The sequence below is a fragment of the Bidens hawaiensis genome, unplaced genomic scaffold (assembly GCF_021521415.1).
Source record: "Bidens hawaiensis isolate Kalapana, Puna unplaced genomic scaffold, B.hawaiensis_p1.1 tig00031197_1, whole genome shotgun sequence".
NCBI lineage: Eukaryota > Viridiplantae > Streptophyta > Magnoliopsida > Asterales > Asteraceae > Bidens > Bidens hawaiensis.
Window position 1 is genome coordinate 22,614 of NW_027495255.1, and position 65,282 is coordinate 87,895.

Below are 65,282 nucleotides of genomic sequence, written 5' to 3' on the forward strand. Positions count from 1 at the left end.
TCTTGTTTAACGTCTTCGGTTTCATCTCTCGAGTAACTCGGTTAACCACAAAACAAGTCGATAGACCCAGAGATGAAACCGAAGACGTTAAACAAGAGTCGTGAAGTAAGCGAGAGTTACTCGAAGGGACAATATGAACCAAAGTCCATCCTTATGGTTGTTTATGTGTTGTGACCTTGTTACCCGTTTGGTCTTGTTGTAAGGCTCTACCAAGATCAAACAAATTTAGCCATAAAAGATTTACATATTTATTTTGCTGTTAGTTGATTTCTATTTTGTAAGTGATTATAACATAATCAACCTATATACCAACATATTTTAAAAGAAGTTTTAAAATAATGAAACAATCATGTAAAACAAGTTCTAAACAAAATTTTACAACTTGTCAAATTTTATAATAAAAACTAAGTTTGTTTTAAAAATAAAAATTAACCTTTAGTGTTTTGCAAATTGAACTAAATTTAATTTTTCAAAAACTCGTAATTTAATAGTTTTAACTATTAACTTAAAAAGTTAAAATTGGTTAATATAATCGCAAATTAAACTAAATTTAATTTTTCAAAAACTTGTAATTTAATAGTTTTAACTATTAACTTAAAAAGTTAAAATTGGTTAATAATAGCGAAAAACATAGTATTAATAGATTATTTAAAATTAAGTGTCATGAGAGATGATGAGATTCATCAAAACATGCCACAATTTAATATAGTAAAATAGGCTTTTATGACACATGCATGATTTATTATCTGTTGTGTTTAACCCTATTCGGTAAAACACAAAAACTAAAATCCCATATTTAAAATCAATATTCCATACAATCCTACTATAAAGAAACACTAGAGACATAACTCTAAACATCAGATGGAGCCACAACACAACACTTGGAGCGTAGTTTATCCCTCCGAGGCGTAAGGGTTTCGTTGACACGTCTGGCCCTTCCATATGTACCAATACTGGGACAGCTATCACTTTTCTCTCTTGTTACATCATGCCACAGCTGTTTAGAGACTAAAAGTGGGTATAAATTAGACTAAACGTATCACTGCATAGACAAGAGTTCTCTTAGCTGCCTCATACCCAAGAGTAAGGGTGCAAACGAGCCGAGCCCGAACTCGACTAGGCTCGAGCTCAGCTCGTTTAACTTACACAGAGCTCAAGCTCGGCTCGTTTCGAGCCCTATTCTAAAAGCTCGAGCTCGTGAGTAGATTCTCAAGCTCGAGCTCGGCTCGTTTATTATTTATCAATTATTTTTTATATACCTATAATTATTTTTATATATTTTTTTCTATTATAATTTTATGTATAAAAAATATATATTATTTAGTGATTTTTATTTATTTTTTCATAACATTATATATATTAATTAATTATTATTAAATATATATTTTAAAAAATTATATAAATGACAGGCTCGTTTAGGCTCGCGAGTCGACTCGAGCTCGATAAGTGAAGCTCGGGCTCGGACTCGATTATTAAACGAGCTTACTTTTAGGCTCGGGCTCGATCAAGCTCGGCTCGATCGAGCTTTTTAACGAGCCTATCTCAAGTAGGTCGCTAGCAGCTCGGCACATTTGCACCCATACCCAAGAGTTCAATTGGCAGTCGTTGTCAATCTCTATAACAGTTAATAATGTTGCATGCTACAACCGCCATTAGTAACTGGTGTAGCCAAATTCTCAATTCATATTCTATTCTTGTAATTGGGCCCCTAATAAAAGGATACTAAGACATTGAAAATACAAATTATATTTATTTTAACAAATGTATTATGATAATTCCTCTTTCGCTCTCAAGCCCATACTTGAGAAAGAAAAGCTGAATGGCATACAATTTGATCGTTATGGCTAAAAAGCTTCATGTTCTCGATGAACCGGTTCTTGATGAGCCTGGTTGTTTCCAGAATGGTCCATGTAAAGCATACTAAGGATACCATTGAGGTAGCCTTCTTTATGCAAGCGCCCCAATGTTTTCTAATCTCTTTAATTAAGAAGATGGAAGACATGAGTGCCTATGGCATGATTGAGCAACTTAAAAGGCATGTTCCAAAAGCAAGCCCGAGTGTCTTCTGTGAGTACTCATGTGTATGTAAGCGTATATATAATAATGACTAGCTGATCAAACTTGATTATCCCTTATCGGAAGAAATGACAAATTATTCAAAATATTGTCAACCAAATTAACGAAGTAGCGTAGGTGGTTGAGCTCTCTCTTAACATGATAGGGCTTTGGGATCAATTCATAGCCTCTACAATTTTCTCGCATAATTTTAGTTATCACTTTCCATTATCTCTTGCAATTGAAGCTAGGACTATAAACAAACCGAATATTCAGCAAATCGTTTGAAGGAAAGTTTGTTTATGTCCATTCATTTAATAAATGAATGATCATGAACAAGAAAATATGCTCATTAGTTAAACGAACGGAGATGAACAAATGTTCCCTTCATTCATCTGTGTTCATGAATGTTCGGTAATGTGCTCATTTATGTTCGTTTACAATGATTATTTAATTCGGTAGTTTATGTTCGTTAATTAAATTTTTGTTTTATATATTTATATCTTATGTATAGTACCAAAATCCAAAATTCAAAAATTCTGTTTGATTGTTGTCCGATGGCTCTGTCACCATCTTACCATAGCAACAAATGCTGTACATGATGATCTAGTTGAACTCTGGGTTAACCATCACCTTCAGCTTTATCATTACTATTATGGTTGCTTTTGCAGAAATCAAGTCGCAAGGTTCTCCATTGGCGTTGTCCTCATGTACGGTTTTGCTTGCGCAGTCGAACTTGTTGTTTCTGATACTTCCGTTTTCGCACTCATTGCTAGACTGGGAAAAGTTGTTTGCTTATTCATTTTGGTTGCGTCTTTGGCTTGCTTATTGTTTCTTTGAATTGAATGGTTCCCACTTACCATAGGGTTGCTGTTACAAGTGCTAGGTATGTATTAGCTTAAGGTTTAACGGTGTTTAGTTGTTTACCTGTGGACCGGGTTACTTTGTTTCATCGAGGTGTTTCCATCTTTTGCAAATCTGTAATAACACAATTCAGTTCCTTACTTTTTTGTTATGGTACGCGCTAGTAGCAGTCTTAGGGAAGTTAGTTACATTTTGTGTTTGTACCTTATTCATGATGATGGATCAGAGTTTGCGTGTTATTACAATTCTATATACGTCATATAGATTTTGGATGTGAACCATAAGCTCCTTATATGGTGTTTAATTTTGTAGTGCTTCTTATTGCTTCACTAAGGGTTATGTGGAGTTGTGGATGATGTTCTGTTTTTGTTATTCTGACTAGGATAATTCCTACCCAACTGGCCGTGGTTTCAGTTGTTTTAGAACATGTTTGGTTGCATTTGATTTTGTTGATTGATTGATTTATGGTTTGACTTGTTGGTTATTTGGATGAGTAATTTGAGTCATGTGGTTATGTGGTTTTCCCAATCTATACAAGTAAGTGATAGTGTGCTTCCAAACTTTTTTAATTTATTTACTTCTTTTGGTGCTTATGTGGACATGAAATCGTTATGCTATATCTTCCCTTTGATGAATGATGATGTGTGTGTGTATGCTTTAGACTTGCTATACCCTGTTCCCAATTTGGGCTTTTTGGTGTTATGTTTGCATTTTTTACTTTCTTGGGGACAAATAACCAAAGAATGCTGTTTACTTGTTCTGTTGGTGTTTTCTGTGACAGTAAGCTATGGACCCTTTGTAAGATATTGGCAGTGAATCTTTGCTTACTTGCCACCATAGCTTTAGTTGTTTTGAAGTTATTTAGATGAGCACTATTTCATGTTACACATACATTAGTATATGAGGTTACATTAGATTTTATACATAGCCTTGAGGATTGACTTGGGCTATATGCGATATCTGAGTTCTACATTGCTGTTTGGAAAATCCTCTCAATACACCAATTTGATAATTCAGGATTTTGCTCATGGCCTCACCTAATAACTGGTTTTCATATATGCAAGTTGAATTTTTATTTCCATATGCTCTTCTGCCACTAAAGTGACTAAGCTCGTTCATTGCATTCTTTCCTCGTAATATTTTTATTTTTTTGTTTCTTATAATTGTTCTTTGTTCTACTGCAGTTCAGAAGCACAATGCGTTGAAAACTGACACTGCAAGTGCATCCTCTATGAAGGCCATAACCACAGCCCACATGGTTGAGTCCATCTTTGTGCAGAATCTTTAATTGATAAATGAGCACCATTGCAGGATGCTTATCCAGGTGCACATATGGTATTTTTCTGTTGAGACGGTGTCCATTTTTCAGAGAGTGTATGCCTCATACCTCATACCTGAATGCTAACTAGAAATGCAGAGTTCAAATCATCCAGATTGTTTCTTTAAATGATGAGTTGTTATAAGTCAAATAACACTTGTTTTCATACAAAGTAGTATGCTTAGAACTTTAATTCATTTCTCCATAATGATGCCTCCTACACATCTCCTGCGCCCTATAGAATAGCTTGTTCGGATTCTAGAGATGCAGAATTGAATATGAACCATTTACCTTTATGCTGAATACTGTATCGTCCTGTATCTCTTTACCATATGATTATGCTTGTAATTCTACAGTTCTATCATTCTTATCATGCAGAATTAGATAACACAAAGAGGGCCATAATCGCTGTGCTTATGTAGCAGAGCTGCTAGGCCCACCCGCCAATTATACATGATTGGTTGCTAGGTAAGATGCATTTAAGGTATATTTTAGTACTAGGATCTTTGGCGACTATGTTCTATTTGTATTTTCAGTAGTTCATTCTCGGTATTTAGTTATCTTATTGTGTCCTATAACTCCATCTCTCTATTTACTTAGTTTTGTCTGCTGGAATAGCTTTTGTTAAAGATATTAATGGTAATATAAAATTACTTTATGACAAATTTGATCCTAATAATGCGTGTTGTTTGATTGATTTATGGCTTGACTTTTTGGTTATATGGATGAGTGATTTTTGAATTATATGTTCCCAATCTATACAAGTCTGTAGTAGTGTACTTCCAACCATTTATTTACTTCTTTTCGTACTTGTATGGATTCCAAAATTTTATGTTTTAGACATGCTCTACCCTGTTCCCAATTTGGGCCATTTGGTGTTTTATTTGGATTTTTCACTTTCTTGAGTACAAATAACCAAAGAATGTTGTTGGGTTGTTCCGAGGATCTTTTATTTCATAGCTATTAGATTTTCTTTTTAGGCTTGTGATTGTAAACTGTGGGCCCCTTGTAAGATCTTGTCAGTGAATCTTCAATTACTTGCCAGTAGTTTTTGTTGTTTTGAGGCTATTTAGACGATAATACTATTCCATGCTTCAATGTTCCACATTTAGTAGACGAGGTTACATGACAATAATACTATGATATATTTGTGTTCTATATAGATGTTTGGAAGTTCCTGTCAATATATCAATTTGGGTTTCAGGATTTTGCTCATGGCCTTCCATGTTCACAAATCTAACTGATATTTGCTCCTCTGTTTATCTTTATGTTCTAATGCCACAGAAGTGACTAAGCTAGTTCATTACATACCTTCTATTGCAGTCTTTCAGATAACTGTTCTTTATTCTATTGTAGATCAGAAGCACATGGTGTTGACAAGGTACACATATGGTATGTGTGTGTGTGTGTGTGTGTATATATATTTAATTGATATTTTGGCTATTTTTAGAGGGTATACCTGAATGCATATTTGTACCTAGTTTTTGTGTTGATGGTTATGGGAAAAATTCATCCAAACTGTCTCTTTAAAGATAGAAGCAGAACAAGTGTCAATAGATTTTAGATTCTTGTATTATTATATAAAAAGGTATTTTCTGTACCCATTTAGTGGTTACGTCATTTTCTGATGAATGTGGAGTATATGTTCCATGATAATGGCTCCGAGTTTGTGTGTTGTTTAAAGAAAGTACCTCCCATGTCAATAGATTTTAGATGTGAAGCATGAGCTCCTTGTGTTCTTTGATTTTGTTGTGAACCTTATAGCTGCAATTATGGGTCATTTGGATGATGTTCTGTTTTTGTTTTTGTCAGTAGGACGATTACTTCCCACCATGGCTTTGTTATTCGGACCCACCTACCTTACATTTTGGCTTTTTGGATTGTGTTATGGCTTGACTTGCACTTGTTGGTCGTTTGGATGATAATTATGGCATGTTGTAACATGGAGATGAGGAATTTTGATTGATGTGGTTAAGCATATAAACTATGTTCCCAATGTATACAAGTCCTTGGTAGTGTGCTAACAATAACTTCCCATGCACTTGTGTTTGCTTATTTGGTGTTTGGTTAGCTTTTTTACTTCCTTGGTAGTGACTGGTGAATCTTCAGTTACATAGTTATCGCTGTTTTGAGGTTATTTAGACAAGTAGTGGTTCATGCTTCAGTGTTACTCATTTAGAAGATGACGGTACCATGAGATTTCGTATATTGCCTTGCATCTTGACTTTAGCCTATATATGATGTTTTTAGTTCCATCTATTTATATTCGACGTTTAATACTGTCAAGAATATTAATTTTCATATGAGGAGTTTATTTTACGTTTAGTACTCTCAAAAGCTTCATTGCATTCCTTTATTATTTGGCGTTTATATGCTCGTTCATTACATTTTTTCCTTATACTATTTATATTGTTTTTTTTTTTTTGTATAATTGTTCTTCTCTCTTCTATTGCAGTTTAGAAGCATAGGGCGCTGAGAATTTGAAAAATGACATCCCAACCACTAACAAGGCCATAACCACAGGTCACATGCTTGAGTCCATCATTGTGCAGAATGTTTGATTGATCAATGACACCATTGCAGATGCTTAACCAGGCGCACGTATGGTGTTTTTCTATTGAGATGGTGTCATTCGTTTAGAGGGTTTTAGGTGTATACCTGAATGCTCATATGTATCCAGTTTATGTGCTGATAATGCAGACGTGCACAGAATTGCTAACCCGAAATGCGGAGTTAATTGTCAACAGAGCAGTTGGGCTTAATTGGTACAAAATACAAACCATCCAGATTGTCTCTTTAAATGACAGCTTGTTATGCTCTTTGTTTCTAAGTCATATTATGACAATTTTTTTCATACAAAGTAGTGTGCTTAGAACTTTTATTTCATTTCTTTATAATGATTCATCCGATACATCTCCTGCACCCTAAATAGTGATAGTATGCTAGAATAGGTTACCTTAGCTTCAAACACTTTATCTTTCTAACAATATGTTAACTGGTCAAATCTAGGGTGTAAACGCGCCGAACTGAGCCGACCCCGAGCTCAACTAGGCTTGAGCTCAGCTTGTTTTGACTTATGAGAGCTCAAGCTTGGCTCGTTTTGAACTCTTTTTCTAAAGTTTGAGCTTCGTTCGATTATTATTTATTAATTAATTTATGTACGTTTTATTTTTATTATTTTTATATATTTTGAGAAAAGCTTAAGCAAGCCTAAGCTGGGCTCAAGCTCGGGTAGTACCTTCAACCGGCCAAAGCTCGGCTCGAGCTCACATATGCAGTGTGAAATTAATACATTAAAGTCCAAAATATGCAAAATATAAAAAATTGCACAAGGCTCAAGCTCGATAACTAAACATGCTTTAGAGGCTTGGGGCTCCGCTCAAGCTTGAAAAGCTCAGCTTGTTTTATGCTTTTTATCGATCCAAGCTCGGTAGCTTGCGGGCAGCCCGGCTTGTTTGCAACCCTAGTCAAATCCCACTCTCTATAGCCAATATAAAGAACTTGCAGTACTTGTAAGCGTGTGAAATTACCATTTTGCCCTTGGTTTTACAACTGCATCACATTCTTTTTACCACACTCTTGACTTTGTGGGCAAACATTCTTGATTTGGATTGCAAAATTGAAGTGATATATGATGGCAATCAGTACCATACAATTTGTATTTGAAATATTTTGTTAAATTGTAAAATGAATTAACAAACTTTTTTAAACTGTATGAAGAAACGAGTCAAATATGAAGCTAGGAAGTTATATCCGTTTCAGTAGAGGTGCACATACCAGTTTAAAACTGGTTCGGTTTGGTCAAAAAAGTCAAAACCAGTTTATGGTCTGTTTCAGTTCAGGTTGAAACTAGTTTCTTGACCAGGTTACGATCAGTTAGGTTTGGGTTATAATCCGGTTTGGAACCAGTTTTGGTGGAGAAAATTACAAACCGGTTCCGGACCTATGTTTTCAATTGGTTCCAAACCAGTTTCTACTTAATCGGTTTCAAACCAGTTTCTACGTAATGGGTTTCAAACTGGTTCGGTTCCGGTTCGATTTTCTGGTAGGTTCCAAACCTATGTAGATTTTAATGATCTTAGCTTTGTTTATTGGAACTATTAGCATCAAATTCATTTGAACCTTGTTCTCTGTAATTAACATGATTCACTTCATCATTTGCTTCTTATTTTCTTCTTATTTATAGGTTAAAGGTGTACCTATTTAATATGATTTGCATGGAGGTAAGGTTTGTAAAGCTTGGTGCAATACCAACTTGAAGGACCCGAATGGTTAATATGAAAAGTTTAAGGGTGGTATGGAAGATCTCAAGGGACGGTTTGGTGGAGATCAAAAGTTCATGAACCAAGTTGAATAACTTGGTGTCATAGTTATCTTTTATTTGTTATTAGATAAAATTGAAGTCTAGTATGATTATTGTTCCCTAGTTTGAGTAGGATTATAATTATGGGTGTTATATAAACCCATCAAAAGGTTTATTTTTAGTGTGGTAGAAAGTATTTTGTTCTTGTTTCTTATTAATGAAAAGAGTCGCATAAACGTTTTATGCAATATGTGTTTGGTGTACTTGATTCACTTGTCTAAAGTTTAACAAAGTTGAGTTTGAAGGATGCATAACTCACGGACCATGGGGTGGTTCACAGGGTAAAAGAATGGGCTTGTATTGCTACCATTTATCATGAATTTGTAGCTTTTAGCATTGTTTAGATTTGCTTATATATGATACCAGGGCTGGGTCTTCATGTTGAGCTTATTGGGCGTCATACCTTTGCCAGAGCGTTTGGGTTAGGCCACCGAGTAATTATCTACGAATTAATATCTAAAATAACTTTGTGCGACAGTATGTTAATAATTGAATGTTTTGTTTGGTACATAATTTTGAAGATGAGAAATTAGGGGTTTGATTTTTATTTGAGTTTGGACTTTGGATCTTTGCCTAAAAGAGATGAGGGTGTTCATGATGCTTTTGGTGCAGGACATAGTTCTACAAGTATCTCTGCTGGCCTAGGTACTTAGGTAGTCTTTAGTTAAATATTCAAAATTCCCAGTTTTAAAATAGAGTTGCAAACCAAACTCTTAGCTGCAGAAGTTGGTTTTTGGCTGCAGATCAAGCTAATAACAAAATTTAAGTTTTTGTTCATAATATAAAAAAAATAAGGACTTATATAAACATAAGTGGAGAAAATAGAAGTGAATTTGAGAAAACAAACTTAAAATCTTATGAAAAGTGTCAAGTAATTTATAATCCTAGTCCTATATTATTATACATATATTTTAAAAACCAACATAGCTTAAAAGGGTTAATATAAGAGTTTTTTAGCAGTAGCAATCTTTTTATTCTTAGAAGAGAAAGTTACAAACAAAGATTAAGGTACAAAGCTTCTAAAAATCCACACCTTTTGGTTTCATATTCTTAAGGGAAAAAACAAAGATGACGAAGTCCACCACAATATTGATATTCAGATTGCCGACCCACGCAAAAACTAAACTTCACACATTCTTCACCGCTACCTATTTGATTTTGTTCCAAAGCGTCAGCCACATTCTTATTCTAGGAGCAAGAGTAACACGTGATGCTCTTCTAGCGCCTCTTCTGCAACTCAGGGCTCAACATTACCCACGAGTAGCATTTGGGGAAGAAGGTGCTGCCATGCCCCATTCTGCACTAAGCTCTATCATCAATGCTCTCCTTGCTTTTGCAGAAATCAAGTCGCACGACCAACCTGAATTCCCTTTCAAAACTCACCCTCAGCCCATCATGTTGTGCATTACTAAATGCCTAATTTGGCTGCCTTCCATAACCGAAATTGTCTTCTGGTTCCCGTCTTCATCCCTCTTCCTACCATAGTTTCTAGTTCCATTATGATCTTGGTATTGACTATTGAACCACCATCTGGTTTCAGTTAGAGAGCACCCAAGATGACATAAATAATCAGTTAAGTGTTATTTAACTACAAACAAAGAGTATAGCAAATTAGCAAATTTGAACCAGTTAAAGAAATAAATTCCTCAGAACACATACATTCTGGTTTCCATGAGAAAATAACTAACATCTTGCAAGCATTTGTGGTATCAAAACTATACTAAGCAAGCCAACCAAATATACCACCAAATTGCATAATAAACTATTTTCCCAATGGAGCAATAATACTAATGGCAAAAACGGAAACGGTTCAATACCTGCATCCGAAACAAGTTCGGCTGCCAAGATGTAGATCAGGAGACTGGTAACCAATAACATGATTAAGTGAGCGTGAGTTTTGAAACAAACCCCAGGTTCGCCCCGGGACTAGATTTGTGCAAAAGCAAGGAGTGCACTGATGATAAAACTTGTTGCGAACTGGTAACATGACACCTTCTTCCAAAAATGCTACTCGCCGATAAAATTGATAGGCGCGGCTAGACCGGCACGCTTGTTACCAGATCTAGCCGACCGATTGGAACAAAATCAATTAAGTGTAGGTGAAGAATACGGGAAGTGTGGCCTTTGTGACGTGTAAGTCGGCAACCGGAATATTAGTTTTTCCGGTAGACGCCGGGAGGAATCATCGTTGTTGGGAGAAGGGTAATGATGGGGGCAGAGGTTCAAACCCAAAAGGATAACACAGTACGAAGTAAGAGCATCTCCAGCGGCATGACAGGAGCAAACGGACGAACGACGGTTTTTACCGGTGGAAGAAAACGGAGGGTTGGAGGTTTGTTTGAGATCACAAACGTTTGTGATGGAGTTTGAAGTGGGCCCACCATCAAGTAAAAAACAATAAATTGATGACATGGCGGGCGGGCGGTGCCGGCGGCAATCACCGCCGGCGTTGTTGGGGTCACCCAGCCGGCGGCAGACGGAGGAAGACAGAGGCAGGCGATGGGTAGGTGGGTTTTGGCAGACGGAGGAAGACGAAGCCGACGAGGAAGATGGATCGGTAGTTGAGCTTTGTTGTTTGTGTTGGTGGGTAGGTGATACATGGGGAATTGTGTTGATGAAGATTTTATATCTAAATAATAATAAGAATAATATAATATGATATAATAATATTATACTTTTAGCCAACGGCTCTTTTATTATAATAATAATAATAATAATATAATTATGTTTACATAATATAAATAAATAAATAAATTATTTAACCCTACCACGCTATAAATAACACATTTCTCTATTCAATACAACACCTTTCACACCAAAATTTCTCAAATACTCCCACCACAATATATCTAAAAAAATGAGTTCCAACGACGAAGTAACACAACCCTTGAGTGAGAACGATGAGGAAACCGACTACACAAGTGATAACAATGAAGTAAGCCAACAACCCCCACCCACTATAAACCCATACTTGAATCCTGATATTCAAAATCATGTCGTTCAAATAGCCGTCCTAACAATTCCAACAATTTATATCCAATGACGTCGAAGAATTGCTCGAGATGATGAAACAAAGACGTGCACGTCGGGAAAACACAGCCTCAAGCTCCAGAAGTAGATCGGGGAGACGTGCAAATGTAGATAGGGGTCATGAGAAAGGGTTTGAACAACTCTGGAAAGACTACTTTGCTGAGCAGCCAGTGTACGATGCTATGACCTTTAGGCGTCGGTTCCAAATGCGGCGTCCACTTTTTGTTAGAATCGTAAATGATTTCGAGGCCAATTATGAATACTTTACACAAAGAGCGGATGCCACTGGACAACGGGGTCTTTCTCCCTACCAAAAATGCACAGCTGCCATACGTCAGTTGGCATACGGCTAGTTGATGAATATATACGCATTGGCGAGAGTACGACCATGGAGTCTCTTAAAAAATTCTGCAAGGGTGTCATCGAACTTTATCATAAAGAATATCTTAGAAGACCTAACGAGAATGACATCCAACGGATATTGGAGAATCATTCAACCATCCACGGGTTTCCTGGCATGTTGGGAAGTATTGATTGTATGCATTGGGCGTGGAAAAACTGTCCTGTAGCGTGGCACGGGCAATATACGCGAGGTGACCATGGATATCCAACCATAATGCTCGAGGCAGTTGCATCACACGATCTTTGGATTTGGCATGCCTATTTTGGCATTGCCGGATCGAATAATGACATCAACGTTTTAAACCAGTCACCACTGTTCAACGATGTGGTTGAGGGTTATGCACCACCATATCATTTCACTATAAACTGTAGACAATACAATCAAGGATATTATCTTGCAGATGGAATCTATTCGGAATGGTCGACACTTGTGAAAAGCTTCAAGTATCCACACACAGACGAAGCGAAAGCTTTCAAAAAACGTCACGAGTCGGCAAGAAAGGATGTGGAAAGGGTGTTTGGGGTCCTCCAAGGTCGATGGCATATTATAAAAGGCCCTGCAAGGATTTGGAGCATAAAAACAATTTCTGATATTATGTATGCATGCATTATATTGAACAACATGATTGTGCAGGATGAGGGGGAATTTGTAACTGACTGGACCGATGAGGTAGAAGTGGATGTGCAGCTGCCAATACCTGGACCGTCTGAAGCTTTTGCACAACGTATGGAGAGGTACAAACATTTGCGTAATAAGGATGCCCACCATATCCTTCGACAAGATTTAGTACAACATATCTGGGCTAATATGCAGTTACCATAGTTAGGGGTAGCTTTTCTTTTAGTTTTATCCATGTAATGTTTTAGTTTTATTCATGTAATCTTTTTATTTTATCCAAGTAATGTTTTAATTTTATAATCACACAACATAAAACATAACTTAATAATTAGACCGTTCGGGAAAGATCGAATATGACCGTTGGGAAAAAATTATGACCGTTGGTTACAAAAATGACCGTTGGGAAAAAAATATGACCGTTGGTTACAAATATGACCGTTGGGACAAAAATTACGACCGTTGGTTAGAAATATGACCGTTGGTTACAAAAATGACCGTGGGGAAAAAAATATGACTGTTGGTTACAAAAATGACCGTTGGGAAAAAAATATGACCGTTGGTTACAAATATAACCGTTGGGAAAAAAATATGACCGTTGGTTAGCACTTTAAATACCCCTACTCTATCTCATTCAATTACACCAACACTTTCAACTCCTCATCTCTTTCAACCTTCATATAATTCTTACTACCCCCGTACTACTAATCAAGTATGGAAAACCAATTCCCATTTTCAAATTTGCTAAGTGGCTCTAACCCAAACCCGAGCGAGTCATCCAATGTCTCAGCACTCGGATTTTCCCAGCACCAACACTCAACATTTGCCCAATCAAACAACCCAAACCTAGTACCACTTCAAGGTGGTTATCCTCCACAATACATGAATCTTCCTCCTCAACAAATGGCTTATCATCCTCAACAATTTTCTTATCCGCCTCAACAAATGTCTTACCCACCTCAATACATGTCTTATCCATTGTCTCTAGACAAACAATCACCTGGGGTGTCCACCCAAGAACCATGTGCACCATCGTCATATTCAAAGAAAAAAGGGAAAAAAGTGGAAGGGTCATCTTTTACGCCAACACTTGCCATTCAAAAGTGGACTCATCGGGAAGAAATCATTTTACTTCAAGGCTACATTCACATTTCTGATGACGCAATTGTAGGGGAAAACCAAAAGGGACGTGATTTTTGGGCTCGCGTTCACGATTATTTCTGTTATGAAACTGGTAAGTCAAGCCGTACAGCGCAACAAGTAAAATCACACTATCACCAGTTTGCTCATGGGCTGACAAGGTTTTGTGAAATTTACAACCGTGAGTATGAATAGTGGGGGAGCGGTATGTCAGATGAGCAGATCATGAATCTTGCAAAAGAAGATTACCACCAAGAAATGAAGAGCTCGTTTAAGTACGAGCATTTGTTTCCAATCGCTAAGGACAACCCAAAATGGTATCATGGGGTACAAGTGATAACAAAAAGAACAAAAACATCAGCTTCTGGGGATTATACAACATCGGCTTCCAACACTGATGACACTCCTATTTCCCTTGATGATTTTACACTGAACATGGAAAGTCCTAATTCATTTCCAGAGTATGAAGAGTTGCCTCGTCCAACCAACCATAAGAAAGCTAAGGCAAGGATGAAAGCGAAGGCGAAAGAGGTGAAGGAGAAACCCGAAGAACAAGAGATTAAACTAATGCAAACTTTGGTGGGTGGGAAAATTGAAGCAATGAACTCCTTCAATGAAAAACTTGACTATATAATATACACTAACGACATGAACGTGCTAAAGATGCCTACTGCAGGTATGAATAAGAAGGCACTTAAGGTGCACCTTCGTCAGTGTGAAACGATCAGGAAAAAGTGGGATATGCCAGATGATGATGATGATGAGTAGGTTTTTAATTTATGTATGTCTAATATATGAGTGCGTATTTCTTATGTTATGTTTATTTTAATGTGATGTATGTTTAATTTATGTTTCATGTAACTTGTCGATTTCAGTTAATGTATGATTTTCTTTAAATATTTTGGTTTTTTTGTAATATTTTAGTCTTTTCTTTTCAAAAAAAAATTAATGCACGAAAAATATATAAATTTTTTAAACATTAATTTTGTTATTTTTTTTCTGGTAATATTAAATATTTTTAAAGTAATTTTAAATAATAATATTATAAAATTAATGTATTGTAAAAGTAATTTATTAAATATTAAATAATAGTAAAAGTAGGTAATGAGGTGGAGGTTTTTATTGGTTTATGGGTGGAGTAAAAAGTGAGGGTTTTTTAAAGAAATGATTAGAGTATGATGTGGCGATGAGGTGGAAGTTTAAATTGGTTTGAAGTGGTTTATGAATGTGGATGCTCGGCCTTAAGTACCCACAAACCTGGAAACACTACCCATAAAGTACCCTAAACTTTTTTTTTTTGTTTTTTTGTTAAAATTTAAAAATAAATAAATCAATTAAATGTAATTAAAATTAAAATTTAAAATATTACATACTTGAAAACCGGTAAAATAAAATATGACGATCAAAACCAAAAAAGAAAAATTAAAACACGAACATCTAAACTAGATGATCCTTCAGCCAATTATATTTTTCTGCAATTTCTCGTTTGCGGGTTATATCGATTTTCTTCACCCCGTCCTCTAGATGACCGTGTGGCCGAGTATATATGTCTTAAAGTCTTTGTCATACATCCATTTGGCTAAACTCTCGCATTGTTCCGCAATCAACGCTCTAGAATCCCCCACTTGCTGTTTTTTAGCATCCACCAAATCTTGAAGCGTTGCTTCCTTTATTAACATGTATGCATCTAGTTTGTCACCTAATGGTGAAGAGTTAGTGGTATATGCAATAGAAATGGTGAAGGTTGAGTGAATAAAAATGATGAAATGTTTGAGTGAATAAAAATGATGAAGAGTTAGTGATATTTATATGTAATAAATTGATTATTAATAGGTATTTAATTTCTTCAAAAATCTTCAACGGTCATATAAACACACGGCAAACCTTTGCCACAAATTGTAATATGGCAAACTACCCACATAGTTAGGGGTGGGTTTGCCATGTGGTAAACTACCCATAAATCTTACCCACGCTAGTGCCCGTTCCCCTCTAACAACTACCCGAAAAAAAAATAAACTGGTTGAATCTTTATGATTTCAAAATTAAACCATTTGAGTCTCCCCCGTTAACTAACCATAGATAGAATTACCAAAGATAGATAGAGTTACTGGTTTACCCTTTCTCAAGGTTGTTTACACTTCGGTTCGGGTCAGGTCGGATCACACGCTTCAAGATTTATCGGTTTGAAGTTAGTAGCCACGCAATGGCGGAGTCAACCACCACTGCATTATCTAACTCATTGGTCAAAAAGCCAGAGTTTACTGAACAACAACAACCGTACCCAGTGAATTCTGAAAAGGTGAAAAGAGGGTCAGAGAGGACACGGATAACGAGGAATGTAACAAAGCAAACAACTCTAAGCACCCGGTTTATAGAGGGGTTCGAATGCGGGCATGGGGCAAATGGGTATCCGAGATCCGAGAACCCAAAAAAAAGTCTCGGATCTGGCTCGGCACATTTTCCAACCCGGAAATGGCCGCACGTGCACACGACATCGCGGCACTTGCCATTAAAGGAAAGTCCGCGATCCTTAATTTCCCCGAGCTCGCCGATGTTTTACCCCAACCCGAAACATGCACGCCACGTCACATTCAAGCCGCCGCCACTAAAGCAGCCGCAATGGACCACCTCAGCCTGAACACCACCATCACCACCACAACATTAACAACACCACCATCAACACCCTCCACGTCATCATGTTCCTCGTACTCCGCAGTGTCCACGTTGACATCCACGTCATCATTTGAAAAATGTCACGAAATATTAAAATTGCCTAGTTTGGGTCCGAGTTATGACTCGGCCGAGTCAAGTGAGGCTTTTGTGTTTGTTGACTCAGTTTGGGACTGCTACTCATCTCCGCCGTGGCCGGAGTATTTCGGCGACGAGCCACCGTGTACTTCCGGCGGGTTTTTATTTGATACCTTGTTATGGCAACATTAATAATAATAATAATAATAATAATAATAATAATAATAATAATAATATTGTTGGTGTGTTTTAATATCATTTTCCCTTATAATTTATGGGATTTTGTTTTGTTTTATTTTATTTTATTTCCATATAATACTTTTACATTAAGTAGTTTCAAGTTCCCATTTTTACATTTTAAACAATTGTAAAATAAATAGAATAAAAAATAAAAAAATTAAGTGACATATTTTTGAAATATTTGATTCAAAGGTGAGATTTTATGCTTCAATGGATTTTTATTTCTTTTAGATGAACATGGTCCATGATTCCATATTCCTAAATTTAGAAACATCAATATCCAATTCCAACCTTTGTTTTATTCTTTTATTCTATTTATTTTTCACAAAGAAATAATTTCTTTTAGGAACCATCCACACAAAGACTGATTTTGTTCTCTTTTAAGGAATAGGAAATAATCAAACCTTTTATTGGGACATAGCTGTGACAAACTCTCTTTTTAACTTTTTAAGAGGGGTTATATTTTGTTCACATTCATTGTATACTACATAAAAAAAAGTAGTATCAGATACTATTAATAATCAAAAAAAGACATTTTTAATGGTTAAGTTTTAGAAATATATATGTTTAATAATTCAGATGTTAATGCTTAATCAGTCAGACCTCTTAATTATTTTAAACAAGATTATCAAACAGTCCTTACTATTATAGTTTATATATCTTTTTAATTGTTCTGACACAATACTTGTGTATTAAATTTCTATTGATAAAAAGACAGTAAATAACCAATTCATAAATTCATTATTTATTGTCTTTGTCAACAATCAACATATGTGATATTATATTTCAACTACAATTTGTATATGAGAGTGAAAAATATCAAGAACGATAAACAAGGATCATACTTTGTATATTCTCTTGTATAAAAGGTTATATTAATAAAATAAATAAATTTTGCCAAAACTTGAGTTAAACTTTCACCTTCATTTGCATAGTTGCATGACGTGATTTGACAAGGAAATATTAATTAAAGTCCTTATATTTAATCACATTGTAACTTGTAAGTGTCATGTCACTCTAAGCTATTAAATTAGCCAAGTTTAACCGTATTAAACGTGTCATGTCGCGTAACTATACAAGCTGCTGATGAAACTCATCTATATTAGCGTTGAGAAAAAATGACGTATCGTGTTTGGATTCAATGGTCTTGTTAATCATATCATGACCAATGTTAATTATTGCTTTATCTTTTAAATAAATAATATTATCACATACTCATTTGTTGTTACGAAACAGTTGTACTCAAGTTATAGCCACAGGTTGAGCCAGCTCAATAAATTACAAAAAGATGATATTAATTCTCTATACAAACTAAACGGCTAAACGGCAAACTCTATAACAACTTATATTTATTGCAATTAAATAATTTAATTCGTTAAACATATAGGTTGCGATTTTAATTTGAGTGAATGGTGGGCTAACATATTAGTTGTAGAGATAGTAATGCTAAAGTACATTTTAAACTATTGTAATATTTATGTATTTTACAAACTTAAAGACTTTAATAAGGTGAATTTATTAAACTTGTTAAAAAAAGTTATAGAATTAATAACCAACTCCACCTACCATCATTCATTTATCTAACCAAAAAATCACTAAATAATAAATGACCAAAATACACACTTCCATAAATCAGAGGTTAAAATAAAGTTGTTAGGAGAAATAAACACTAATTTAGACCATGATAAGAGTCACAAGACAACTTACTAGAACGTACATAAACATTTTAAAACGACTAAATATATATGTTCAAGAATGTACATAACCGTTTATATATCAATATCACATTCAGTTAAAACATATGTACACATGCGTATACGTTTCTTATAATTTTAAACAAATTAGTTCATATATATGTGTGTCTATATATATATATATATATATATATTAGGGTGATAGAGTGAGGGAGAGCTACTACTAAAGAAAGTGGAGAAGTTTGATTTGGATGTATCACCTTTTGTTAAAAAGAACTAGGTGGAAGTCATGCAAGTTTGTCTATTAGAGACGACAAATCATTCATTTCAAAAGATAAATCATAGCAACCCTTTACCAAAAGTATATGCTTATTATATAATTATTGTCATTTACACTTTTGAAAGAATATTCATTTCAGTTACATTATGTGATCACTATGCCCTATTGCCCTTCTATTATAACCTTGACTAAATTTTCCACCAGAAGACATACAATATATTAAAACAAATATACTTTAAATATTTGAAGTATAATAATCCTCATCAGTCTAAGCAGTAGAAGGACGAATGCGAAGCGGGACTTGAAACGATTGAGCATATTAAAAGTTGCTAGGGATGTATAGAAATCTTACTCTTATAGATCCGATATGTAGCTTGTCACAAACAAAGTGTATGACAATTTCTACGTGTTAGTGTGTTGATGATGAACTATGTGCTCGAAAGATGAACACGTACATTATCATAGAAAATGAATGTAGCTTTGTATGTGGGAGAACATATAGCTCAAGAAGGAGATAGGCAATTTGTTTCGGCTGTTATATCTACGACACCAATATGTTGGTGCATTGAGGACCATGAAACTATAGTATCATCTAAGATGATACAATACATACCTAGAGGTGAAACGTTTTGCGTCACGTGACGCCTAGTCAGTTTTTAGGAATTTTGCAAAAAGTAGGTGTAGTGGGAAAACGCCTTCAAAACGCATCTCTCTCCTCCCCCTCTCACACAAAACCCTCAAAGTTCGTGACATCCTAACGTTATGTACAAAACACTTCACCAAAAATATTAACCCAAAATTTCGAGGGGGGCGGTGTGCCCCGACGTTTTGGCTTAAAACGCCTCATGCCGCCTTGACTGCGAACGGTCTAATGCGCATATATCATAACCACTAATAGATACAAGAAAAATGTTAACCATGAATTTGTACAAATGACTTTCATATCAATACTGATGTTGTGCAAATACAACATAAAGCATTTTTGCAATTTAAGAGTCGGTCAAAAGACAAAATATTATATATATATATATATATATATATACTAATACTATCAAAATCATTGTTGGTAAAACATGATTGTTAAAACTTAAAAAGTCAACCGTTTGGTTTCAAAAGAAACTTACCTTGCCACCAAAAAATATTTCATCCATTTACGTTAAAATAATCTGGGTTTTATTATATTTATTTCTTGAAATATAAAAAAACACTAATCCAATATTTTATTAAGCATAAACCAAGGGGTTTCACACGTGACATTAATTATAAAGTTGACCTTTTAATTGTCGATCACAAGAAGGAATTTAATCGGGAATCGGATTATAATTCACCCATAAACTCAAATGTGTAAGCTAGAATATTAAAACTAAATTAGTTGGTATTCTATTTTAATAACATTGTGAAAACTTGAGATCTTATGTTTTCAGGTTTAAAACATAAATTAATAGAGTTTTTTCAAAACGTTTGGGTCTTTCATTGATGGTTTTCCTGGATGAGTTAGACTTAAAACATTAAAATCAGTATCGATAGTTGATATCCCGTATGAGAATGGCATACTTGGGTGTTGATGGTAATTCTAAACGCGGTTCAAAAACAAAATAATTTAAATAAAAGTAAAATCCAAAAAGGAAAATATGAATATATGCTATATTGTTATAAACCAATACCTTGTACATATTATTTTAAAAAGTAGTGTTTACTACAAAAAATAAAAATCAATAACTATGAATACAAAAGAAATATATATAGATAAATAAATAAAGAGATTAGAAAATAAAAGTAGTGATGATACTGCTATTACCTTATATTAAAATTTTAATGACGATCATATTTTATGGGATGCCGCTTATGGATTAGACATCTCGGCTAATATGTTTTAGTAAATGAAATTAATGAAAACATTTTTTATTCATTTGCCGTAACAAAATTATAAAATAACATTTTGACATAATTAAGTCAACCTACAAATTAGAATGGCTAATTGAATACCAAAGGTCAATTGTCCGAGTCGTGGCACCATGACTTTTCTTATGAGAGCAATTTGTTCTGGGTTGAATCGGTGGGTTTTATCTTAGTTGTGGGTTTCTTTTTGGATGCGTCAGTCAGGTCACAAGATTATGTTGATTTATAGGTGTTTTTTGGGTTACGGATTTTTTAGGTCGAGCTTTTCGGGTTTCAAAGTTTTAAATCTTGACCCGAAACCTAACCCAAATCTCTCACGGATTTTTTGGATTCGGGGTAATTCAGGTTGGGTTAATCGGGTTTCAAGTATCATAGAAAAATAACTATAAATTAAGACAACATATTCTTTTTTGCTCGTAATGTAATTATAACCAAATAATAATCCAACAACTCAACATAACCTGATAAAACAATTCAAAAGAAGAGTAAAACAAACTTCAACCATAATCGTTTTCAACAAGACTTGATTGAGTTGTTTAATTACGGTTGCTATTAGTCATAAACGAAAACATGAATTAACAATAAACAATCGATCCATAATAGGTAGAATGACAACAGTCAGTTAGGTCCAGTTTCTGATAACTTTAGTGACTAAGACTTAGCATATTATACCTTAAAATATATCTGGTTTTAAAACTAAAAGTTTATTCGTGTTTTTCAGGTTGACTCAAAACCCATTAATCGGACCCGAAAACCAACCCAAATTTCTTCAATCCGGATACGTGTTTTTCCGGGTTAGGTTTCAGGTAAAAATGACGGTCCTATGTTAATTAACTCATATCCATATCATTTCATTTCATTTACAAGATATAGAAACCTTAGGTTCAGTAACAAATGAATAACACCACCACCTACGAAACGAATAAAATGAGTTTCGAGGCTTGTGTTTGTACTTTTGTTAAAGAACATAAGTATAATCATGTTTTTATTCAGTTTTTAACCTATTCGAGATTCCAAATTGATTCGAGAATCTGTGCAGCATCAGACACGTGTATTTAATTACTACTGATTTAGACGTACACATTTGGCACTTTGCCATGAATTTGTCATGTTAAATTTACTTATATTCTAAATATCCACACTACTAAATTGGTGGTGCCAACTGCCAACGAGGAGTCGTTCGTGGGATACTTAAGTTCAAATTGATAGAAGCTAAAAACGAGCAGAGTTGCTCGCAAGCTCAAACCGAGACGAGCCTCATATAAAGCTCGTGCAGTCATCGAGCTTCGTATGGAAAGCTCGTTTAGGCCTGTTGAGCCTTAACAAACCTTCTGATTTTTTTTAAGTTTTATCTATTTTGGACTTCTATGTATTAATTTTACACTGCATGACTGACTTCGAGCTGAACTTTGGCTCATTTAAGACACTACACGAGATCGAGCCGAGCTTAGGCTCGTTAAAGATTTTTCTCAAAAAAATATATAAAAATAATTAAAAACGTATGCAAATTAATTAACAAATAATACAGAGTCACCAAAACATAAATCACGGGCCAAGCTCAACTTTTAAAAAAATAGCTCGAAACAAGCCGAGCTCGATCTCTCATAAGTCAGAACGAGCCAGGCTCGAGTCTGCTCGTTTACATCGAGCTCGAGCCATTTATGGTAAGCTCGTTCAGGCTCGTCAAGTTTAATGAGCATTGTGAATTTTAACCTATTTGGAACCATATGTATTAATTTCGTACTACACAATTGAGCTCAACCCGCGTTTTGGCTCCTTTAAGGTACTACATGAGATTGAGCTGAGCATAGACTCGTTTAATGTTCCTTATTATTTTTTCATATATGTATAATTAAAAACATATATAACTTAAGTAATAAATAATAAACAAGTCGAGCATGAGCTTGAAAAAACAACTCACGAGTCGAGTTCAAGCTCTCGTAAGTTAGAATGATCAAAGCTCGAGCTTGGGCTCGGCTTGTTTACACCCGTACCACTAAATAATCAGAAACCGATTAATATTTCAAGTTTCATTCCATTTTCATGTTTCCATAGCTCTTGAATGTATGTGTGATTCATCATCATCTTCCCATTAACACGTAGTAACAATAGGTGGCTAACACCGCCCGACGGCAACCACCCATCGACCGATCACCATTCACCACCACAATCTGGGGACCAAAAAGTGTGTGTATGTGTAACACAAATGGAGTTTAAGGGTACCCCCACCCTTATTAAAAGAGATGGTTACCCTTCAAAGGAGTGAACTTAATGTGGTCCTAATTTTATTTGGATTTTTATACATTTATGGCTAGCTTTTATGATGAAAAGTTTAGGGTTTCTACAAATGGCAATAGAAAAAGATGGTTGAACGTGTGCATTCAAGAGCATAATCACCTGGCAGATGAACCAAATGCTAATATCATTAGATACTATTTTAAATATTTAATTACCATTCTAGGGAAAGGAAAAGATACTATTTTTTTAACGGCTAACGATCCTCTAATGGTTACTGGTTAAATTCACCGCATCTATACTCGCCTTTCGATTCGGAAAAACCCTCACTTAAGGCCAACGCCCGTGAACACTCGTCCGAAGGCATGACAGTGCAGTGAGATAAAACCCGTTCAGTTCAAGAATCCAACTAGTAAAAACCACATAACCGTCCAGCCTCCTATCATCACCCTGGTGCCTCTGAAACTAAATGACTTAGTTAATGAAATTCGGGTGACAGTTGTGTCAAACCACCAATAATGACCGTATGCCATTTAATTCGACCTTTTGAAACTTGTTCATCTGTTGATTATGAGCCCTGCAACTCCACTAGTAGTTCACACTATGCTTTTTTTAAGTTTGAGTCTTCTCTTTACTATTTACCTGTCAAGATGGTCTAAGTATGATATATGATATAAATCGAACTTCATCTTGTTGATTGGGTTTATTGGCCTCAAAATTTAATGGATTCTCAGAGCCAACCTTGGTGTCTTGAGTAGGCATTATTCATTACTCATGCATTTGGCTAAAAATAGTGATGATGTGGAGTAAAATGCCTGTTAAAGAGCATTAACCATTACGCTTGGTCTAAATGTTTTAATCAACTTATACATATATGATATAAACGAACTTCATCTTGTTGATTGGGTTTATCAAGTTAATTACAAAGTTTGTTTACTCTATGATTCTAGTTTGAATATTATGGTAAATATTGATGTACTGACATTGTCATTAGTTGGTTAGCTTTATCGTTAAATGATATGGTTTTCAGTTTAATTAATAAAAATAAAGTATTATTCACAAACATAATGCTGCTCTTTATTTCAATTCTTCTATGGTATCATGCTTTTATTGTTCATGAGTACCAAATTATTTTGCCTTTTTTGTTTACTTTTTTTTTATTTTTTATTCAACTTCTTAGTACCCGGGTTTCTAAACAAAGAGCATTGCCAGCCCATTTCTTACAATACCGTAAGAGTTTGTCAAGTATTGAATCAGCTCATTATTACCGTTACATCTCATATGGTTCTACACAGTTTTAGGTTCAAACAATCCAGACTAATCTCAAAAGCCTGGTGACTGAGACAAGATAAATGGTTTTTTATCAGTTGACTCAAAACCGACCGAAAGCCACCCCATTAACTTTGCTCCATTAGCTAACTCTTTAGCAACTCATTTTGATCAAAATGGCATGACATTGAAGATCAAATCATGAGAAAAACATGTAATTTGAATCCATATATGAAAGTACAGAAAAGTTAAAACCCTCCACATAAAAAACATTTAGGTTTGGTCCACCCTCCTTTTGTTCCACTACCTAAACACAATCCGACAAAAATCTTCTCCTGTTTATTTCCGAATAATGACTAATCATGGTATTGTTGATTTTGGCTTTTTTTTAATCAAAACTATTTCCGTGTTTAACATGGATAATATATACTGATTTTGAGAATATACAAAACTGAAATTACGTTTACTAAATATACACTTGTGTATATTTTGTTTAAACCACTATTTTTTTCGCCTTGTCGTCTTGGATTGGGAAGGATACGACATGCACAATTCAAGGACACTCAATTTCAGACTTTCGAAACTCGGACGCTTAAATATCACCTAACTTTGCAATTGTTAGAATTTAAACTTACACCACTTTTGTGGCTGCCAGCACCATACAATTAGGTGGGTGTAAGTCGGTTCGGTTCAGTTATAGAGGATTAAATATAACCATAACTAAGCTTCGGTTTTAGAAGATTGCTTAACCACATGATTCAGTTCGGTTTATGTTAAAGTCAGATAACATAAACACATTAATAGTAACCATTATTGAATTGTCAGTTAATCATATTCACTAGACCAAAAGAGTTGGGTTTATTCGATTATGATTAATTCGGTTATAGTTCAGTTTTACTCACCCTTATATTACCGCTTGACCACCATGACATCGTTATAAACATGTGTTATGTGTATATGTGTGTGTAGTTGCTTATGAATATATAATTAGTTTAAAATTAGTTTTGTATCATTAAAAACAATGTTTTGTTCACTACCAACAAAAATGCATTCCTTTAGTTTTAAAATAATTCGAAGCGAATAATTCTTTTTTAAACATGCAAGTTAAACAAGTAGTTGATAAACAAGTAATAATATATTAGTATATTCAAGGAATCATTTTTTTTTACGATGATAGTAATTTGGACTCAGGGGCACGCCACTTCATAAGGTATATTCATACCTCGAGTCAAAATTTTAACCATTTATCATTAATTTGACGCTCAATAGTGATGCCAACCTGTTTCTTAAAAAAACAGACTAATTTGTAAGACCTCCTGGCTTGCTTATATCTAAATAGCTCATTGGCAACCATTTCGTTCAATATTTTATGAGTGCATTTAAGTTTTATCTTTGTGTAATTATAATAAGAATATTCTAATATTTTTATAGTTAAAGAAGACATTATTAGAGATTTAGAGCATGTTTCTATAATGTCACTTCATCTTTTTAAAGGCGCACACAAATTAGCCTTTTTCTTTCCCGAAGTAGACTTCTCCCCTTTTAACTATTTTTGTTTTTTATTGACAACAATTATGTCACGCTTTATTCGATTTATTGACTATATAGTTGAAAAATATGTTTGTTGGTCTCTTGATATCTAAGTATGTGTATTTAAAGCATTAACTTATCAACTATAGTTACAAAAACTGTAGTATTTTTTTTCTTTAATAACGCTTGTAACTATAAGCCTTTCTAAGACGTGATATCAACGGTCCATACTAATTTAGATGATCCATGCCTGGTCTATCATAGTGAAATATAGGTCAAACAATGGTCAACAATACTGAATCGTAGTAAAATACTTAGATTAATTGTAATGTTCAAAAAATTAAAATTTGTCATTAAAACTTTGTCGGTGATCGTTGGTAATAAAAATGCAATCCATGTTGACGACTAGTTGCTAAAGATTCCATTGTATCAGACTATCGGTCGCTAAACTTTCATCATATCTTGTTATTCGAATATTCGATAGACCTTCACTTATAGTGGTACCTATACCAATGTATTTGTACATTGGTAATAGTCTTTTGTTTTGTAATGTATTATATATTCATTTGCTTGTTTTGTAGTGTAATTTATGTATGCTACACATATATATTGATCAGAACAGTGCCTGCCAAACTTTGTTCAGTTATTGTCAATATTCGTTCATTTCTATAAAACTTGGGCACACACAATCATAATTACCTAAAACGTACAAAAGTTGTCTATATGGGAAATAATAGTGTTTTGGGTATGTGGACTTGGCTTGTGCAACAAATAGTGTCGGAATAGATTACAAAACAAAAATAATAAATAAAAAATATAAAATATTAAATTAAACTTATGTAATAAAATAACATGATGCTTGTAATCTTGATACTGTATAATGATCATTGTATTGATTATCGTATCATGTATCAAATAAGCCAAACTTAGTATTTTGTTCACTTACGTTGTTTTTTAGTGGATGAATGAATATTGACAATAACTTAGTATCAACTTTATATTTGACACTATTGGTTTTTGATGGGACACCTTGTATTATTAGTTGTTTTAGCTTCACATGGTCACAACCCACACTGACCGAACCAATTCCAATAAACCCGCTAACAATGATACGTCATAAAAACTCTTAATTCCAACAAATTATGCCCGAATAATGATTTGTCGTATTTGAAATATATGGAGGTTGTCATTTCTAGGCTTGAAAAACCTGACTGATGCTACCAAATATTTTGTTGCTAGTTATTGAAAATTTATCGGCATATTCTGACAATTAGCTCGTCGGTTTAGACCCACACCCGACGAATGACTCAAAAGTCTAAACGAGAGGTGCAATTCAAAAGCTTTTTCTCAAATATACCTACAGGTTGTCTGTCGGTACCGAGCCCACACCGACAACAGATTGAGATCCTTAGGTCGGGAAGCAATAGAAAATCTTATCCTCAAATATACCAGTAGAATGTATCCATCAGCACACTTTTATTACCTCTAAAACAACAAAAACGAACAGTTCCCTTAACGGGCAGAAGTCTTGTTGGTAATCAGTCTGGTTACCAATGGATTATGAATATTTAGTTCAATTTACAATTTTTTTTTGTTTTTTCAGGTGCAACTGTTTTTCCGTCAGTGATCACTCGGTAAACACCAACTGATATGATACGTTGGCAATACTCTCTTCCTTTTCTTAGTAGTCATAATCCATCGTTATACACCGGATTTGGTCGTTTACTGCATTACTATAATGGAAAATGTCATAGAAAAGTAAAGGTTTAAAAAATGTTTCAATAAGGTTACTCGTGCAATCTTCAAATCGAGTATCACTGATTTTTTTGTGCGTTAATAAATCAACGGAGGATAAGATAAGGGGGGGGGGATTTGCAATATATGTAGTTAAATTTAAAAATAAAAAAAAACTTTAGTTATATTAAAATTCTAAAAATAAAAAACAAAATTCATGTCACCACTCAAAGTCAACATATAAAAAAAAGATAAAAAGATATTCTATGTGAAACAAAAAAGAAAATTGCTCAAAAATATGTTAAAACCTTTAATTTAATAAAATATGAAAGATGAATGTGTTACTTGAAACACTTTTAAAACTTGAATAACTTAATTAGAACACTTTTAAAACTTTATGAAATTGTCCCTTACTATAAACTTAAAATTTTATACTTCTGAAATCGACATTTTGTATAAACATAAATATAAATATAAAATAACAGAAAACTATTTAAGATACTTTCTACTAGTATTATTATATTTGAAACAAATTTATAACATGAAAATTAAAAAATAAGGTTAACTAATTTTACCCTAGACAAAGAGACAGGAGCTAGGGTGTTTTGTTATGATGTTCAAAATTACTTGCATTCAAGAAACATGCACATACACATACACATACACATGCACATGCACATGCACATGTAAATACAGTGGCCGGCCGGCCCCACCCACTGCTCCACCCCTCCGCCGGTGGCACCGCCATGTTAACATCGGCATTGCTGCTTAATATATACATTCCTCGATCTGCATGCCACAACATAAAATAACTATTTCAAATTTACTTATTATCAGGTATAAATAGTTATAATAATAATAATAATAATAATAATAATAATAAGTTAATAACTGTGGTCAACCCAAGCCCAATAGTTTATTATGGGTAAACCTTAACCACTTTTAAATTATTTAAATTGTCTAATTTGCAAGTTGCAACAGACTAATGATGGTTTAATTACAATAAAAAGTTTTTAGTGATCATTTGTTAACTCAAGAGTTAAACGTGCTCAGTACCTCGGGTGAAGATAATACCAGAATGGATGACCTCCTATAAATGCAAATTCTTTATTAGATACGAACGGTTGTATGTTACACATAGCGTCAAACTCATGGGAAGGGGCACTCATGGTACTACCCATGCACCGGCCAATCATACACCGTTATTTTATTTCTACCCTTAAGTATCCGCAAACCTCAAAATAACTGGAAACACCTACCTACAAGTACCCTAAAACTTTTTTTATTTTTTGTTAAAATTTGAAAATAAATAAAACAATTAAATGTAATTAAAATTAAAATTTCATTAAAACTAAAAATACTACATAATTGAAAACCGGAAAAATAAAATATGACGATCAAACCAAAAAATTTAAAACACGAACATCTAAACTAGATGATCCTTTGGCCAATTATATTTTTCCGCAATTTCTAGTTTGCGGGTTATAACGATTTTCTTCACCTCATCCTCTAGATGATCGTGTGGCCAAGTATATGTCTTCGTCCTCTAGATAATATCCTGAGATCATCGTTTGAGAAATTTGCCATTAGGGGTTTGAGTGAATAGAAATGGTGAAGGTTAAGTGATAAAATGATGAAATGTTTGAGTGAATAAAAATGATGAAAAGTTGGTGGTATTTATATGTAATAAATTGAGTATTAATGGGTGTTTTAATTTCTTTAAAAATCTCCAATGGTCATATAAACACACGGTAAACCTTTACCATAGATTGTAATTTGGCAAACTACCCAGATAGTTAGGGGTGGATTTATCATGTAGTAAACTACCCATAAACTTTACCCACACTAGTGTTCCCCTCTTATATTGAAAATGGTCATATTAATTCTACTTCAAATTAACAACATTACAACTCAACAGCTGTTTAGGTTTCCCCCCACTTTATAAGGCCTTCAACAATATTTTGTTTTTAAACATCGTTTTAGGCCATCATGGATTTTTAAACAAAGTGTGACACTGTCACGGATCACTCTATTGAGTTATGGATGTGGCTATCACAATGGTTAAAATATTATGAATCAAAGAAAAACACTAGCTGGGATTTATTTCAGAGAAAAATATGAGAGAAGGTGAAACCGTAACCGTGAGATTCTTCAAGTTTGCACATTTAAATACTAATGAATTAGAGATTAGGAGATTATTATTCATTAAGTGATATTGTCATGGACAAGTTTGCCGGCAAATGGCTTTGGCTGTTATCACGGACTTATGGTTAGTGGATATCATGGAGAGGCGTGGACAAAGATTTTTATACTTCATATCTCTCATTCCGGGTTTGCGTATTTTGGAACTAGATGAAGTTGAAATAATACGAGAGGAGATTGTATAATCAAGTCAGACAGATTTATACCGCCTATAAATGGTAGTAAAAAAAAACAAGCAAACGGTTGTTTGCTTCAACTATAACGGTCGTTGTATGTAACTGTAAGAAAGCTAACATCAGCCCTTGTGTTAAGGAGTGTGTGACGTGGGCAGGAAATGACCATTTGAGACGTGTCGTTAGATGGTGCCAGTCTTATATATCCTAAAAGCCATTGTAGGTACTTTAAAACGTTTGTTTGAAAGCGGTGTAAGATTAAATTGTGGGTGGTGCTAGAATAGCCGGTCACTTCTATAAACATCTGTATCTTTTATTTTAATTGTAATACACAAATTTAATGCTGTTATATATGTAAGTGATTACTCAGACTTTGTTTTTAACTCATTATATCTATTAAACACTAGGTACAAATACATTAAACGGTTCACATTTATCCTATACAACTAAAACACTAGGTTTAAATTATTTTTTAGAGATAGTACAATACACCAATGTTCTTTTCATTCATAACTGAAATACTTGAACTAAATACCAATAATAAATAAAAGACTCCAACTTTGATATCAAAACGTAGGCCACCATGCATGACATTCATTTATAAGTTGTAGGGTAGCAAGCATTTTCTTGTGCATTCATAAAATAAAACAAAGAGTAACGTAGGTTGTAACAATTGCATTGAATACTATTGCATGCATATATGTTGTCATTTACAAAATTATAAAAGATGGTAAAAATCTAAAGCAAACTTTGAAGACAATCTGCAATCACTACTTTTGGCTTAAGGATTATATTCCTTTTCTTACATGAACGGTTCAAATGTAAGAATGCGGACTTCTTAGTTAAGGTTTACCATTCGTATACTAATGAAACATTAAATATATACCTAATAAATAAGTGACTACGCCATATGCCAAATAAATAACTGACTACGCCATGTGCCACAATGATGATAGGTTATTATTTACACCTTAAGTCAAAGAGTTTTCATTTACAAATTGCTTTGACGAAATGCCGCAATGGTCGCGCCCCTCGTATCATTTACATTTAAAGCATGTTTGGGATTGAGTTTGAAAAATTCTTAGTGGCTTATTGGAGTTAAAATGTGTTTGGCAATCACAAAAATCTTCTTTATTTTAGCTTTTTGAAAGGATTAAAAACCAGGTTTCCAAAGCCTTTTTTCAAAATGGTTTTTTGAAAAAACCAATAAGCACTTTTCAAACTAAATCCTAAACATGCTATTAGTAGTTAACTAGTTTGTCCTTCTTTGCTTGACATTCAACTGCAAGTTAATTTCATGAAACTAACCTTTTTATATCAAGTAGTGTTGGCTGGTTCATTTGATTGTTTTTTTAAACTAACCTTTTTTTCAAATAGCAAACTTATATATAGTAAGTTAAAATTTATATTTGAAACAACACTAGTAAAGAACAAATTTATATTTACTAAGTTATAATGATGAAGATAGCTTTCATTTTTTCAACCAATGTTTCAAACCACCCCAATACCCGGGTGAGCCTTCTGAAATTGAAATGAGATGAAACTGAAATTGATCGAAATGAGATTTGACGTTTCAAGCCCTAACTCAGCAGAAGCACCATCAAGGAGGAAACCTACCGTTGTAGAAAAACCCCCCTTAACCAGGTTTCGAATTTAAAATCCTAAGATTCCAAATCTTAACCATCACCTCTATACCAATGAATCGAAGAAACCAATTGCATATATTTATCTTTTAATACTAGAAAAAGAAGTTGTTTACAAAAGTATGTTCAAAACATCGTTTTTTTCAACTCTATCATTACCACTAACATTCTCAACCGTCACTGTCCGCAATCCGACATCTTCCATACGTACCTATCCTTTAATCACAAGAGTATTGTTATTATTTTAAACAAAAAGGAATTTGACTTTATAAATATGAAAAGTATTTAAAATGGCATTGTTTATAATGGGTATGAAGACTATTTGGCCACTTTTAGCACGTTCATGTGTGTGCTAAAGGTTGGATGAATAATGGTTGGAGATGATAAAAAGTAATTGACCAATAACCTAAAGTCAAAACTACATTAATATTTAGATAAATACTCCCTCCCTTAAATAATTGACATAAACAAATAAAAGTGACGTAGACACACTTTGATTCATGGATGTCTATTTCCATATGAGATGACACTTCTACCACTCTTGTTGCCGACTCTATTAATATACCTATTGTATGTAGACTCTAAATGTTTCATGTTTGTATAGAAGATTAATCACTATTGTTTTATTAAACTTTAAATTGGATTTTATCATTACATTTCGATACACCGGTCAGTATTACTATATATAAACTGTTGATCAGTTTTGTGCATGATAAAAGAAAGCACGTACTATAATGAACTATGTGTACGTGTGATTCCTATGAACGGGTTGATGGAAGACAACATGATTCTTAAAGTTGATCGAGTTTTTATTTAGGGTGTATGATTAGAATGGCTAAGGTGGGAGAGTCTCACGATTCGAGAGAGCGAGAGAGACAAATTTGCTGACGCTGATGATTAACCCATTCTCTTAAATTAGCTATGTATTTACACACCCAAGGAAAAACCATAGTTATGACAATAATGATAATTACGTATAGTTACCAATCATATGATATTTTATTTAAGTGAACGATCTTTTACATATAATAATCAAATAGGTGGCATTACTTAATATTAATCATATATAAACAAGGTGACTAATGATACTTCTAAGTTCCACCTAGCGAAGAAGTATCCCTGTTTATCCCCGTTCGCCCCTGATGACGTGTCATCAACTTGATATGCTTTTGGCAAATTGGATTTGTTAAGGTTGAACTTGATAAGGGCTTGAAGAGACGATGAAACACATTAATTATATCTTTTTTATTCTTAGCATATGTAAATTTCTATCTAAAAGATAGACTTGTCGTTACTTGTGTATGTATTTAACGATTCGAGTATAAAGACTTATCATGTATCAAAAATTTTATCTTATAATAATTTGTGTTGTAATTCACCGCATAGTACAACTTTATATTACGCATGAAACAATGATGGGACATTGAACCTAGGATGTCTAAACTCGACCTTAACATCTAATCTGATGATGTTATTGTAATAAACCACAACTAATATGTTTTCCACATGCTAATTTTAGATTAAAAGAACATGCACACATGAATATATATTTGGTGAATGATTATTAAGAAAGTTTCCATGTACACACCAATGATGTGATGCAAAAAAGGTTAAAGGGGATCATAAAGCAAACTAAAAGTTTATGGACTACATTTAGGCTTAACGCTATGGGTGCGGTAGATGGGATGATGAGGGTACGGTGGGCGCGGAACACCGCCGCGGGGCGCGTCGGTGGGGGTGTGGAAGGGGTTCCGGTGAAGATGGGCACGGAAAGGGGGCTCTCTCTCTCTCTCTCTCTCTCTTTCTCTCTCACACACACATACATATATATATATGCATATATATATATATATATTGGAGCGCCCAAGGGGCATTAACCATAGCGGGACGGGCTTCGATGCCCCGTTTTTTACGAGGCGATGACGTGGCGTTGACGTGGCACCGTGGAGGGGCTTCGATGCCCCTCACCATAGCATACAGCCTTATAAGTCTTTGGCTATTAGGACACCCAATTGGCTATTTAAAGGTCCAATCGAACTCATATGTGTTCTATGAGTGTCAGCTTTTTGTCTGTAATTGTTGGCTGTTTTATACGACCACAATCCATTCATCATTTACTCATGCAACCCGTACTATAAGTTTATATGACGTGTTTTATACTACTAGGTAGTACGAAGCAATACGGGATAAAATTCAAATTTTCAAACGACATGACATTCTTTATACGCTAGTCTTAACCTTATGAGATAAAATTCAATTTTCAAACGGTAGAACAATGGCTATTTAGTGCTACATAATATAAACACTAGCATTTTTACCCGTGCGTTGCAGCGGTGTTTTTTTTTTTTTTTTTTTTTTATGTTAGGTTAGAAATCTCATATATACTTGGTTCTATTAGCTAATACATTCAAATATAGATTACAATAGTAGGCAATAATATTTGTGTTTCGTACAAAAGTCAAAATGTAAATTTGTATGATAGTTTATGCTATATTATATATACTTCATATCATTCTAAAAGTTGTTTATTGCTTGGATAAAAAGGAGTTGATCTACCCTTCATTGGATGGGATTTTAGCTTCTTTTGTCGTGCTTTGTTCTCACCTTACAAACGAAAAGGTGACCGTGAAGTTGCTATTAAGGAGCATCTAGTAAAGAGAGAATTTGAAAGGAGAAAAATTAATTGGTTGAGTAGCAATTCACTTTGTGGTTTGGGTATTTTTTGGTGGATATGGGTGCATGTGTTGGCGATTGGATTGTTGTCGGTCTTCTTTTAAAGCAAAAGACTAGAGTGGAATTCAGTCCCTAAAGCAGGGCGGACCAAAAAAAGGAAAACTACATAATATAATTTACCAAAAAAATTCTCCTTCTCCAATATCATTAATCTTAAATATCCTAATTTTCTAGTATCTTGACAAAATAATGTATATATGTCGATTAGAACACAACATGCAATTTTGACAAAATAAAGTCCAGATTGACATCAATTAAAAGGGGATTGTGAATCAGCAACAGAAAAATGGATTTTGACAATAAAGTCAAAATTGAAAATCTTTTCGAACAAATTATGTACCTATCACAAACTGATTAAGCATAAATATGTAACCAGGAGAACGACAGAGTTTTAAAGTTTTAAATTTGAACTTTGATTTCATAAATATTAAACCCTAAACGACAATCAACGGCAATACTAAAATCGAATTTATATGAAGTGTGATTTCATACCAAATAGTGAAACAAAGTGTGATTTCATACAAAATAGTGATTTGTTTTGAAAAATAGAAAATTCTAATAATAAACCATCCATAAGTTATACGGTGCATCAATTGCATGAACATAAAAAATCATTAAAACGGAATTAACGTACCAGATTTTGGCGGTGATTACCAACGGAGAATTGGAATAAGAGATAGGGAGAAAAGGGCACGGTAGAAATGGATGAAGTGCTTGAATGGAAGTTTAAATTTGGCGGTTGATGATGTAAATGTGGCCCTGTAAAATCTGTGCGGCGCGCTTGTAAAGACGGTTTAACTTTTAAACACCAATTCTACTTGTAGTTATTAGAATTTGAAGTAAATTACACTAGTGCTTAATATTATTATTATCATCATAAGAGGAGTTGTACGTTAATGCATTAATAACTTGTACATTTTAATTAATATTTCAGTATTGAACAATTTTTATGTCAAAACGTTGACAAAAATAAGCACGTCGTCAAAGTAAATTTGTTTTTTAAAATCATAATTTATTTAAAGATATAGAAGTAAATAAAAAATTAAATAAACTTGTCAAGTATATAGGTAAAGATGGAGGACCAAAGTTGAAACTATTACTTATATTTACAAATAGTTAACCAAATATGAGGGGCTATTATTGTAAGTTGTTTCATCCGTATTATTTGGTTATGGCAAAATACCACTATGTCCCTTTAACTACTTTAAGACATACATCATGTGTTGTAATTTATATAATACAATTTGTACCTCTTAAATTTTAAAAGGTCCTTTACTCCTCCTTTATATATAGTAAAGATAATTTGTTAAAAACGATCCTATAAAATAACTGTCGGGATATTATATCGTGTAAGATAATTTATATCATGCAGGGTTGTTTCAAAAAACTCGCAGCTCGTTGCTCACTCAATAAAATCTTGATAAATGTAACTAAAAAAAAATTGATTTCAAACGACCTAAGCCGAGCAGCCTTTTTTAATTTCAAGGTCGAGATCAAACTCACGCTGGCTCGACTCCGCTCGACTCATTACAACCCTAATATCATACAAACCCATGAGAATCTTGGTTACGTCTCGAATAGTTACCCTATCTATACGTACAAGTCGTATATAGTCATACGAGCATTATCAACAACAAATCTAACAAGTCTGGTATAACGTTAGGTATGAAAATCTTATACGACACTCGTATAGGTTTATACGGGAGGACATCTTAATAGTATGACCCCATTTATTATTCTTAAAATTCAAATTAATTTGGATTTTGGATGTATCTATATATTTTGAAAAACTAATTTCCATAAAACCACTTTTGGAACAAATTTGACCGAAAAGTAAAGACTTTATGATGAAGGGACGGTGGCAGGCGGTGGTTGTCGGTAGGGAACAGTGTCGGGTCCTCCATCTATTGGCTTTTTCCGGCGAACCTTCACCGCTTAATATGCACCACACATTAATGCTTATATATTCAAAGGACAACCTCCACGTGCGGCCGGAATAAGTTGTTTTTAAGACAACATCGGTGGCCGGAGGATGATCTCAGGTGGGATTTTTGTCTAACGGTGTAGGGATATTGTTAACGCGAAAAAATATTGGATATCTCAAGGACCGATATATGATATATCGGTTATCAGTCAAGTTATTCTACAAATGGGAAAAATGTGAAAAATTAGAATAATTTATAGACATAAAAAAACCTTAAAAAATAATTCAAAATTAATAAAAAAAATAATAACTCAAATTTTAATACAAAAACGAAAAATGTAAAAATACAAAAATGTTTCCACCGTCTTCCTCGTTTTCAAAAAAATGTTGAGTGAAAAAGATCATCGTGTTTTGTATTTGTTTTCGTTATTGATTGCGTCTTTCTTTTTGTTATTGTGTTATATTACTCAAAATTGTGTTATATTTTGTCCGGCATTGTGTTATATTTTGCGATTTATTGCACATTTTTTTGTTTATTATTGTGTTGTTTGTTCATTTACGGCATTGTCTTTTTCTCGGAATTGTGTCATTTCGTCATTTTTTTTGAATGACAATGACGGGGAAAACATTTTGTTTTTGTTTTTTATTTTTTATTTATATATTAAGTTATGATTTTTTTATATTTTTTAGGGGGTTTGTGTGACCACAAATCCTTCTCACACTTCTTATTTTTGTCTCTCTTTGCGTTTTAACTTCACCCTATTGGGGTAGTATATCGTTAATTTTAATATCACGTAAAATTCATATATGTAGCAATTTGTTTAACACTAATTCAATATACTTTCTTACTATTAACAAATTAACCTTTTGTAACTTGCAAATCACTGACAATCGTAGTAAGTATGAACTGATTAAGACTTAAAAAACACTAACATTAAACGCTAAATAATGATAATTCTGACTTAAAACGTTGATATCGGTGATATATCGATCAATATTGCCAATATATCGGTACCAATATTTGGGAAATATTTTAACTAATATATTTCTAAGGGACCGATAACCGATATGTCGACGATATCGTCTACATAGCTAACAAGTAGAGTCGATGATATTAAGTTATGATTAACTGTTTTTAACTTTTAGATTTTATGATTTTTTTTATCCATTTTATTTCAAATGACTGCAATTAAGTGACAAGTAAATATTCAACAAGTTACGTCGCAATTATCTTTTAGATAGTAAAAGTGTAAAATCGATCATGCTAAAAATAAAGTTTTGGGTCTTAAGGGACGAAAAATTACTCTATACGTCTAGATGAACAATATTAAGAAAATTCACAACATCAGGGCTAGAAAATTAAACATGTAAAAAGTATGAGCCAAACACAATAATATTAGCCGTTCCTACAAATGGTTCTTTATTTAAATCCAGATGCTTGATAAAATAATAAATGCAATGGGTCAAACTTGGTTTGAAATTGATCGGTTTGTGAGTGAGCCGTGCTCGATCCACGATTTGTTTGTTTATTTTAAACTAAACTTTTATTATATTATGTTCAAGTAAAAAAAGCATTCATTGTTGTAAGTTCAACTATTTGTCATCATCACCTGATCCGCTTCGATTACGATCTTTATTATTCAAAGTTATAGCATCCCAACCGATCCGAAATCAAGCCAAAAAGTACAACCTTTTTCAAAATCGAGTCAAGTCAAGTTGGGCTGAACGCTAACTCAAATTTTCAGCCTTGTCTAAAGCTTGAGTTGAGCTCGAGCTTCTAACTCAAGTTGTAAACAACCCAGAATCTATCTTTGGTCATGATTTTATTGATAATGTTGTTTGAAACTAATATTTGAGGAAAATATATATTACATGTAGAAACATAAGGAACCTCCAATGTCTCGCATTTGCATAACATGTACTAGACCAACACTTAAATGTATGGCAACATTTATTTTGAACAAAAATTATATGGTTGCACAAAGATGTCTATGCACAATTGTCCCACCATCGTGAGTATTGCCTTGTGTAGCATAACTGTCGAAGCATGAAATGAATCTGACCTGATCCATGACGATGTTTCCACGGATTTTCGAGATGAACGAACCACGTCTTGATCTTCTTCTCCGGTTGCTTGAGACCTGCAATGGTTTTTTGGGTTAGCGTTATAGACTATAGAGGTGAAAGAAAACCAGCTTGCACCAGCTTGCACTATAGACTATAGAGGTGAAAGAAAACCCAACCTCGGAACCGTACCAAAAAAAAACCCGGAATCGGGTTTTTACAACCCATACCCGAATCTACCCGTAGGGTACAGATAGGGTATGCATTTCAGTACCAAAAACCGGACCCGATTTGTATACAGTAATGCCTGAAAACTGGAACCGGTACCATACCCGGAACCGGGGTTTTCCAATACCTGAAACCGGGTTTTTTAAATACACGATCTGTACCCAAAATTACTTGAAAATACATTATGTTTTTCTTAAAAACACATACGATGAGATACTAAAGTCTAATACATAACGAACATAAGCATAATCAGAAAATTTTACATTATATCTCTGAATAAATATAAAACACCAATACACAAACCTAGCTTCTCCACACTTTTTGGTCTTTCCACATGAAGTGAGGAATATACTTTATTATATTATAAAGTTTATATCAAAGTAAGTTAATGTTATTTTGTTACGAGTGATGAATTATTTTTGAAGTTTGGAATATGGGTGGGGTAAGGCAATACTAAAAACAAATGAGGGAAGGATAAAAGGTTTCACAATATTGGCATGGTTTTATGGTTAACAAGTGAATAAAAACACAAACACAATTGATTTGCTACCCCATCCTTCATCATATCAATCACACCACCACCAACTTAAGTTGCTTTGTTTTTGGACATGTTACTCCATCAATCTAGCTTCCATTACTTACAAACACTTTGGAAGTTAGGTTTCAGAGTTATCAACATAATTTTATAATTATCTATAGGCGTCTCTAGTTATATATGTCATTATAATACTGTATATTAAAAGTGGTGGTTGTTACGAACAGTACCGGCCACCACTTTATATATCATCTGATGAAGATTTAGAACAAAAAGAACATATTGAAAAAGTGATTAGTTCATTGGAAATTAAATGTTTGGTCTCCCAGTGGCCTTCTTTTCTTTTCCTTTTCTTCTTCAATGATTTTATGTTTTATTAAAAAGGAAATCAGAAAATGAACTAGAAACGTTTTGCACCATTTTACATGATTTTGACGTAAATTTTTTGTGGTTACGTTCAATTTGGTCTTATTATGACATTATTTTTTTAGATTTTCTTTCTTTTTTTTTTGCGCTATAGCAAGTGCCAGTATCGTATTGGTACTGTGACGAACTAAACCAATAGCAACCAAATTCACGCCACATCCCCACAACATGTAGTTAAATCCCACTAGTTATTATCCTTTTTTGCAAGAAAGAAATACAAATTTTGTGGTTTAAACATAGCTGGTTTATAAATCAGTTCATTTAAAAAGTTTACTTTAAGACGGTGTCCTTTATATGACATGCTTATTTGGTTTTCGTCTTTTGACTAACTACCATCCAATTCCTTTGTTAAGTGTTTGCATGCGGCTAACACGTGAGAGGCATTTTGGTCTTTTAACATTTCCCTAAAAAGGATCAACATTTCTCAATCATCCCTCCTAGTGGGATTCAACTACATTTCATGTGTATACAAATCTTATGTTATCCATAATTAACGTTCCTTTAAAAAAGCATGTCCATAATAATGAATAAATGGACAAAAAGTTTGGGCCAAATATTTATTTATTACCGAAATGTTATGTTTTATCTTAAATTGTGTATAAGCATTGGTATGTGAAATGGTACCATACGAAAATGGACATGCATGATGCATGTATACATTATACATATGTTAGTGTTTATATGTACATGCATGGGTGTGTATGCAAGTACATGTCTAAATTTGTGTATAGGGAAACATTCACAAGGTAATGTTGGAGGCCAAAGACACTAGTGACTAGACAACCGGACCCAAGTACCACCCAAAGATTCTTTCTTGTATTGTAATTTGCTTTATAAATTAATCACAGTATGTGCTAAAATTTAAAAGATTAAATGATTATATTAACAACATATTAATAAAACCAATTTATGATTAATTAGTTAAAATTGTGTTTACTTTTTCTGTAATAAAGCTTTTCTTCATTATTTTTTCTGGAAATAAAATATTTACTGAAGTTTTATGATTCTTTAAGTTGTGTATCTCAAGAAATAAATATTTTGTTTTAAGTGTGCTAAATGGGTCATGCGCGTAGGTCGGACCTCAATATGAATCTTAAAAGCTAACATGAACTCGAATGCATGTCTTTTTCCGGCTAAACACCCGGCTCGGATATTGAAAACTAACATGAACCCGAATACAACATGTCATGTTCGGGCTAGTCAACAATTTTAATTTGAGAAAAGGACTTTGATAAATGAATTTGTAATTGAAGTTGTGCCACATTCTTTGAATGCCTTATTTTCTTATACTTGCATAATGTGTTATGAAATTGTGTTTCTATATACATGATGGATTTGTTAGTTTTGAGCCAATTTAGAATGTGAAGTTGCGTCTATTGAATTATATAGAACTAGAGTCCAAAGTTCCTATTTATAATTACATGTGTTACATGTGCAAAAAATAATAACAATTTTTCAGGTGTAAGTCTAGAAGACAGAATCAAAACCTGTTGGCCATTGCCAGCCACAGACCAGCACCAACTTAAGGAAATAAATAACGGCCATGCCACCAAAGAGTCAATTCATAATTTCATTCCACAAAAATATCTTATATATAAAAACCTAAAAAAACTTATTTGTGGCACCAAACTTTTAAATTATACTAATTATATAATGCTAACAACTTACTCTATAATTAATTACTATTAATTGTCTGTTCATTTTATATTATGCTATATTAGTTTTTTACATCTGTATAATTATCTGTCAATCCGTGTAAAATTAAAATTTCGATAGTATATTATGCTATTTCAACTTTTACAACTATATGACAAGCTGTCGTACCGTATTAAACGGAGGTGAATATTCAAATCTGAGTTGTCAATCAGAACACATTATGAGGCCGGCTTATCAAATTTCGTGCCAATTTAACAGTGTATTCGTTTATCATTAATCTTAAGATGTAACGGCAAACTTTTTATTAGGTTTTTTTGTAATTGCTTTGACCCGGTATATTTTTCTTCAAAATAAAGTCAACAAAACATATAGTTCGAATAACTTAAGTCAAAACAAATCTAACATAATTAAAATTTAAAAAATGTAAATATTAATTTAAAATTCAAGCGATCATATAAAGTTAAGTGGTCAGAAAAACCAACTAAAATAACTGATATTATTAACATCTTGTATTATTCTCTATTCTCCGTTCTCTAATTATAGTAAAAGGTAAATTTTTAATACATTTAGGATAAAATAGTCTCATTTTCAACAAACATAAAGAAAAAAAAATAACTTTTAAAAGTTTAAACTTTATACATAAATAGTTTTTTCTTAGAATTCCCTCAAATTTTATACACTTGAGCCATTAAGTACACCCTATATTCTCAAATTTTACCATAATTGAACTTGTATTCTCAAATAGTTATATGAAAATTAAACAATTATTTTTTTTAAATCACAACTATATATTCTTTATTGTTTATATTAAATTTTATACCTTTAGCATAAAATTCATCACAAAATTTTCAAATATTTAAATAGTATCAAAACATCATCATCAAACAAATAATACCTGATTAAACTTTTTCCATTATTTTTTCCTTGGACCATTTTATTCTCACTCTAAACATGCATATACACATATAATATGTAATTGTATATATATTATATACATATATTCTGTTGTGGACTTTTCCCTCTTAATAGAAACATTTAAACTCCATGAGCTGTTACATTTCATAATAATATAATTTTATATAAACCACAAAACCACTCTCACTTTCAACACCACCACAATGGGTAAAATGTTAAGGTGGTTCAAAGCCTTCTTTGGTATCAACAATATCACCCCAGACTCTAATTCCGGTCACCGGAAAACCAAGATTCCGGCATGCATTGGCCGGTCACGTCGTGAACCCACCACTCCTCTGCCGGAGACTCGTAATATTAGTTATGTGGAGCAAAGTAGACGTGCTATTGCGGTGGCTGCTGCCACTGCTGCCGCCGCTGACGTGGCGGTTGCGGCGGCTCAGGCGGCTTATGCTTACGTCAGGCTGACGAGTCGGTTGAGAGTAACGGCCGGGTGCGAGAATTTGGCTGCCGTTAAAATACAGTCTGTGTTTCGTGGGTATTTGGTAATTATTATTATTATTATTATTATTATTAAACTTCATTTCACTAATCATTATGGCTTGGCTTGGCTCGTGAAAAGCTCGAGTCAACTGGTGTATTGACGAGTCGATTTGTTTTCTTGTTTTTAAATGTTTAAATTTTGTAATTTTTTATATATATTTTTATGTATGAAAAAAAAATCGTGGGTATTTGGTAATATAATAATAATAATAATAATAATAATAATAATAATAATTGTTATTATTATTATTATTATTTAACGATTTCGATTTTTTCTTGTTTTATAAATTAATGTGTAATCAAAACCGGATTATTAGATATATGATCAAAATTAAATAAAACTTCATTTCACTCATCATTTTGAAATTTGTAAGCTAGTAGGCTCTGATTTGGCTCAGCTCGTGAGAGGCTTGAGCCAACTCTTGTGTTGACGAGTCGATTTGTTTTCTTGTTTTTAAATGTTTAAATTTTGTATTTTTGTTACATATATTGGTGTATAAGAAAACAAAAAATTATATTTACAACATAATATATGCAGAATTTAAACTAGCAAAAAAACTAGACTTTGTAATATTAAGAGAATCTTATTATATATTTTTTTAGTTTTCAAAAAATGTCATACAGGCTTTTAAGATAAACATGTGTATATGTGTCAATTTAAACTAGTCAAAGAACAAAGCTAAACTTGGCTCGGGCTAGCTTGTAGCTTGTAGGGATGTGCATGGATCGGTTTATGTCGGGTTTGAGCTAAAACCAAACTAAAACCAGAAGTTCTGGGTTTTAAGTTTTTGCAATCGTTTGGTTTTGTTTTTATGGTTTTTAGTTTATATTCGGTTCGATTTCAGCCTTTTTGGATTTGCCGTTTTGGCCAAAAATAAAATTTGGCAAAAATTAATGAACCCAGGCTAATATTTTTCTACTAGCTAGTAATTGATTGATTATTACTTTATAATACATTTGGGTTATTATATTTGGGTAAAAGTAGTTGGGTTACACTATATAACAAGTTATTATACATTACTAAAAAATTAAAATAGAAAATGAATATTTTTAAGTTTTGTTTAGTTTGGCTTTTCAATGTTAATCACATGCAAAACCAACTGTCAATTTTCGTTTTGGTTCGGTTATTTTAGATTACAATCAAAAATCCAATTGCGTTGTTTCATTAATTACAAGTATAACAGGCAAGGAAAGCTTTGAATGCATTGAAATCATTGGTAAAAATTCAAGCACTTGTGAGAGGTTATTTGGTGAGAAAACGAGCGGTTCAAGCTCTGCATGGGATGGAAGCTTTGTTCAGAGCACGAGCAAGTGTTCGTGCACATAGATTTCGTCTTCAAAGTGAACAGTTTCACCCAAGAAGGTCAATGGTAAGCTCCCGATTTATGTTAATGTTAATAAGTATATTCTATAGTGTTTTCCTGGTCAGGTCTAGTTGGTTTAACTATTGATTATAGTCTCAAGAAACGACAAATCAAACCGGGCATTGGGTGGGTCGTCCAGACTGACTGCTTTTACTGGTTTGACGGTTTGGTTTTTGTCAGTTTAAATTGATTTTTACAATGTTATCAATATAATATTTAGTTTGTATTAAAATTTTAAAATAGTAAAAATAAAAATCCATATTTCAAAACTTTAGAAAGTAATATAAGATGTGAAGGTTAAACAGTCAATTCGGAAATGACAGTTCCAACTTTTAAACCAGGCTGAACTTTTAAATTGTCAACTGTCAAACCACGAAAACCAAACCGTGAAATGCATGTATGAATATCAAACCACTCAAACCGACTTCTTTACTTCACTATGAACATTTCAAACGGTTTTAGCGGTTTTTTTAAAACAATTAATACTCATTTTTTTTTATACTTTTATTAAACTTGTAGAGGGAGGCTAGTGAAGGAAAGAGTAGAAGGATTTCATCTTCTTCTCAAATCCCTAATGGTGAAAGGCCCAGCCCCATTGAGTTGGGCCTTGAAGAGCCCAAATCAAGACTAACAAGAACCAACACATGGGCTTGGGCCGCAGACCAAACCCCATCCCCATCACAGACTAATCCACGCCATCTCTCGATGCCCGGTTCATCAAACCTTCACGAGTTCGAGTCTCGCTACTCCACATAGGCATGTTCAAAACGGTTTGGGACTAGGAACCGGAACCGGTTCCTAACCGGTTCCTATATTCCAAACCCCCTTTTAAACCGGTTCCAGGCTCGAACCGGTTAGGGAACCGAACCGGTTCTCCCACCCTCGGACCCCTAACCTATCTAACCGGTTCCTAACCCGGTTCCTGTACCGTAACCGGTTCCAACCGGTTACAGTGTAAAATTTTTTATTTTTTTTTCGTTTTTCGTTTGCGATTTGGATTCTAAACTACGATTCGTATTTGTATAACATGAAAATTTGGTATGTAAATATTCCGCCTTCACTATCCATTTGCGTTTGTTGCGAATCGACGTTCTTTTTCAACGCCTTGCAATACGGTTTTTCGATGTGTTTCTTCAAATTTGAATTCAAAAGTGGGTTTAAATAAATCCCACAAAACTTGCACCGAGCCTTCAATGAATGGTCATCACTCAATTCAACCAAATCCCAATTGCACCAAATCTCTTGATTACGATTATGAGGTACAATACGAACGAAACTTGGTTCGGCGTTGGAACCTTGACCAACCGATGATTGTGAGGCAGCCATAACAACAAAAATGAATATAGAAGAAGAGAAAACAAGATATTAGAGAACTCAAAACGTTGTAATAGCGTTTTTTTGTATTTTTTTGCGTTCGGGTTTGCGTTTTGAGTGTTGTGATGAACCCATGACACCAAATACCTATTTATACTAGTAGTGGGGTGCTTGGGGGAGCCAAAAAACGGCTATTTTTTAGCCCAACGGTCAAAAAACGGCCAAAAAAACGATTTCCAACGGCTATATTCGATCCAACGGCTAGAACCGGTTAGGAACCGGTTCCGGATGGTTCGGTTCCAGAACTGGTTCCTGTTCGGTTCCGGTTCCTACCCGCCCCCACTCAGAAATGCAAGAACCGGTCACGGATCATCGGGTTGAATCAGATAGGGTCCGGTTCCTACAAAAAACGGGTAGGAACCGGTTCGGGTCCGGTTCGGGTCCACCGGTTCGGTTCCAGGAACCGGTTTCGTTGAACATCTCTAACTCCACAGCCCACAACACCCCTCGTTTTGCGTACTCTTGTGGGCCTGATGATTATGGGTCATTCTATGATGGGCTTTCCAAGGATGATTCTTACGCGAGCCACCCGGGTTACATGGCTAACACCAAGTCTTTTCGGGCTAAGGTTCAGTCTCGTAGTGCACCAAAGCAAAGGCCAGAGTTTGGGCTTGGGGTCAAAAAGATTGATGGGCCCACTAATGTTGAATGTGGGCTACTGGAGAAGTCAAAATCAAAGTCACCGTCAATGCTAAAAAACAGTTTCAAAAATTATGTGATGGATTGGAAAGTCCTCAAAAAATGAATTGAGTGATTGGAGGAAAAAAAATATTTTTTTTTTAATTTTAATAGGAGGAAAATTCTGCAATTTATGTTGAATTAAATAACTTGATGTCATTTTAGTATTGACGAAAAAGTTATAATATATTATCTTTAGCTTACTATTTAATGAAACTTTATATCACAAGACTATAAGAGTTTGATTTAATATTTTTTTTCCTGTTAACTTTTTATGTACAGGTTTTTAAGTTTTGACTTAGTGAACCTTGGCACTTCACAATTATTATAAAACAATAACTTTTATATAAATAAATAATAAAAATATGTTAACAAGAATTTCGTTCATGTATAAAACTTTTGGAAGAATATTATTATGATTTAAATCTGTTTACAAATATAAAATTGTGAATGATAAATGCGACGATGGCAGGGTAGCTTACACGTTTTAAATAAATAGTGTATGTAGGTGCCTAGCCCTTGACGATTCCTAGTATATGGGCGTATATTAGTGTTTCATTGTATACAGACACATAACGCTAGGTGACTCATTTTATACATGTATATAGCCCTAGACGATTTTTCATATACTAGTGTATGATTGTTTAATAAAGTAAGCCCTTAGCGCGACCTAAATGAGTGTTTTAAAGATAGTTAAGAATTATTCAAATAACGTATTTAGTAAACTCTTATGTTATCATAATCTGACCCAAATATGAACCCAATTAACCCATAAAAATGTGTCAGTATTTCTTTTGTTGTTATGTGATGATTATTTTGTTTTATTATCTATAAGGAATAGTGTATAAGAACATTTTTAATCGATCCTCTATCCCCATCTCCATAATAACAATAAAAAAACAATAAATTTTTCTTTTCTATTTAATTAAATAATATTGTTTTTATTTTAATCATTATAGTTTTCTCTCTCCACCCTATAATTTACAAAATAATCACTACCTTTTTTCCAAATTTACAAAAAATCACTACATTTTCTCTCTCCACCCTATAATTTATACTCACAACCACTCAAAACTCCACCCTATAATTTTCAAACTCTCCTTTAGGGGTGAGCAGAAAACCGAATTAACCGAAAAAATCGAACCGGAGCATTAACCGACGGTTAATTTATTGTTTTTTTGAAAAACCGAAATTTCGGTTTCAATTCGGTTATCCATTTTTAAAAAACCGAACCCATTGATGATGATAAAGATTATCAAGATGATGAGGATGGACTAAATTAAGATAAATAAATAAGATGATGAATGGAAGATCAGGACTAAACTTTTAATGCTTTTTAATTTTTAAACTCTATTTAGCAACTTTGTATTCGTATAATTTCACGTAACACGTGCCGTTTTTGTTTTTTGAATTCAATATATATGTGGACTGTGGTACTCTAGCATGTCCTTATATAAGCTTAAAATATGCATTTCATTTTTATTTCTTTTTGCAATGCCAACACATATTTGAAAAAAAACCAAAAATAACCGAACCGAAACCGAAATTAACCGAAACCTGAAAAACCGGAAAACCGAAAACCAAACGGTTTACATATTCAAATAACAAATTACTTCGGTTTCGGTTTCGCCTAATAATCAAACCGAACCGTGCTCAGCCCTACTCTCCACATAAAATTTTAGGAGATCAGGTGAGAATGCTCTAAGAATCTTATTTTACTGTTCAATCTTAATATTTTCTATTAAAGGCGTTCAGATATTGATAGTACTTTATAACCGACAAGAATATTATTTGGTTTCATTTGAATTATTTAAAGTAAAAAATTAAATGGATATAAATGTCAATAATTTTTATTTGTATAGGCTAAGGGTGACAATCTTGACCCAAACCATTAAATTGGTTAATTTGGATTTGTTTTAAAAATTAAATGGGTTGATTTGGTAAGAGATTTTAACTGAATGGGTCAAAATGAGTCATTTTAAATTCCATTTTGTTATTTTCGGGTCAAAATGGGTCGACAAATTCAAAGAAATTGGTCGACGTGAGTTAGTGTCATAAGGAAATGTGGCAGGTTTCGGATCGGAACGGGTATTCGCACGAGACAGGTTTCGGCACGAAACGTATTTCAGATTGGAACGGTTTCGGTTTTGGTTTCAAGCCAACACGAGTTTTCACACGGGACGGGTTAGGTTTTGGTTTCTTTTTGGTTGATTCCGAACTCATTTTTGGTCTTTTGTTTCGTTTTTGTCCGTTTCGTTTTTGTTCGGTTTCAGTTTTTTTTAGTTCGTTTTGATCGATTTTTCATTTCATGAGCTGCTGTCTTCCTCCTTTCCTTGGGTCGTCCCACCTGTAACATGAAACCAATTAAATCAGTTACTCCAAACCCGGTTTATGCAGCATTTAGAGTTGCGAACCAGCTTGAAACAACTCGCCTACATTTTAAAAGATTGTTCGACAAAAGTTTGAAAAAAATCACTCAAATCGGCTCGTTCACAAACCGAGCTACCTTGAAAAAACTCGCTGAAAATCGGCTGCCATTTTCAAGCAAACTTTTTATTTAGGCCCAAAATCTTCAACTTGTTATTTGGCCCGAGTTCATAATTATTAGCCAACTATTTATTTCAGCCCAGAATTTTCAAGCTCAAATGGTAAAACCGAACGATATTCAAAAATTCAAAAACTGACATTACGGTTTTTGGTTCGGTTTTTGCCAAACCGAACTGAACCAATGCATGAGCACAGTGAAACACGATTTTAAACACAACAAATAATGCCTAACAAAGTAGAACAAAACATAAAAGAAAAGCAAACCTCTGTTTAATTGTAACTAGCGCTATTAACCTAGAACTCGGTCAGTGTTGCAGCAAGGACAATGAGAGCTCTCTGTCGGTGTTGAATTGGTTCGTTATGATACTGCCTACGGGTTTCTTATGACACTGGTATGTTACCTACTTAGTCGGTATCGATTCGATTTCATTTCATTGTGGACGACATTATGTTGTAGTTGCCGTTCCAAAATAAAAAATAAACAGGGAGATTATACACGACAATTTTGGTTGGTGTCGTCATGACTCGTATCTGTAATTGGAGTTTCGAAGTTTGGCGTCTTCGTTTAGATTCTGAAATTCAAAATACGCGTCATTTTTGTGAATTTCTTAACCTAACCATGAGCAGTGTAACAAACCAACTTTCGAGTTTCTTATATAATAATAGGCAAATCGCCACCGTGATCTGGGACTTCCAAATCTCAATTCTCTGGTCAATATTAGTTCTCCTTAACTTGACACTTACTTATTCCCAATGAAGCTAGTACGCAACGATTTCGATTCCTATCCGGATTATTCCCCGCTCTCCTCGATCAATATATATAATAAGTATACTCTGAATCCATTCTCTCTCAGAGGATTCAATCTTAGCTAGCTGGCAACACAACTTTTACCACCCAAAAAAAGATCTCAATTAGGCGGGGACAAGATTCGAACCTGTAGTCTTCAGATCATGAGTCTGACGAGTTGACCATTCCTCCGCTCTGCTCCTACTCCTTCTTCTCCTTTAGGATAGGGTCGTCGTTGGTCCTTTTTTGCACTAAAAAACTAGTCAGAGCAACTAACTGTCTACGTACAAAATTTACGGAACAGGGATAAGAAAGCAGGCGGGATAAAAGAAGAGCGAGGTATAGTGAGAAAGCTCACCCCTGCCTTTAGACGTTTTTGGATATAATAATTAAACACTTAAAAAGTCCTGTTTACCTACAAACATCATATCCCCGGCATTGGGATACACGACAACCAAATTGTTAATAACTGCGTCCCCAATACGTCCATATTTTTGCTGGTTTCCCGGACGCAAAGCATAATGTACCTGTAACAAAGATAAAAGGTAAGCCATGTGCATTCTAAGAAAAGAATAATAACAATAACAATAATAATACCTTCAGGCAGTTCTGGCTGGTCAAATGGAGAACAAAGTGTCTTGGCAGACCCCGTCTCCCCTTTCGTCTTTGTTTTCACCTCCTTCTCGACTTCCTGAAACGTCATTAGTCATAAATAAATAGGTGTGAACCAAACAAATAACATGCTAAACCCCACTTTGGATTTTTTCTTTTTATTTTTTTTATTATTTAGCTTTTTAACATGGATTCCGAGTTGCCTGGAGTCATTTTTATGGCATAAATATATAACCACCAAAATGCAGTAGTTATTTATAAAAGATGTTATTTCAAGTGTTAACTATCTTTAAATAAAAAATAAAAATATGAACAAAAAGTATTTGATGGGCTAAAAACTATTACCTCTTCATCACACCATGGAGCTAAGATCAGTTTCTTTTGACCTAGTGCTACAATGAACTCGTCCCATGTTTTAGCAACTTGAATACAGGCATCTCGTTTTTGCTTAGCAACATCAAACATGCTTTGCTGAATAGTATCCAGCATAGCCTTTACAGTATTGACCAAATCTGCCCTTGGAATGTCTGCTTTTGCTCCATTGTCACGGCGAATGGCCCGTGCCTGAAAACAAATTAAAGATTTGAAACAAGAACGGACAGTCAAGAAAACTAACAGTCTAAAAACTTTGAATAGTACTACACTGACCCGTTGCAGTTCATATGTATTATACAAGCCAAACGAGTATCTATCTATATTACCTGGTTATTAGCAACGTCCCTTGGTCCTATTTCAATCCTCAGCGGAACACCTTTCATTTCCCAATGGCAATACTTCCAACCAGGTGAATAATTCTCTCTAAGGTCCGCTTTGGCAAGAATACCCGAATCACATAAAATCTTGACAGTGGCAGAGCATGCATTTAATATGTCCTTAACATCTGCATCTTTGTAAGGAACGGGAACCACAATAACTTGTACTTTTGAAACTTTAGGGGGCAATACCAAGCCTTTATCATCACCATCACCCCAATCTATAAACAAACAGTGCATTTATATGTCAAAACTTGTGGTCAACTACTTTTTTATAGGAAAAAAAATGATTGTTTACCGTTCTGGTACTATACGCCCACGAATTCTGCCAAACCATAGCCCTTTGCCCTTTTTCATCTTCATAGTTAATGTAACATTTTAGCAAAGTTCTGGCCCAAGCAATGTGCAGTTGCACCTTGTACACCTCGACCGGTATTTGGAACAAAAGCCTGGCAAACATGGGAGCTGTTTAAAAACTTCATAAATAATAAAAACTTGAGTAACAACCGATCCATTCATTCATAAGTAAAAGATTACCTCAACACCAGTAGTATAGAGCCCACCAGCAAATTTCTCCATCTCGCTCTTTTTCCCTTTCACAACAGGGACAGCCAAGTACTCATACAATCGTCTATACAACTCGAGTATTTCAAGAACCTGAAACACATCATTCGTTAATCAGAGTCTTACAACAACACCATTTTGGTTTTTAATTCTTGACTTTATACCTCAACGTCTGCCTCCTCTTTCGTTGCAAAAGCAGTATGGCCTTCCTGCCAAGAAACTCACGGCTCCTACAATAAAAAAAATTTAGAGATGGCAAAACCAAATCAGTAATCAAAATCAAGAGATTATACCTAATAAATGGAGTAGGATTACTGAACTCCCATCGAACAACATTAACCCATTGATTAAGCTTCAAGGGCAAATCACGATGTCCCCTTATCCACTTCGAAAAATATGGATACATGACGGTTTCACTAGTTGGACGAATGGCGATAGGAACCTCCAAATCAGAGACCCGATCTTGTGACCCAAGCAACCTGAAAACAAATAACTCTCAGAAAATACAACTTGACCAGCTCAAATGAATGTAAGGACATAAAATTACCTTGGGAGCAAAACCCTCTATGTGATCCTTCTCTTTTTGTAGTACATCTTTGGACACAAACAACGGAAAACAGCAGGGTTCAACATCCATTTTCTCAACTTCTGGATCAAAGAAATTCTGCATAAACAAGTCAGAAAACAGTTTTAGTCTATCAAGCTTCCTAAGATGTAGTAAGTACCAAATATATGTATTTGCAAAAAAAAAAAAAAGTGATGGTTCCATCCTTAGTTCCTTACATGCATTCTTTTCCAAATGCCCATTGCCCATGGCCGGAGGATGTAACAGCCCGATATTTCATAATATTCAATCATTTCACTATTTGTAACGACCTGGGAGTCAAGAGAAAAAATTAGTTACGATCCAATTACAACAGGTCGCTTCAGTTATGCAACACTCGTAGAATAGTTTTATATATGAGTTCAACTTTTGTCGCACGGTTCATATATGAACAAAATCTCTACCGTGTGGGTGGGTATAAAACCAAACATGTGTGATGTCACCATCAAACAGATAAGTATAAACCAAACAATTGTAATGTAAGCAGTGTTGTAAAAGTCAGATTCCAAGGTCCTTAGACATCAACCTTGCCGGTTTTTCCCAACTCGGCCACCATTACTCGCCAAGGTCCAACTCGGTCAAAAGTCGGAGTACTCGGGATTACTCGGCCTCCAAGGTCAACTCGGCCACCAATTTTTTTTTTAGTAAAATGCTAAAAATAACAACAAAACATGAATTTTTTGAATTATGTTTTTTTTTCATATGAATTATATTTATTTTAACGTGAATTATGCTTGTCTTAACATATATATAATATCCAATAATTATTTTATGTTATTTTTATCTTGTCCGAGTACAAGCCGAGTACTCCCCGAGTACTCCCTCCAAGGGGGTCAGCCGCTTAGGGACCGACTAGCGAGTTTTACAACATTGACTGTAAGTGTGTATAAAAACAAACAGGTGCAGTTCACGGGAAGCTATAAAAGCATATAATACAAACCACGTACCTCAGAATACCATTCCCCAAAGTTGGTTTCTTTAGAATTGGTAAGACCTAGACCAGTCACCTTCTTCTTTCCCTCTGCAATCACAAACACAAATGCTTTAATAAACTCGATGATGATGGAATTTGTTCAACAGATTTCAAAGCCATTGCAGTACGGGATAAATGTATCAACCAAGGATGGAATAAGCTCAAAAAATCTAGTAAAGGACAAAAAACACCCACTCTTGGATTTGGTACAAGCAGCAGTATATTCTCTCTCTTTGGGCTGCAAACAATTAAGGGTTGTAAAGAGATAGTTGCACAAATAAGTTTGTGTGTGTGTGTGTATACACATCCTATTCAGAATACCAAGCTAAAGTAAATCTAGGTGGGAAACTAAAACACAGACCATATAATTATAATCAAAGGTAACAAATTGAGATAAATAATAACTAATTAGAAAGAAGAAAGATTTTTAAATCCAGTTACAATCAAATCAAAATATCATTATAATCAAAGCAAGACATAAATCCAAGTTGCATAAATCTGATTAAAAAACAAAACTTGACCGAAACATATAATATAATAATAGTGAAAAAACAAGATCAGTTAAGGAGCATATATACATCCTAATCAGAATACCAGGCTAAAGTAAATCTAGGTGGGAAACTAAAACACAAACCATATAATTATTATAATCAAAGGTAGCAAATTGAGATAAAATAATAACTAATTAGAAAAAGGAAAGATTTTTAAATCCAGGTGAAATAACATTATAATGATTAAAAAACAAAACTTGACCACCGAAACATATAATATAATAATAAAAGTGAAAAAACAAGATCAAGGAACTTGACTAAAAAACATAACAGTGAAAGCAAAGCAAAACATACATCTGATTCTGGGAATTAATAGTGAAGTAAGAAATTTTACCAAAGCAGACAAACGATTGCGATTTTCCGATTCCGATTCCAATTCCAATTCATGGATGTCAAGAGGGTACATGGCAAGCTTCGGATTTCAGGGACCATGAGATGAGATGAGATGAGGTGAGGATGAGCAGACGAGAGAGAGAGTTGGGGATGTATGTGGATGTTGAATCGGCCAGGGTTAACAATATTACATATTTGAGTAGATGGCAATTGTTCGGGTCTTGGGACGGGTCAAGTTATTCCCAGACCCGGACCCGTTTATAAAACCCCATTCCAGACCCGTTCCAGACCCGTCGGGTATTATCGAGTAATTATCCATCGGGTCTCGGGTATACTCACGGGTTTCGGGTATACCCGTTAGTTTATTAAAAATACCCGTAGGTTATACCTGTAAGGTTTTGACAATATGAAACTGATCAATATGTTTTTTTTAATTGATTGTTTATTGATATACACATAATATCCTTTTAATGGTCTTGAACATTACTAAAATGTAAAAAAATTAATACAACAGTTAACACAAATTAGAAATATTAATTTTTATATTTACATATATATATGTATATAGATATATAGTTATTGGGTACTTCGGGTACATAATCGGGTAAATAGGTCCATATTATCGGGTAATCGGGTATATTAGAAATCTCAAACCCGCGAAAAATTTAAAAACTAATCCCAGACCCGTCCCAAACCCTAATGGGACGGGTAAGACCCGTCCCAATTATGTCGGGTATCAAGTTTTCCATCGGGTTCGGGTTTCACTGCCATCCCTAGAGTAAACTTTCCAACTCGGTTCGGAACCACGAGAATCGAACCGGAACCGGAACCGTTAAATGCTAACTAGGAGAACCAGAACCGGACAGTATTTTAACGGTTTCGCTTCGGTTCGGAACCAATCAGTAATTGATCATCGATAATTAATCTGTTATGTTACATGATATTGCTGTTAATTTGCCACACTTTGTTGAGAATCAAGAAAAATAATGAAGGGTTTCAAGAAGGGAGGAATAAAGTGGTAAGAAAACTATATATACTCAAGATGTCCCATCCAAAAAAACTCACTTCTATTACCAATTGTTTTCCGTAAGCGGACTGATGTGCTAAAAGTAGTCATATAAAAACATGCTAGTCTAGATACTAAGTAATAAATTCTAGACTTTTAACTTAACTAAAACTACTAATCGGCAAGTGAACCGGTCGACTCTAGTACAGCTAAGTAAGTCTGGATATTGAACCCACGAGACTCTTTAAATTATGTAAACTAGCTAAATTAGACTCAACTACATATACGACTATTTATTTATTATTAGGGGGTTTATTAAAATACTAAATTTAAACTATTATTAAAAACTAATTAAGAAAAACAAGTAAATTAAAAAAAATGACAAGTTTGTTGATTTTAATCGAATGATAATGAGAAACTAACTAGGCTAGAATCCCCTAAGTTTTAGTTGTTAATTAACCCATTAATTATCTTGTGGCCCAATTCATTAAACTCGTCGAGATGGTGTAGCCGTGACTCAGTCCATGTGGTGTTTCCATTCAAGTCTTAGCTCACATTAATTCTTTTATATTCCATTTAATATATTGAAGACCCTAACTTGACTTTTGCAATTAAAAAAATCATTCATGGATGCACGTACGTGTGAAAGAAAGAATAAAAGAAAACATCACGTTATAAAATATGAAGTCAGCAAAGGCTAAAGCAAATATAAAATGGACCAAAGCAAAGGCCAGAGTTTGGGCTTGGGGTCAAGAAGATTGATGGGCCCGCTAACGTTGAATATGGGCTAATGAAGAAGTCAAAGTCACCGTCAATGTTAAAAAACAGTCAAAAATTATGTGATAGATTGGAAAGTCCTCAAAAAGGGAATTGGGTGATTGGAGAAAAAAAAAGGTTTTATTTTTTAATTTAATACGAGGAAAATTCTGCAATTTAAGTTGAATTAAATAGCTTGATGTCATTTTAGTATTGACGAAAAAGTTATAATATATTATCTTTAGTTTACTATTGATGAAACTTTATATCATAAGACTATAAGAGTTTAATTTAATATATTTTTTTTCCTGTTAAAATTTTTAAGAACAGGTTTTTAAGTTTGACTTAGTAAATCTTGGCACTTCACCATTATTATAAAACAATAACTTATATAAATAAATGTTAAATAAGAATTTCATTCATGTATAGAACTTTTGGATTAATATTACTATGATTTAAATCTGTTTACAAATATAAAATTGTGTATGATAAATGTGATGATGATTCCTAGTATTTGGGCGTATATTACCATTTCATTGTATACATATATAACGATAGGTGATTCATTTTATACATGCGTATAGTGCTTGCCGATTTTTCGTATACTAGCATATGATTGTTTAATAAGTAGGCGCTTAGCGCGTCCCATATTAAGTTAGGGTGGGGTTTCATATTGTCAATTTACATCTACCTAAATGACAGTTTAAACACAATTAAAAATTATTCAAACAACATAACTCAATCAATCAATCATGCCCAGTAAAATCCTACCGACAGCAAAGCTATAAGTAGGGTCTGGGGAGGGTGGGATGTAGGCACACCGTACCTCTATCCAAAGGAATAAAGAGGTGGCTTCCAGAGAGACCCTCGACTCTAAGTACATGTGTATGAAGCAAAATAAAGGAAATCAAAGTTTAACAGTTATATAAAAACTACTACTAATTATAATAATATTAATAATAATATCACAGTTTAACAGCTATATAAAAGCTAATAATAATTATTATAATAATAATAATAATATATGTAAGGGAAATACCATTATGGTATGTGACCTAAATAAGTTAAGTCTAAGCCCTAAGGTATTCAATTCTCTCTAAAAATCCTTAACTTTAATTCTACTTCTCCACGAATTCCTATCCTCAACCATGTCCTCGGAGAGGTTTAGGTCTATCAAATCATGCCTAATCCTCTCATCCCAAGTCAATTTCGGTCGTCCTCTACCCCTCCTCCCCTCTATAGTAATGTTTTCTACGGATCTAACAGGATTCGTCGTCTGTCTTCTCTTTACATGTCCAAACCATCTCAATCTCCACTCTCTTATCTTGTCTGCTATGTTCGCCACCCCTAATCTCTCGCGAAACACACCGTTTCTTATTCGGTCTACCCTTGTGTGCCCACACATCCAACGTAGCATTCTCATTTCTGCTACCTCCATCTTCCGCACTTATGCCTTCTTGATGGCCCAACAATCTGTTCCATATAGCATTGCAGGTCTAACTGCCACCCTATAGAATTTTCCCTTTAGTTTAGTCGGGAAACTCTTGTCGCACAATATACCTGTGGCTGTTTTCCATCTACACCATCCTACCTGAACTCGGTGGGTCACATCACTGTCTAATTCCCCATCGCTCTGTACAAATGATCCTAAATACTTGAACTTCGTTACCTGCGGGACCACCTGCCCTTCAATTGTGATCTGTGCGTCTTCATTGTCGTTTATCCCACCAAAATCACAGTGGAGGTACTCCGTCTTAGATCGGCTAATCTTTAAACCTTTTGTCTCTAAGGTTGTTCGTCACTCCTCAAGCCTCATGTTTAGATCTTGTTTTTTCTCAGCAAGTAACACAATATCGTCTGCGAACATCATGCACCACGGGAGAGTCCCCTGAATCGACTTTGACAACTCATCCAAGACTACTGCAAAAAGAAACGGGCTCAACGCTGACCCCTGGTGAAGACCTACCTCTACAGGAAAGAAATCAGTATCCCCCACTGGCGCACGGACACTTGTTTCACTCCTGGTATACATATCCATAATTATCTCTATGTATTTCCTGGGCACTCTTCTACCCTCCAAGCACACTCAGAGCACCTGTCGTGGCACACTGTCGTAGGCCTTTTCTAGGTCAATAAACACCGTATGTAGATCACGCTTCTTCTCCCTATACTTTTCCATTAATCTTCTTATAAGGTGTATTGCCTCTGTGGTGGAACGCCCCGGCATGAAGCCAAATTGGTTGACCGTAACCTGAGTTTCTCGTCTAAGTCTAACCTCAATCACTCTTTCCCATAGCTTCATAGTATGACTTAGTAGTTTGATTCCTCGGTAGTTACCACAACATTGGGCATCTCCTTTGTTCTTATAGATAGGAACTACAACGCTGCTCCTCCACTGGTCTGGCATCTTACCTGATTTGAGAATACTATTGAACAGAGTAGTTAACCACATGACTCCTTCCTCCCCCAGACACTTCCACACCTCGATGGGTATGTTGTCTGGGCCAACCGCCTTAGACCTTCCCATCCTCCTAAGTGCATCCTTCACCTCTTCTCGTGTGATCCGTCGGCAGTAGCAGTTATTCGATTGTTGTCGTTGAAAGTTTGTGTTGTCATGTTCTTCTTGGTAAGCTCTCCCATTGTTAAAAAGATTGTGGAAGTAGGTTTGCCATCTTAGCTTGATGTCCTGCTCCTTGACCAGTACATGCCCATCTGTATCCTTTATGAACTTCACCGGTCCTAGATCTTGCCTTCTACGCTCCCTGGCTTTGGCAATCTTAAACATAGCATGTTCCCCCTCTTTTGTTTCTAGACTTTCATACATCCGTTTAAAGGCCGCCTTCTTTGCTTCCGCCACTGCCTTCTTCGCCTCTGTCTTGGCCGTTTTGTAGTTGTCCCTCAATTTCACTCGCTCCTCCTCATTCGTGCACCTCATTAGCTCCCTAAAACATCCTTGTTTGTCCCTTATCTTGTCTTGCACTGCGTCATTCCACCACCAAGACTCCTTATGCCCACTTGTCTTTCCTGTTGTGACCCCGAGAGTATCCTTTGCTACTTGAATGATCTTTGTCTCCATAGCTTCCCATATATGCGTTGAGTCCCCATTAAGTCGAGCCCGCATATGCAGTAAGAGTTTATCCTTAAACAGTAGGAGATTTTCGTCCTTCAAATTTCCCCATCGAATTCTCGTGTACCTTTCTTCTCTCGAACAGTCAGCTTATTTCTGAAGGCTATATCTGTCACTAGTAGTCGATGTTGAGTCACAACTGCCTCCCCAGGTATGACTTTGCAGTCCTTCCACCAACGTCGGTCTCCTTGCCTCATCAAAAGGTAGTCAATTTGCGTGTGGCGTCCGCCACTGCTAAAAGTGATTAAATGAGAATCTTGTTTCCTAAAATAAGAATTTATAATATCTAGGTCATGTGCCACCGCAAACTCTAGAAGATCTGTTCCGGTCTCATTCCTATCACCAAAACCGAAACCCCCATGTACGGCTTGAAAACCATCGTTAGCCTTACCAATGTGTCCATTAAAATCACCTCCTATGCAAATCCTCTCCCCCCTAGGTAAGCCCCCTACCACTGCGTCTAGGCAATCCCAAAATTCTCTCTTTTCCTGATCCCCTAGGCCTACATGAGGCGCGTAGGCGGAGACTACTGCCACTACTTCCTCTCCTAGTACTAATTTCAACACCATAATCCTGTCATTATGTCTTATCACCTCCACCACACTAGTGTGTATTTCCTTAGCCACTAGAAACCCCACTCCATTCCTAGCTCCATCAGACCCCAAGTACCACAACTTATACCCATTACACTCAGCCCCTCTATATCCTTTCCACTTAGTCTCCTGGAGGCATGCTATCTGAACCCTACGTCTTTTAAGCACATCTACCAATTCTAGCAACTTACCATTTAATGTTCCTACATTCCAAGAAGCCAAACGCAATATACGCTCCCTATCTTTACTCTTTCCTACACCCCTCGTTTCAGGACATGGTCTCAAGTAATAGTCATGGTTCCTACGCTCTATGGTTGCAACTAATCACACAAACACAAGCAATAGAACACCAAATCAATAATAATAATAATAGTAACAAAAACTAATAATAATAATAATAATAATAATAATAATAATAGTGTGTAGCAATAACAATATTAGTCAAGAGATCTTAAAATGAAAATAAACTCCAAAGATCCGGATCACGTATGTTCTAATGATAATAATAATAATAATACTAATAATAATAGTGAGAAAGGAACGAGTATACCGTGAAGATGATGAAGGCAGACACAGCTCAACGGCAGCCAGGTTACAAGAAGCTCACTCTTTTGCTTCAGCGTCGTGGCTTAATGCGGAATAAGAAGAGCAGCCAGCAGCTTGCGAAAGGCCGGCAGCGTGAGAACGGTGTGTTGAATAAGCAGAGCAGCCAGCAGCGTCGTGTGGTAAAAATAGAAGATGATGCAGCGGTGGACGTAAGTGCTGCAGATACCTACGGTGGTTGGCGGCGGAGCTCCGGCGCAAATCACCTCGGTAACGAGTATTAGCCTTACGAATCGAAGATCTGGAACCAACGGCTGTGCTATTCGCCCGGGGAACAACAATTTGTGCCTGGCCAACTTTGTACATCGCCGTAAAAAAATGTATCGCTTCGGTACACTCTAGATCTCCGCCCAAAATTTTGGTGTAGTCTGCCGGAAATCTCAAGATCTAAGGCTAAAAACAGAGGGATAGAGTTTGGGTATACGGTTCCGTAAAGAGATCTTGTATTTTGTGGCTGCTCAGGTTTGGTCCGGCGCCTGGTCTTGGAGATTGGCCGGAGATAGGTAGGTAGGTGGACTTGGTGGTGGTGACCGTTGAAGGTGTACGGAGAGAAAAAAAGTGAACGCAGTCAAACAACATAACTGAATTTAGTAAAATCTTATAGAGAACTTCGCTTTTAATCCCTATGATTTTTTAAAATTATCAATTTTGGTCCAATAGTTTATTTTAGGCTTTTATGGTACAATAGTTTCAATTAACTATCAGTTTTAGTCCAACCTCTAACGCCATCCACCAACCGTTAGTTAATACAACTTTGAGAGGCTTTCTTATATTTTTCACAAACTTTTTAATTCATATGAATATTTCTTTTTTTACTAAATATAAGTTTTATACTTTTTGTTATTTTATTATGGTTTATTATATTTGTTTATATATAAATATCTATACACTTTTTATTTTTAATAAATATAATTTTTTCAAAACTGGCACTTTTATGCAATTGTATATTTTTAATTAATACAAACCAAGACGTCATTCCCATTTTGATGGGCTGGCAAGGTGAATAAGATATGAAGTAATTGTTTCAAACTCTATAGAGTACAAAAATTTAGTTGTTCGAAAAAAATACAAACCAAGAATTAAAATTATAAACATATTTTTAAAAACCCTCCGTCATTTGAAAAGTAGAAAAACAATATATTACGGTTAAAATGAAACTTAAAAAAATAAGTATTTTGTTTTTTAAAGCCTAGATATTATTACGGTTATAAAAATAAAAATAAAAATAAAAGTATTAAATACAAACAAATAAATACATAGTTGCATAAGAGCTCCGGCTTCGAAAAAAATATTTTAAAAAAGTATATATTTGTATATAAATAAATATAATAAGCCAAAATAGTTAGAAAATAACAAAAAAGTATAAAAGTTATATTTAGTAAAAAAAAAAAGAAATATTCATATGATTTAAAAGTTTGTGAAAAATATAAAAAAAAAGCCTCTCAAAGTTGTATTAACTAACGGTTGGTGGATGACGTTAATGGGTTGGACTAAAATTGATATTAAATTGAAACTACTGTACCATAAAAGTTTAAAATAAACTATTGAACCAAAATTGATAATTTTAAGAAACCACATAGATCAAAAACGAAGTTCTCTTTTGAAACTATTATATCATAAAAGCATAAAATAAACTATTGGAACAAAATTGATATTTTTAAGAAACTAAAGGGATCAAAACCAAAATTCTCTCAAAATCTTATGTTAACCCAATTAACCCATAAAAATGTGGCAGTATTTATTTTGTTGTGATGTGATGATTATTTTGTTTTATTATCTGTAAGGAATTAGTGTATAAGAATGTTATTTGACTGTTCAATCTTAATATTTTTCTATTAAAGTCGTTCAAATATTGATAGTACTTTATAACCGACAAGAATATTATTTGGTTTCATTTGAACCAAATTTAGATTAGGAAAAAGGTGAATTACAAATATATACTCTTGAAGTATATCTGAAATAAAAATAATAACATTTATTACTATTTTATAAGTAAATGAAAAGTTACCATTAGGTCCTTCACACAGGATACCATGTCACTCAGCTTCGCCTTTTCCTTCTCTACTCCCACGCTAAAAGGGAAGTCCCGAAGGCGCATCTCTTCCGATACTCTTGTTGAGTAAGATGTTCTTCTTATCTCTCTAGCCTTTAGCACAGCAGACTCATTATTTGTTTTTTTTAATTATAACTCATGACTCGTTTTCCATCACAGTAAAACTATATAAAATTTTGAAAATACGTGATACGGGTCTTGAACCCCAGACCTCATGTTTAAAAGTAAAGATGTTTACCAACTCTATTTAAGTGATAGTTGTGCTATATTTTTTAACTTAACATATATAAATATGGGCTAAGTATAAAATGAAAACTCACTTGAGTTGTGAAAACTCTAGAAACACATTCTCAACCACATGTTTTAATTAATGTTTAAATCTTGTGGTTCACAATTAAAATGAATAAAAAATGTAAATATAAATATAACTTTTTTTCTCTCCTGAAAACATATATAAAAATTAGTAAAAAAGTGTTAAAAAATAGCAAACATTTTTTTTTTGATGTTTCGATGTTTTGTATTAAATGTTACAACATATATTACATGTAACAAAAAAAAAACGATGTTACATAGGGTTTTCACAACTCAAATGGGTTTTCATTTTAACCTTACCCTATAAATATGCTTTTATCTTCAAGTATAAAACCATAATTATATTTATTTATGACATTTCCATTACTCACAATATACAAATTGTATAGTATTCAAACAGTTTATTTTTTTTCTTATTCTTATTAACCAAAATTAAATAATTATTATGTTTTAATTAAATTCAATTATGTAAAATATTATTCATTCTTATAAATATTACATTTACAATTCATTATAATATAAACATGCACATATATATTACGTTTTTTCTTTATTTTCCATCCATGTGCAACACGAGTAACCAACCTAGTAGTTTCATTTCTTGAAAATAAAAGAGGATATATCTAATCCTTTTTATTTATTTTAGTTTCTTGATTTTAATTATTTAAAGTATAAAATTAAAAAGATGAAAATGTCAATTTTATTTTCATTTGTACAGGCGAACCATCAAAATTCAACATATCAATGATATCATTCTATCGCAATTGTGTTTTATATATACACAAGTGGATTTATAGCTAATAAATTATTGTATAATGCCATTATCACTATCGGGTCGGTCATATATAAATATACAATGACAGGTTGATAAACATTCCATATTTTGTATCATACACGACACATTGATAATATTTCATGTTATGTCAACCTTTATATATGTATTATATGTATTTTTAATTCTAAGTTGTCATCTAGAATACAATAGAATGTCACGAAGTCAGCGTGAGCTTGTTTAAGACAACATAAGTTGGCCAAAGTAAGGTTATGATACTCTTTAAATTGAAGAGTACGATGACCTAAATACAAAAAAAAAGTCGTCGTTCTAAAAAAAATGATTTATCACTTATCATCATCATCTACTAAGCAGGGGAAAGGAAAGGAAATAGATGGAAAGAATGACTAATGTTATTGACCAAATATATTTTTAAAAAGAAGTCAACAAGATTAAATTTAATAATATGTCAAGTCGTCAATCTAAGGTTCTGTTTGTTTTTGTTTAAAAGATCTGCAAGGGGCTTACGTCTGCAGGCGCGCAGACATAAGCTTCTGAAGACTGTGTGTTTTTTTTTAGAAAAAAAGATCAGAAAAGTGCTTTTATGGTCTTAAAAAACAAGCTATTGTTCAACCTTTTCACACTTCTTAACATCCTACCAACACCCAATGTCCAACACTACCACCACCCACCACCACCACCCATCGTCCGCCGCCGCCACCACCACCATCCACTGTCCACCACCCACCACCACCCATTCTGCCACCACCATCGCCCCGCCACCACCCCATCGCCACCACCCACCACCACCACCACCCCCACCCCACCGTTGGCCACAACCACCGTCCACTACCACCACCCACCACCACCGTCCGCCGTCGGCCACAACCATCATCCATTACCACCACCACCCACCATCCACCACCACCCACCGTCGGCCCCCACCACCGTCCACAACCATCCATCACCACCACCCCACCGTCCACCACCACCGTTCAGCTTATACAGACGATATCCAGTTTATAGGTAACTAATTTTCAGCTTATGCAGACGATATCCAGTTTATAAAACAAACAATATTATATTTTTATATTGCAGATATTTGGACCACATCTTTATTTGCAGACATGAAATAAGATTGCAGACACTTTTTGTCTTCAAAAACAAACAACACCTTATCATGGTAGATTATAAAACAAAACTACAAAAAATTATCGAAAAAACTAACTTGATAAACAATAAAAAATAAATAAATTTTATTGACAACCACAGTCTTGTAATGTTGTTAGGTTGCTCGTTTGGAGTGGATAACCCCGACGTTATAGCTGAGGTGGCGAACACTTAAAGTCGGCTACTCCGTGTCCCAATGTTAAGGGGCCAACGTTAAGGGGGTGTATGTTAACACAATAAGACCTTCGCTATGGGCGCGAAAGTGGGCGGCGAAGGGGCGTGGATGGCGCGGAACACCGCCGAGGGCGCGGTCCAGGGGACGCTCAAGGGGGTGTCCGGCTTCACAACAACCGGCGCCGTTGTACCAAATTTGTGGGCCCTCCTCGTTTCTCTCTCTCACCCTCATACACACACATACATATATGTATGTATATATATATTGGGGTGCCCAATGAGTTTTAAACCACAGTGAGGCGTTATAAAGAAGGGTTTCGAAATCCCGTTTTCTACGTGGCGATGAGAACGGCCTAACAAGCTTTAAAAAAATGTTTGATTGGTTGTTAGTTTGATGGCCCACCATAGAGAATAGCCTAATGAGCGTTAAACATGGAAAAGCTGGGCATCAAACTAACAACCAATCAAACTTTTTTTTCCTTTATTTTCTCTACCATCTATAACTAGCTAGTTAAAACTTATTAACCCACAACATGTTAGCTAACACGTAGCTAGTTAAAGTCTTACCGTCTGCGTGACATTGTCGTGACGCTTTAACTAACACTTGACAGTCAAACCACAATACATAGTTGTTACTCAGATATTACATTTTTATCATTTCAATATAAATCACTCAAGCTCAATCTCTTTAGGTTTCAAGCATAGCTTATATTCAAACGATTACAATAACGATTACAATAAAGTAACAGAAACAATTTTAATAAAAATTGAAACTTGAAGAATTTATAAAACAACTTGGTTATTGCATATTGACCTAGTAACCAACAAAATGTAACCAAACCACCACCAAATGTTACACAAGCAAAGGTGTAATTATATTAATACAAGAGATCCCAAACCAAATGAAGATATTAATCAACATACCACTCCAGAAATAAAAATAAAAAGAAGGATAATACAAGGAAAAGTTTGATCAATTCAAAGACTGTTTATATTTTCAACCACCTGGTTCACAACTTTAATAACTAGTACTGTATCATTTTCCTACAAGTTATTCAAACTTTTAGTGAACCAATAAGTAGTTTAACCGGTAAGAAAAATGACGGGATGGGAGTCGTACA

The 65,282-nt window shown here is 34.4% G+C and overlaps 2 protein-coding genes and 2 pseudogenes across 3 annotated transcripts; 3 read left to right on the forward strand and 1 right to left on the reverse strand.

Annotated features, from left to right (window-relative positions):
• Window positions 1-13,995: 13,995 nt before the first annotated feature.
• Window positions 13,996-14,556, forward strand: LOC143581815 (uncharacterized). Its single transcript, XM_077064506.1, has one exon. It carries the CDS (start codon window positions 13,996-13,998, stop codon window positions 14,554-14,556), a length of 561 nt encoding a protein of 186 aa, XP_076920621.1.
• Window positions 14,557-15,991: 1,435 nt separating this feature from the next.
• LOC143581818 (ethylene-responsive transcription factor ERF043 pseudogene) lies at window positions 15,992-16,728 on the forward strand (annotated as a pseudogene).
• Window positions 16,729-42,119: 25,391 nt separating this feature from the next.
• LOC143581816 (protein IQ-domain 26-like) lies at window positions 42,120-45,939 on the forward strand. Its single transcript, XM_077064507.1, has 4 exons — window positions 42,120-42,458; window positions 43,641-43,826; window positions 44,340-44,572; window positions 45,627-45,939. The coding sequence occupies exons 1-4, from the start codon at window positions 42,120-42,122 to the stop codon at window positions 45,937-45,939; spliced, it is 1,071 nt and encodes a 356-aa protein (XP_076920622.1).
• A 3,712-nt stretch (window positions 45,940-49,651) lies between these two features.
• On the reverse strand, window positions 49,652-51,540 carry LOC143581817 (proline--tRNA ligase, cytoplasmic-like; annotated as a pseudogene). Its single transcript, XR_013143889.1, has 8 exons — window positions 51,428-51,540; window positions 51,292-51,364; window positions 51,108-51,227; window positions 50,869-51,019; window positions 50,520-50,791; window positions 50,164-50,382; window positions 49,804-49,897; window positions 49,652-49,733 (listed from the first exon to the last, which is right to left on the reverse strand). The product of XR_013143889.1 is annotated as a proline--tRNA ligase, cytoplasmic-like (transcript).
• Between the last annotated feature and the right edge of the window lie 13,742 nt (window positions 51,541-65,282).

Coding starts and splice junctions, on each gene's coding strand:
- LOC143581815 (XM_077064506.1), top strand. CDS start 13,996: ATGTCAGATGAGCAGATCATGAATCTTGCAAAAGAAGATTACCACCAA.
- LOC143581816 (XM_077064507.1), top strand. CDS start 42,120: ATGGGTAAAATGTTAAGGTGGTTCAAAGCCTTCTTTGGTATCAACAAT. Junction 43,827..44,339: donor TTCACCCAAGAAGGTCAATG/GTAAGCTCCCGA, acceptor TTAAACTTGTAG/AGGGAGGCTAGTGAAGGAAA. Junction 44,573..45,626: donor TTCGAGTCTCGCTACTCCAC/ATAGGCATGTTC, acceptor CTCTAACTCCAC/AGCCCACAACACCCCTCGTT.